Source organism: Mus musculus, chromosome 3, assembly GCF_000001635.26.
Source record: "Mus musculus strain C57BL/6J chromosome 3, GRCm38.p6 C57BL/6J".
Lineage (NCBI taxonomy): Eukaryota > Metazoa > Chordata > Mammalia > Rodentia > Muridae > Mus > Mus musculus.
In genome coordinates, this window is record NC_000069.6 from 107,922,795 (window position 1) to 107,992,640 (window position 69,846).

General features: G+C 46.7%; 4 protein-coding genes and 1 pseudogene across 17 annotated transcripts; 1 reads left to right on the forward strand and 4 right to left on the reverse strand.

The window, feature by feature from the left end:
• Positions 1 to 3,539: 3,539 nt before the first annotated feature.
• On the reverse strand, positions 3,540 to 9,083 carry Gstm7 (glutathione S-transferase, mu 7). 4 transcript variants are annotated; one of them, XM_006501971.4, is made up of 8 exons: positions 8,994 to 9,083; positions 8,521 to 8,596; positions 8,034 to 8,098; positions 7,679 to 7,760; positions 7,480 to 7,580; positions 6,269 to 6,364; positions 6,076 to 6,186; positions 3,540 to 4,186 (listed from the first exon to the last, which is right to left on the reverse strand). In XM_006501971.4, exons 1-8 carry the CDS (start codon positions 9,048 to 9,050, stop codon positions 4,097 to 4,099), a joined length of 678 nt encoding a protein of 225 aa, XP_006502034.1. In that variant the 5' UTR covers positions 9,051 to 9,083; the 3' UTR covers positions 3,540 to 4,096. The 4 variants fall into 4 exon arrangements, with proteins under 4 accessions (XP_006502034.1, NP_080948.2, XP_006502036.1 ...); NM_026672.3 differs by having other exon boundaries at positions 8,825 to 9,023; XM_006501973.4 differs by lacking the exon at positions 8,994 to 9,083 and adding an exon at positions 8,758 to 8,849.
• A 6,969-nt stretch (positions 9,084 to 16,052) lies between these two features.
• Gstm6 (glutathione S-transferase, mu 6) lies at positions 16,053 to 30,847 on the reverse strand. 11 transcript variants are annotated; one of them, NM_001379504.1, is made up of 10 exons: positions 30,572 to 30,672; positions 30,253 to 30,328; positions 28,003 to 28,113; positions 20,451 to 20,526; positions 19,908 to 19,972; positions 19,539 to 19,620; positions 19,339 to 19,439; positions 18,395 to 18,490; positions 18,199 to 18,309; positions 16,053 to 16,522 (listed from the first exon to the last, which is right to left on the reverse strand). In NM_001379504.1, the coding sequence occupies exons 2-10, from the start codon at positions 30,280 to 30,282 to the stop codon at positions 16,433 to 16,435; spliced, it is 762 nt and encodes a 253-aa protein (NP_001366433.1). In that variant the 5' UTR covers positions 30,283 to 30,328; positions 30,572 to 30,672; the 3' UTR covers positions 16,053 to 16,432. The 11 variants fall into 11 exon arrangements, with proteins under 11 accessions (NP_001366433.1, NP_001366436.1, XP_006501086.1 ...); NM_001379507.1 differs by lacking the exon at positions 28,003 to 28,113; XM_006501023.1 differs by lacking the exons at positions 30,253 to 30,328; positions 30,572 to 30,672 and adding an exon at positions 28,199 to 28,222.
• A 10,054-nt stretch (positions 30,848 to 40,901) lies between these two features.
• Gstm3 (glutathione S-transferase, mu 3) lies at positions 40,902 to 46,380 on the reverse strand. Its single transcript, NM_010359.2, has 8 exons — positions 46,311 to 46,380; positions 45,969 to 46,044; positions 45,342 to 45,406; positions 44,972 to 45,053; positions 44,781 to 44,881; positions 43,485 to 43,580; positions 43,293 to 43,403; positions 40,902 to 41,502 (listed from the first exon to the last, which is right to left on the reverse strand). The coding sequence occupies exons 1-8, from the start codon at positions 46,344 to 46,346 to the stop codon at positions 41,413 to 41,415; spliced, it is 657 nt and encodes a 218-aa protein (NP_034489.1). The 5' UTR covers positions 46,347 to 46,380; the 3' UTR covers positions 40,902 to 41,412.
• Positions 56,791 to 57,160, forward strand: Gm12497 (predicted pseudogene 12497; annotated as a pseudogene).
• On the reverse strand, positions 58,908 to 63,626 carry Gstm2 (glutathione S-transferase, mu 2). Its single transcript, NM_008183.4, has 8 exons — positions 63,564 to 63,626; positions 63,240 to 63,315; positions 62,824 to 62,888; positions 62,453 to 62,534; positions 62,255 to 62,355; positions 61,335 to 61,430; positions 61,142 to 61,252; positions 58,908 to 59,344 (listed from the first exon to the last, which is right to left on the reverse strand). Exons 1-8 carry the CDS (start codon positions 63,597 to 63,599, stop codon positions 59,255 to 59,257), a joined length of 657 nt encoding a protein of 218 aa, NP_032209.1. The 5' UTR covers positions 63,600 to 63,626; the 3' UTR covers positions 58,908 to 59,254.
• Between the last annotated feature and the right edge of the window lie 6,220 nt (positions 63,627 to 69,846).

Here is a 69,846-nt window from a genome sequence, read left to right on the forward strand (position 1 = left end):
GTACACATTTTATTTCGTCTTACACATCACATATCCATTTTTATCTGCTTGTTTACAAATAACATATAATGTATTGGGATTGAAATAGGCAATCTAAAGGAATGTGCATCACCCATGCCCCTCTTCCTTAGACTTTAGTTAAAGGTGGCAGTACTAACTAATAATAGCCTCTTTGGGAGGATAAAATATATTTTTCTCCTGTTAGAAAACTGTAGCGTGTAGTTTTAAAAATGATCCATGCTAAATTGGTAATGCACTGACATTGGTGGTCTCGCCCACCCCCATGGCCAGCTCACTGCCAAGCCGCTTGCACTTCCCAGGCTATCTGACCCCTGTGGCTAGCCTGCAGAATGCCAGCTATGGCCACTCAGTTTCCCTTAGCCCAGTAAAATAATAAAACAAGTGTTCAACACGTGATGGATTTGAAGTCGGATATTTAAATCAATATGATCAGTGCCTGTTCAACGATTGACATAAAATGAAGTCTCTGTCTCTCTCTCTCTGTCTCTCTGTCTCTCTCTCTCTCTGTCTCTCTGTCTCTCTCTCTCTCTCTGTCTCTCTCTCTGTCTCTCTGTGTGTGTGTGTGTGTGTGTGTGTGTGTGTGTGTGTGTGTGTTTAATGTTTGGCGTTTAAATTGACTAAGCCCTGGGGAAATGTTAGATAAACAGTTTTACCCAGAGAAAGTCCTAGGCCTTGATCCACCAAGTGGAAACAAGAACAAGCAGTAACAATTAGTCAAGAACGAAGAGGAGAAACATCAAAGAATCATTATAATTATAAACTTCAAAGGTACTGTGAAGTGGAACAATGGACTCCAAGTGCCTTGGTGACACATGAAAGGGGCCACATGTCTTCCTGGTGACACCATAAATGTATTCATAGAACAGGCACTTAATATCTTAAAACACCACACAGCTGGTCATTCCCTGGGCCCCAGACTGTATCTTTTGGGGATCGTTGAAAAAACAGTAACAAAAAAAAAAAAAAAAAAAAGGAAGACAATATATTTAAAGGCAACCATAGTGGTGTAATGAACGCTAAAAGCTTAGAGGTGGCCAGTAGTGTGGAAAGGATTAGGAAAGTTGTACTTTATTTACAGGAAGGAATAATAGATGATGGCTAAGTCTTATAAATGTACATGTGAGCAGAATGATAGTATGTCCCACTTTAAAAAATATGTATACACCACAGGGAGATAGAGTGGTTTACTGGATAAAGTGTTTCACATGAGGTCCTGCATTCAGATCCTAATATAAGCTAGGCTTGGCTTGGGCACCTGTAGTCCCATGTCTGGGAGACAGAGGATCCTAGAAGTTCACTCCCCAGCCACAGTAGCCAACAGATTCAGTTAATGATTCTATTTCAAAACTTAAGGTGGAGAACAATAGAGAAAGGCACCTAGTGTCTACCTCTAACCTCCACGTGTTCACACACAGACAATTGTACCTAAACACACTTGTGTGCACACACACATCATGCACACACAGAAACACACACACAGAAACACACACACACATCACATATAACACATACACTTATGGTCTTCTGTTTTTTTTTTTCTTTCTTATACAAGAGATCCAACCCAGAGTTCTACATATGCTAGGCAAATACTCTACCACGAGCCACACAGCCAGCTCCAATATGTTTTAAGTAACATGCTAAAGAAATAATGAGCAGAACCTCTAAGGAGCAGAGGAAATGCTGAGTGAGCAGTCTTGAGTGGATGTGTAGTTTGACATGGGCACAGCCACATAGAGGACTACAGGACCTCCTGGGACTATTGGCAGAACCATTACTCATATGGCCCAGTCTCAAGAGGAACAGCAAAGCTTTTCTTGGGAGTCTCAATGTGAGTCTTCATGAACAATTGTTCAGTGACTGCAGCTCCCTCCTCCAGGATGTTCACAGCCTGAGATTGCTTGACTACAGAGACCTAGATTAGCTCACAGCCCCCCTCCACCCCCCCCCCAGCCCCTATACTCTTCCTAATAATCACACTGAAGATCCAGGTTACAATGTTGTTAGAACCCTACCCAACCCCAGCTTCACTGTATGTGTGTCTGTCATTTCTTCATTCCCTCGCTGACATTGCCATCCCAAGCCACACTGATCCCAGGAAGAGCATATGATTAAAGCAGGCATTATTTAAAGTCAAGAGAATCTGAAGCAATGTCGCTAAATAGGCATTTATTGAACCCCTACTATGTTCAGGGCATTTCCCAGGTGGTAAACACTTAAAACACTAGTGAACAAGAAGAAACTAAAATACATGCCATTTTGTCATTAGCATCTATGGAAAGAAGCATACAATAAATGTGAATAATAAGGTTATATATTTCCACTGATGGGTGGAACTCACATGCAATAAATGTGTAGCTATTAAGTGTACGTCTGTGTGAGTTTCGAATCTGTATTCTTTGTGTGATTACCATCTAGATCTAGATAAGGAATGTTCTCAGCACTGCATAAGCTCCTGTCAGCAAATCACCCTGCCAAAGTCAACATGCATTTGGCCCATCACACTTCCCATCTATAGACAATGATAAAGAATGCACATCCCACCTGTCTGGATCAACATGATGCCATTGTCAACATTAGTCAACATTATGTCTACATGCTGTGGTGTAGAACATCACTACATTTATCTTAACTTATAATATACTACTTCGTTATATGATAATGGCTTTATACGAATAAACTATACCTGATTTACTCATTTTCTGCTGATGAAATTGCAGAGTAAGCAGTTTCCCACATTCTTCCCTCAGTCTTTCATGGCTTTTGGGAGACAAAAGCTTTCATTCTGGTTGGGAGACAGACCTAGGTAAGAGGTCACTACTTGCTCAACACTAGTTGATATTGTCAATGTCCCATAGTGGTTATACTCCCAGCGTTACACAAGTTCCATTATTTCACAAATTACCAGCCATTGTCAGCCTGCTGCATCTTAGCCATTCTACTTGGCCTACGTTAAGCTACTACTGTGTTTACACTAACTCTGCTAGTTAATGGTGCTTGTTGTCATTTTACAGGCTAAAAGGCTACTTGGATGTTCACTTTTAGGAAATACCTGTTTAATACCTGTTGATTCATTTTGTAAGGTATCTTTCTGGTTATATTACTTTTGAATAAGAGGTCTTTGTTGAGTAGCCATGTTCTCCCATCCAAGCATGGGCCTGAATGCCTACCCATAAACCAGCTCTTTCTGGAACCATGAATGGGAATCACTGAGAAACTGAACCTCCTAGAGCTTGCTCTCGGGTGTTATTTTAAATTGCTTCAGGAATACATGAAGCAAATGCAGAACTGGTGAAGGAGGTATCTAAATAGACAAGGTTATATACACCAACAAAGTACATAAAAGGATGTGAGGTACCGCAAAGCAGGTCTCCCTACTGGCTTTTGACCTAGAGACTTCAGAAGGGCCAAAGCAACAGCCTTCAATACTGAAGATCATCTACAAGGGGTTTTGAATCCATTGGAGTCGGGCTCCTTACCAGCTGTCTGTTGGTGTAACAACCGACCAAAGAAAAACAATGTAAGCGGAGAATGATTTATTCTGGTTCATGGTGCAGGAAGAACAGCTCACAGGAGCAGGGAGAGGGGTAGGAGAGGGTCACAGTTGCAATGACAAGTGCTGGAGTCACGGCACACCTAGCTCATAGCTTGTCTCAGGAAACAGAGCAAGCAGAAGAGTGTTTTGGCTACAGTGGTCAACACACCTAGCATTCTACAGTCGCCATATGGACCCCACCTGCCGGAGAGCACACAGCTGCCCAAAATAGCCATGAGCTGGGAACCAAGTATCTGAACACATGAGTCTCTAAGTGGTGGTGGTGGGGCAGGGGGACTTTAGCTTTAGAAAGGGCTACTTTGCTAATGAAAAGGAACTGTTAGGGATTTTAAGAGACTGTGTTGGGCAGAGATTGGATGACCAAAAACGAGAGCCGGTGAGGCTTGGGATCTGGAACAGGATGGAAGGAAAGAAGAAGGAAAAGTTGGCTGTGGGGCTGCAGGGATCCTGCCTGCACCCCAGGGCTCCTGGCAAACTCAGGAGATCTGGTATCTTTATCCTACAGCCCACCCTGTCAAGGTCCTAATTGCTGCCCCAAGTTGCCATCTTTGTGAACATGGGTCTTGGGAGGAAGCGACTGGTCTTCATGTAGTCGGAGATCTTCTTCAGGCCCTGCGTGTGAGGACAGAGAGGGAGGTCAGGCCAGGGGCCCCACTGGGATAAGCAGCCCCACTCCAGAAACAGCTTTCCCTGTAGACTCTAATATTAGAGTTCTAGAAAGGGGAATCCTCGGTGGCCTATGCGAAGATGCCTGTGCATCGGGATCGTGCCCATTATAGATTATGACCTACGCTCAGAAAACACACTCCATCCTCCAAGATCAGTCTCACTGTGCCAACGTGTCAGCAAAGAGGTTATGTGGCTTCCTCCTGCTGGCACAGCTAGTCCATGAGACAGGACCTGAGTCAAGCTGGCTCTATAGCTCCCAATCTCTTCCCTCTCTACCCAGGCCTTTCCTGTCTTCCCACAGGAGACCCTGCCACTCCTTGCCTTCACAGACACGATCCTTTCTCACAGGGAACATCCTTGCTGGTTTACACAGAAACCTTCTGTAGCAGGACAAAGATGTCCATGACAGGCCAGTGCAGCAGGACAGAGAACCCAGACCTGAGCCAGGGACCCAGCAAACCCAGGATCAAATGCACAAGGGGAGGAGGGCCAGCTAAGGATGCTGAGCCAGCTCTAATTGTTCTCCTGCAAGTAGAGGTCCAACCCGCTCTCTGTGGAGCCTCAGGCCAATCTCACTGAGTCCCAAAGCTGCCTCATATCCAGCCCTGCTCCATGGGGCCATGCAAAGAGACACTGGGAGTGTTTGTTCCATCTTACCAGGAGAGCCTGCTCAGATAAATTCTGCATGGTTCAGAGACCTAGAGCTAACTGCAATCAAGAAACCAGGTGCAGCAGGCCTCAGGCTGCAGCCCTCAGCTCTTCTATCCTTCCCTATCATGACCACAGCAGCCCTGGTACACTTTCAAGGCCACTGGGTCAGGACCAGACCCAGAATTGGTGAAACCAGCTGAGAAGATATATCACTTGATATAGGGACAAGATTCCAGACTGCAAGCCTGTTGTTCTAATGCCTGCAGTTCCCAAATCTCTGAAAGCATATTCTGTAGGTGCTAAGTAGACTCTGGGGGACCCATGACTAGCTATGCAGTGAGGGCCAAGCTGTGACTCACAGCTCCCGGGTGACTCTGTGCCGGTTACGTTCACTGCACTCTGCTATACTTGGTCTCTGAATGGAGTTCTTTCCATGCCTCACTGGGCCTGATACTGAGCCTCATACAGAGGAGGGGGCCAGTGAATAGGAGTCTAAATAAGTATATAAATACATTGTAGAAATGGCCTCATGGAGACATGGGGAAAAGAAAAGGGCAAAGGCCCTATAACCATACAACTCTTTAAGATAAAATCCTGAATAGGGCTCACATACACTCTCAAATCTAGCACCAAAAACATCTCTGGGGTTTGGCATGTGCTCAGATGCGGATGGACCTGAGTGAAACTTTCTGAAGACCTGGTATTGTCTACACGCGGCTATTTCACACAAATCCCACCATGCCTCCCTCTCTGAATGTCTGCGGCTTACACACTCCTGCCACGTTCTGCCTTTCCCCAGCATTCTGGACTGAGTAACCTAGGCAGCACAAGGACCCGAGGCTCTTCCTTTTGACACAAAATAGGAAATGTCTACTCCCTGCTGGCCTTAAAGGCCACACACCCCCAGGGAGCTGGGCACAACCTCTGCTAGTAAGGGACTTAGCCTCTATAGTCTGTTTCCTTATCTGTCCCATAGGACTCATAATTCAATCTGCCCTGCAAGTTGGTTGTAATGATAATTTTTACCCAATAGATAACGTATGCTGAGCCAGAAAGCAAGCACTCAGTACATGCTACTGGCTTTTGCTGATTTTAAGCTCAGTTCCAGGGCCAAGGGCCTTGCAAGCAGAGTGGGGAAGGGAGGACCTCAAAGAAGAACGAGGATTTAGAGCGTCCGTCACCTCAAAGCGCGCTATGAAGTCCTTCAGGTTTGGGAACGCATCCAGGCACTTGGCCTCAAACACTTGGTTCCTCTCAAGCACATCGTAAGCAATGAAATCCACAAAGGTGATCTGTAGGAAGCCGAGGGTGAGTGTGCTTGGATCAGGTAACCTGGGAAGGATGGCAACCCCTCCTCCCCACCCCTCCCTTTACCTTGTCCCCTGCGAACCATGGCCGCTTGCCCAGGAACTCAGAGTAAAGCCTCATCATTCCAGGGAGTTGCTCCAGGTACCCTGGCTTCAGCTTCTCCTAGAGCGGAACACACTGTGATCACCCTCAGTCACAAGATTCCGAGCAGAGGCCGCCCAAACAGGGCGACAAAGACCCCATCTGGGCAGAGGTGCAGCCACCTTCCCGAGACTAGGCCTGGGTTAATTCTGCTTTAATTTATGATGTCACTATTATTAATTCATTATGTCTATTGATTAGAGTCCTACAGGCACCAGATCCAATATCAGAGGTGATGAGGATCTACACAGGGGCACGCTGTCCCTGAGACTCACCACAGGTGCTCAGAACAACTCTTGTGAGTCACACCCAGGACTGTGTGAGCTGGCTCTCGCATTCAGATGTAATGTGAGTCAGAGAAGCAAATAACTAAAGCATTCTGGAAGAGAAGTTGGATGTTCTGCAGGAAGAAGAACGGTAGGGCTCTGGGGCAGTTTCAGAAAGATGAAGTGTGATGGGGTGAAAGGAGATGAGGCAAGAAGAGGCTTAGCCAGCTGTAGACTGCCTTTTGGGAACACTTCCTTATTACTGTGAGTATCCCAGGCATGGCTCTGGGTATCTGGTTGGGAAGAGTCCCCAGGTGATGGCTCCCATCCATTTCCAGCTTACTCCACTTTTTCTCATTGTTGGAATGTGTACTATAGAAGCAATGATGATGTAAGACATAACCGAGTAGGAGACATAACCCAGGCCAGAAATGGGTGATCAGAGCTGAGAGATTCTAAACACAGTCTTTACTACCCAGCTACCGACACTGGACTGTGGAGTGTTTGTTCTAGTTGCTGAAGTTCATTGTAAGTGCCATTTGACAAGACTCTATGTTGGCAGGGTGTGTGTGTGTGTGTGTGTGTGTGTGTGTGTGTGTGTGTGTGTACAAGAGTGTGTGTGTACGTGCATGGAAGGTTTGGTTTTGTTTTAGTGCTTTTGATTTTGAGACAGTGTAACCAGGAAGACCGTAACCTTAGTCCTTCTGTCTCAGTCTCCATACTGTGTCACCATGACTCCGCCAGCAGTTCAGAGTATCATCTGTAGGTGAGCAGCGCTAAGACGTTAGATGCTAAGCAAACAGAGCAGATGAGAAGGCAAAGGTACAAGCTCTGGTTCCCCCACCTCATCCAGCCCAGAGCAGGACTCACAAAGTCAGCGTTGTAGCAAAGCCTCGCCAGCACCATGCGGTTGTCCATAAGCTGATTCTCCAGAATATCCACACGGATCCTTTCCTCCTCTGTCTCCCCACCTGTGAAAAACACAGCCCAGACTCACACTCAACATGCCACCCTGGCCAAGCCCAGCTGGTGGCCATCGGTCCCCACCCCTGCAGCCGGCCCCACTCACACAGGTTGTGCTTGCGGCCAAGGTAGCGCAGGATGGCATTGCTCTGCGTGATCTTGTGTGACCCATCGATCAAGTAGGGCAGCTGAATGGACAAGCATGGAGAGTCAGATGGGATATGAAATCCCAGAATCCCTTCCTTGGGTGAGGACAGACACGAGGCCTGGCACTCAGTGTGCCTGCCATGGAAAACCTTCTATGAAAATGCTGCTCACTGAACAGAGAGCTGGGATACAGCCCATCACAGAAAGATGGTGTGGACAACCAGGAATGCGAAGATGAAAGCCAAAGGACTGATCCCATCTGTATAAACAGGGACACCACCACCATCTCCACACCTCCCCTCTCCTGTACTTACGTTAGGAAAGTCCAGGCCCAGCTTGAATTTCTCATTCAGCCACTGGCTTTGGTCATAGTCAGGAGCTGTGGTGGACAAGATAATATGAAATCAAAGGACCCATGTGTTCAAACCCCTTTCCCAAGATTTTCCCAAGGGGTCAGAGACAAGACTCTCCAAAGCAGTGGACCTGCAAGCTGACTCACAAAGTCATACTGCAAGCTTGCAAGGATGAAGATGTTTGTAAGGGCTGTGAGCTTCTTCATCGCTAAAGCTTGTGAAAGATTTAGCCAATTGCTAGAAGAATGGAGCCCAGTTATAAATACAGAGTACACTCAAATCTTTCCTTAGCATCTTCCATTGGCAAATCAAACCACACCATCAAGGGTTTTGGAAGGGGCATGTTACAGCTCCAACAAAAAAGTGTCAGAGCTGAGTGATGAGGTTGGTTGCTGGGCAACAATGGACAGGAGTTGGGCAGGGATCTGACTAGAAAGGATGCAGTCACCATCACCCATGGTGTATCTCTTCTCCTCATAGCTTGAGTCTGTGTATTCCAGGAACAGGCGAATGGCATGGGCTAGCTGTAAGAGACAAGAGATGGTAAAATTCTTTACCCCTTCTACACGAGTCCTCATTCTCTGACCTAGTTTCACTATGTCCATGGATGGACCAGAACACACACACACACACACACACACACACACACACACACACACACACATACACAGCTGCAAGAGCATGCCTCCATTGACTGCACGGATCCTTGTCCCTCCTCCAAGTCCTACTCTGCATTCGGACCCCTCTCTCACCCCACGGATGTCCCAGTAACCCAGTGTCATGGGCATGGTGCCGAGGTCTGAACGGACAGGCTCAGTGTCAATCTAGCCTTGGCTGTTCAGAGAGCTGCCAGAAACGGATTGGCTTCGCTTTGTCAGGTCTTCAGACTGCCCTTCCCCACCTCCCAGTTCCAGCCAATACCGGCATCCAGGAACAAGGCCAGGGCCGCCCCCAGAGCCAAGGCTGCCTGAGCTCCATTGTTATGGTGGTGGCTTGGCTGAGTGCCAAGAGCGAAAGGCGGGGCTGGGTTTGCTAGCTTCTTATTGGTGGTGCTGGGTTTCCGCTGTAGGACTGCTATTTTCTACCCTCTAGTCTAGATGGCAGCAGCATTCCCCAGTGGTGACAGTTCGGAAGGCCTAGGACCTTGACAACTGTGTCCTGAGGGCAAAATTATCTTTTATACTGTGAATACTTAAAGAACGAAGAACTGGAAAACATGATAATACAAATATATTCATGAATGCAAAACAAATTTTTCTGATGAAATTTATTTCATTTAAGTGTGTGTGTGTGTGTGTCCTGGATCACATAGTAAATGATGTATCTGGAGTTTTTTTTCTGTTTTTTATTCTGATATAACATTAATCTTTGAAAAAATTCACAAAAGAAATGAGTGCCCACTTAATCACCTGTATACTGTAGCTGCTTCCTTGTTCGGGTGCCCTCCGCTAAACTCCGCCTTCCTTGGCTTGCCTTTCCCTCTCTCCTGATCTTCCCACCCCCTACCTTTGACTCTTTCCAGCATGAGTACAAAATCTTATAACCAAGAGTCATTTCATTTTCTTTCCCACTAACACCATGCCGGGGATGCGTGAGACCCTGGAGTAGCTGTGATTGATAATCACCTCTGCCGTGCTGCTTCCTGGCCAGGCTTGCACTTGGACCTGTGACTTCTGACAATTGACGGAACATGTTTCTCTTTACAGAGCCTTGAAAGCCTTGTGCCCAATTCCCGAGGAACAAGTGTTCTTTGTCTTATGTTTCTTTTTTATCCTTTTCTCTTTTGCGATGGCTTTAGAGGTTGGCCTTGGGACCCTGTGTAACCCAGGCTGGTCTTGGATTAGGCTCAGTTCTCCTGTCTCAGCTCCCGAGTGCTAAGATTAAGGACATGGAGTGCCACACCTGTCTCTTTTAGGAAGCACCGCCAACTCACTCAGATCTCAACTCTTTTAAACACGTTTTATGTTTATGTTGGTTTCATTTGGTTGTGTTAAAATGTAGCTGAGGGTGAGGAAACCTGCCTTAGTTTGAGATAGCATTGCTCTGATTTTTTTCGACCAACTTTTATTAATGTCTGATCTCAGTGACATTGTGGGGTGGGCAAGTTTCCAGCCACAAGGTACCCTTCATGTTCTAGAGACCCGGTGAAGGCTGCCTGCACTGGGAGGTGTCCTTCTTAGTCCGCTTGGACCCCTGTGAACCAGGCTCTATTAGGGTCTCCAGACAGTCCTTAGAGGCAATAGTGAAAGCTGGAATGGCAGTCAAAGCAAGTGTGACTCAAGCCTTATGGGGACCAGACAGGCTCCCATATGCAGAGACCTCACTGGGGTATACTGCAGATAAGACCTGCCTCTGTTACACACGTGTTGCAAGTACAGAGCCTAAAGATGATGGGCTCCCCCAGCTCCTCAGCACAGCACAGCACAGTCACTGCTGGACAGGACAGTGAAGCCAACTTCAGGGACGGCCACTTCAGGAGGCCACTGAGTTGAAGGAAAAGGAGCTGGGGCAAGAATGGGGCAGGGATTAGGGAACAGCAAGATGGTGCCAGAGTAGCAGGGGGATGACTGCGACTGAGACTTTAGGGCTCCCATTCTGTCCCCTCTCTGCCTGTCTTCCCACAGGACACCCTGCCACTCCTTGCCTTCACAGACACGACCATTTCTCACAGGGAACATCCTTGCTGGTTTACACAGAAACGTCCTGTAACCAGACAAAGACGTCCATGACAGGCCAGTGCAGCAGGACAGAGAGCCCAGACCTGAGCCAGGGACCCAGCAAACCCAGGATCAAATGCACAAGGGGAGGAGGGCCAGCTAAGGATGCTGAGCCAGCTCTAATTGTTCTCTTGCAAGTAGAGGTCCAACCCGCTCTCTGTGGAGCCTCAGGTCAATCTCACTGAGTCCCAAAGCTGCCTCATATCCAGCCCTGCTCCATGGGGCCATGCAAAGAGACACTGGGAGTGTTTGTTCCATCTTACCAGGAGAGCCTGCTCAGATAATTTCTGCAGGGTTCAGAGACCTACTGCTGAGGGTTATCAAGAAACCAGGTACAGTGGGCCTTGGGCTGCAGCCCTCAGCTCTCCAGTTCATCCCTCTCATAGCCATAGGAAGCTTTGCACAGCCACCAATGCTATGATTCCTGCAACAGAACCAGAGCCAAAGAGAATCTGAGAAAGAGGAGCATTTGATGTAGAAAAGACTCCAGACTGCAAACCTGTTGTGCTGGTGCCTCCAGTCCCCTACTGTCTAACAGAGTAGCTTCTGTGTGTATCAAGCGGACTCTGGGGGACCCAGGGCTGTGGAAGTAAAAGTTACTGTGATTGCCGGTAGCCAGGAGGGGCCATGACTTGCATGCCTCTTGCTCTCTGCTGGACTGAGTCACTGGATGGAAAGTCACCCACACAGCTCAATGTGCTTCACACATAGATAATCACCGAGTACCAATGAGAATACATAATCCCATCTCCCAGGTAAAAAACCAGACACCCAGAGAACGGAGAAGGAGCGCTTGAGAGGGAAGGAAACTGCCCCATTTAATGTCAGGATTGCAGTCTGCCAACTAGGGAGCTGGAGAGACGGTTCAGTGGTTAAGAGCGGTTGCTAGACAACCATGAGGACCTGAGTTCTGATCCCGGTGTCCACGTAGCAAGCTAGGCATAGGTTCAGCCCACATGTAGCCATAGCATTGAGGAGTGGAGACAGGAGCATGGCTGGAGCTTGCTGGCTAAAAGTCCATCTGAAATATGAGCTGGGCTACCAGATTCAGGTAGAGACCCTAAGGTGGAAAGTGGTAGAGAATCCCTGACAGCTTGACGAACCTCCCTGTGTGTGTGTGTGTGTGTGTGTGTGTGTGTGTGTGTGTGTGTGTGTGTGTGTGTGTGTGTGTGCGTGCGCGCATGTCTTCTACATGTCTGCTCAAATCTAGCACCAACTATATCCCCTGGGTCTCTGTTTCTCCCATTGGGGATTTAAGTCACTAAGGTAGTCTGCAGAGGGAATATGAATAGTGTCTTGTGATCCTTCATCTCAGCCCTTTAATTCAACTTCCTAAGGCCCTCGGCTGACATGTTCACCCCTCCCAAGGATCCTGGAGTGGGAAACACAGCCTATGCAATGACCTGAGTCCTCTCTTTTGGTTCAAAACAGGGGTATTCACAACCTGCTAGCCTCAGACTTCAGAGACCAACAGAGAAGTCCTGCACAGCTATCACTAGTACCAGGTTCTCAAGCAAGTGACTGAATCTCTACAGTTGGCTTCCTTATCTGACCAGTGGGACAGGTAACTCTATCTGCCTTGTGGAAATGTTCTTATGATTCATTTGACCCCAGGTTGTAGGATGTGAGCACCCCGTCCTGGAATAAAGCGATCAATGGTCATAGTTATTTTTCCTTTTGGCTCTAGATTTAGGAACAAATTGTGGAAAGAGATTCAGAGAGAAAGTATCCACTTGAGAAGAGAAGTGGTGCTCTTGGGACTGGAATGCATACAGAGGTCTGGTTTCCCTGTGCTTCTGCCGCCGACTTCTTCACTAATGTCAGAACCAGCATTTCGAGGCTTCCATGAATCATGGACTGAGTCAGAATCTCAGATGTGAGACAGGTTTGGGTTTTTTTTTTTTTTTTTTTTTTTTTTTTCACTATTTTGGCTTAAGCTCACACATGGGCAGCCCACACAATAATAGCAGACATTTAGTTCTTCACCTCAGATAAACCCAGGGTTTGGCCACAATCTCCCACAACCTGCCATCAGCCCAGTCACACATACTATTCTTGGTACTCTGTAGCACAAGATGGTGCCATTTTAGATGCTCCTGTGAGTGCCTGAGCAAACTATACTTCTATGCCTCACCTGCATAGAGGACCTTCCTGCCTTGGTTTTAGCTTGCTTTCTCTCTCTCTCTCTCTTTCTCCTTTCCATACTTGAATTATAACTTCATCTAAGGACAGGGTCGTCAGGTAGAACACATGGGTAGGGAGTTTGTCTCTCCCTCCCCCGAGGGCCCTTCCAGACAGCATAGTCCTAAACAGAGGACTTCAAGTAACCACTTTCCTATCACAAATTAACTAAGCCCTCTGTTCTTCCAAAAGCCCTTATCCAGAAATGTCCTTGGGACTTTTCAAAAAGAGATACAAACCCACACAATCTCCTTTAGTTTAGTTGGGTGGTATCAGCTGACCTTGAACCCACTTTCTCCTATCACATCATTCTCCCTCCCAGTTGTTCTCACGGGGCACCTTAGAGAACAAGCCTGCAACTTCGGACCTCACCATGCTGTGCTTCCTCCCTTCCCTCGGGTGTTGATAAGGCTTTTGCCTGAAGGGTAATTTGACTCAATACTTTTCTCTTGAGCCCAACAAAAAGGAAGCACCCTGGTGAATGGAGGAACCACAGATGGAATAAGGCTGAGACCCTGAAAGACTCCCTGGAGCTGCCCAGCCCCCTGGACTCTCCCCGTGAGAGAAGATGAACTGGGGACAGGCCCTTGCAGATGTATAGTTTGGGGCTCCTTCATGTCACATTCTCTGCCTCTTAGCCATCAAGACGTGAAATCAGTCTCTGCCATACACCTTGACAATCATAATATTCTGCCTAAGCACATGAGACCACACACACATATATACATATACACATAGTGTGTAAGTGTGTGTGTGTGTGCGCGCGCGTGCACGCTCGCGTGCGCATGTGTGCCTGGGTTTGCTTGCATGTGGAGGGCAGCAGTTGATATCAGGTGTCTTCCTCAAGCTCTCTCTTCCTTACTTTTTGAGACAAGATCTCTCACTGAGCCAGGCTCTCATTGGTTTAGCTAAGCTGTCTATAGAGTAAGTTCAGAGAGTTTCCATTGCCCCAGCTCAGGGATAATAAATTCATATCACAACACTTGGCTTGATCTATGCAAAGGACTAAACTCGTGTGTTTGCGCTTGCATGGCACACAAGTACTTTATAGACTGAGTCACATCCGCATCTTTTCCTGGTTCTTTTTAGTACTTCTGTTGGCTGTCAAACGCCATGTGAATGAATCCAAACATGCACACTCAGCTAGGAACTATTGAAACGTATTGGGAAGTATTTTTCTAACTTCTGATATAGAATGATACTAGTATTAGTCTGGTTTAATATTTCTGCCTACTTAACCTTTATATACTTCTATTAACTTACCTTTTTCCTGATTTTTTGTTGCATTTATGTCTAAGTTGGTGTTTAATAAAGGTCAGTGTCTTAGTCAGGGTTTCTATTCCTGCACAAACATCATGACCAAGAAGCAAGTTGGGAAGGAATGGGTTTATTCAGCTTACACTTCCACACTGCTGTTCATCACCAAGGAAGTCAGGACAGGAACTCACACAGGGTAGGAACTTGGAGGCAGGAGCTGATGCAGAAACCATGGAGAAGTGCTGCTTACTGCCTTGCTTCCCCTGGCTTGCTCAGCTTGCTTTCTTATAGAACCCAGGACTACCAGGCCAGGGATGGCACCACCCACAATGGGTCCTTCCCCCTTGATCACTAATTGAGAAAATGTCTTATGGCTGGATCTCATGGAGGCATTTCCTCAAGGGAGGCTCCTTTCTCTGTGATAACTCCAGCTCCTGACAAGTTGACACACAAAGCCAGCCAGTAGAGTCAGCATAAAGGATTTTGATCTTACCAGATTAATAAACATTTCTCATCTATGAATGTTTATCTTATAAGCTTTTCATTTTAATTAATCATTTATTTCACAGTGACCCGCACATCTGCCTATGAGTGCTTACTTCTTAACTGCTGTAACAGGCAGCAGCTGAGACTTGGCGTAAGGACAATGCCCAGCAGGGCCATCCTCCAACATGTTCCAAGTTACAGGTAGGTCTCACAAGAAGTGGTTGACAAAGGCTAGAATCCATGATCTAGCCTCCATCAAAGGATGCTTCTTCAATGAATCTAGCTCCTTTGTGGGTGACCTGACAGCACCAATCACACCCTGCTGCTCTGGGGCCTAGGGAAGTAGATCTGCCCATCTCCAACCATTCACTGGCAGCTGCACCTCTTAACTGCTTAGGTGAGCGAGGGCTTCTGGGTCAGACTACAACACCTCCACATGAAAAACCTCCTGTGGCCCATTCTATGTTTTCTCAGGAAGCATGGTTATTTCCAGAGTCCTTACGCCAAACACTGGCACAAGCATCTCCAAAAGCAGATGTTCACAATTTCCCAAACGTTAACTTGCCAGACACTGCCAGATGTATCAACACAGCCAGAATCTCCCCTCGATGAGCTGATGATTGAGTTTTTTGAAAATTCCTACAACGCAATCACCGACAGTAGGGAATGCTTATAGTAAACCATCTTGAAAAGAGAGAAAGATGGCTTCCAGGTGAGGGTAGATGTAAAACCTGGTGACTGTTCACCCTCTGCCCATCAGCCTAGCACCTCTCGGAAGCAAGACTCACAGGTGAGCATGGCCAACGGAGGGACTGCATGCACACTGCAGGATGACCACACTGCAGGATGATCACACTGCAGGATGACCACACAGCTTGATGATGACTGAGAATTCTGGTATAGAAGACACACCCACCTATAAGAACCCCAGGTGAACACTGCCAGGGCACATCATGATTTCTCTCTTTTTAAAAAGATTGTGTGTGTGTGTGTGTGTGTGTGTGTGTGTGTGTGTGTGTGTGTATGTGTGTGTGTGTGTGTGTAAGCCCAAGCAGGCAGTAGAGAGCATCAGATTCCCTGGAGTTGTGATTATAGGCCCATTGTGAGCCACCATGTGGGTGGCGGGAACCAAATCCAGGCCCAAAACAAGAAAGGAAGTGCTCTGAAAAGTTCAGCCATATTTGCAGCCCCTGTGCGTGGTCATACATCCTGACTACCTGAGAGTCCACCCCATGTTCCCATCACCTATTCATCCTTGTGAACCACAGAACAAAGACCACACAGCCACATTCATGTAGTCACTCCTGAGAATTCTAGGTAATACGACAGGACACAGAGCTAGTATGGATAACACTTTACTAGAGCTCACACAAGACTGGGCCTTCCCACTCTGGAGATGGAGCCTGCATACTGGGGAGTATGGATCTTTGGGCTAAGCTGCTCAAAGTGCAGTGAAAGATTGTCTGGTTAGAAACATGGCAGAAAGAAACAAGGGAAGCAAAGGACTTTGCTGAGGACAGGGAGCTGACATTGGAGGCTTGAGTGAAAGGGGAGACAAGGAGTTCTTGTAGAGGGAAAGTTAATGAAAAGACAGAGGGAAAAAAATGGGAAGATTGATGAAGAGAAGTTACTGGAAGCTAGCTGTGGCCCGGTCAGTGTTCACGGTGACAGGCACACTGATAGATCTTCCCCACCAACACCGGCACTCCATGCATGGTCTTACTCATTGCCCCACGTGGCCTGTTTTAAGTACACAGGACTTGGAAGGAAGCGGCTGGTCTTCATATAGGCAGAGATCTTCCTCAGGCCCTGCAGGTGAGAAGGAGAAACCAGGACCTCAGCTCTGCAAACCCACTCCAGGACCAGCCAAGAGACTTTAAAATCCAGAAGGAGAAAACCCACCCCACCACCCTGCAAAAGCAGCCCCACCATCACACCAATCAGCTGAGGTAGCAGAGGTTAAGAAACTTCCTCAGTCTCCCATGGCTAAGAGGGTCAGCCCAGCACTGTGGCTGCCACTCTGCTCCCTGTGCACTCCCTCCTGCCTCCCATAGGGGGCACTGTCACTCCTGGCTACAATGACATGCCTGTACTTAAAAGAAGCAAGGATCCAGAAAACCGAAAGGGTTGAGAACTGGCCTGTGTGGTTTGGAAGAGAGTCCAGGAGCCACCCAGTGACTCAGCAAACCCTGAGTGTATGCAGAGAAGGCCGAAGAGACTGCAGAGCATGAGTGGCCAGCTCCAGATGTTCACCAGAAGCTAACACGTCTCCACTTGAGCCCTAAGCACAATCCCACTGAGCCCCTACCAATCTCATCTCTAGCTCTGATGCAGTGGAGTGTGATACAGGACACCTTGTCAGAGAGTGCACAGGTCATTTCCAAAGATCAAGAGAGAGCCAGAGCTACCAGTCCCCAACAAGCCACAGCCATCTGTGTTCAGAACAAGGGCCTCTGCACTCCCCTCCTCAGCTATACCAGCTCGTGCACACTCACAAGGCCACTCCATGTGGATCACAACCGCAGTGATGAGAGCTAACTAAAAAAAGACATGCATCTCTTAATGGCAAGTGGGAAAGGAGAAGTGCTTCTAGGCCGAGATCTGTTGCTATGGCAATGCCTTGAACATACAAAAATGAAAAAAAGTACATCTTGTTGGTGTCAAACCAGAGAGTTCAGGGTGGATCATGGTTAACTGCGAGGTGAGAGCCAGGCAGCCATTAATATCACAGGCATCTCATGGTCTGTTGTGCCCCCCACCTACCGGCTTCACTCAGTCCTGGGATGGAGGGACAGTTTTACACGTCCAGCTGGGCCCGATACAGAGGGAAATTCCAAAGCATCTCAGTAAGGACAAAGTACGACCTCACTTCATAGGGGACACAATGGGAGCTGGAGGAATGGCGGGAGGAAAAAGCACACCCACCAAAAGAACTCAAGATGAAGTCTTCCACAGGAGCAGCCCTGAGTCACAGTACTTCACAGGTCAGCCACAGGACTGACAACACCAATCAAATATTACCATGGAGTATGTCTTGGTCCTGCACATCAGTCTGCCTTTCTCTCAGCCTAACGGTTGCAGGAACAAACACATTCTTCACATAATCTGCATACTGCAGGTCCTGGGCCGGAAACCCAAGCTGTTTAAAGGCCTGACTTTCTTTTTGGCACAAATCAGGAAGAGACACTGAATGTTGCTCTTAGAAGCCAAAAGCAGTTGGGAGCCCAGAACAGCCTCTACTCGTGCTAGGATGCTGAGCAAGTAGCTTACCCTACACAGTCTCGTGTTCCTTATCTGTTCATCGTGACAGCTAATTCTACCCAGGTTGCCTGCGTGTGGCAATGACAAATTGACTCCGCAGATCTAGAAGGCTGAACATGGGTCCTGGCAGAAAGTCAGTGCTCAATAGATCAGAACTAGGGAAGCAACCTGGAAAGGGGGAAGGGAAGTAGGGCATCCAAGAGGAAGCAGGACCAGGGCATCACCTCAAAGCGGGCCATGAAGTCCTTCAGGTTTGGGAAGGCGTCCAGGCACGTGGGTTCAAACATTCGATGCTGATCAAGGACATCATAGACGAGGAAGTCTGCAAAGGTGATCTGCAGGAAGTGAGGCTCAGTGAGGTGGGATCCGGATGCCTGGGAAGAATGGCAGCTCCTCCTGCCCACCTGCTACCCTCTCTACCTTGTCCCCTGCAAACCATGGCTGCTTCCCCAGGAACTCCGAGTAGAGTTTCAGCTGATCTGGGAGGCCCTTCAAGAACTCTGGCTTCCGTTTCTCCTGAAGCAGAAAATAATAGCTGTCATAACCCTCATGCAGGCCCTGTGGGAGAAAGTGTGGCTTTGCCCAGCTGTGCAAAGGAACAGGCATCTTCCTAATTCTGGGCATGTGCCATTTAACGCTTCACCACTTTAATAATCAGACTCTCGATTGGTAGCAGGCTTCATCTCTCAGGGGTGCCTGGAATGGAAATGCCAATCTGTCCCTGAATCTGTCATGACTGATGTCTAGCTCAGCACTGCCTTCCAGGGTAGTGCCTTCCAGACAGGTTCTGAACAGAACAGTCCAGTGGAAGAAGGAAAGCCAAGTATTTAACAATCTCAAGAGAAGAGACTACGTGATTTCAAAGAGGGATCTCAAAGAATAGAATCAGTTGAACAGCATAGGGTGTTGAAAGAGACAGTGGTTCTCTAGCTGACCGTGAGCTCCAGCAAGAGGCCCCGAGTTTTGCTACCACTAAGAACTCAGCTCTGAGAAATCTGTTGGGTAGATTTCTAAATACCCATGACCTTTTTCCCCTCTGGTTTTCATCTGTGAACCCCAGGGACAAGGTGGCTCATGGCAGTGGTCAAGGTCAAAGTTGAAAAGAATTGAACATATGAATTTGCTGTGTAGGAAATGAATTTGCAGCCCTTGGTATCATAACAATACCGCAAAACTTCTTGGAAACGGTATGTTGTACTTGTTAACAAAATGGGGGTGGGGCAAGAACTGTTGGCTGGATAGGAGAGCTTGATAAATCAGTATGGGTGGGTTCACATTCCAAAGAGGACATGCATGGAACTGAACACAGGCCCTTCCTTGACTCCTGCTGCAAACCCTGTCTATACCACACAGTGCAGACTCACAAAGTCAGCGCTGTAGCAAAGCATGCCCATCTGAATTCGAGTGTCCATGACCTGTTTCTCCAAAATGTCCACACGGATCCTCTCCTCCTCTGTCTCTCCACCTGCAGCACACACAGCCCAGACTCACTCTCAGCAGCCCACCCTTGCCAAGACCAGGGTAGGTGGCCATGGTCCCCCACCCTGCAGCCAGCCCCACTCACACAGGTTGTGCTTCCGGCCAAGGTAGCGCAGGATGGCATTGCTCTGGGTGACCTTGTGTGACCCATCAATTAAGTAGGGCAGCTGGATGGACAAGCAGGGAAGGTCAGATGGGATATGAGGTCCCTCCATCCCTTCCCTGGGTGAGAGAAGACACAGGGCCTGGCACTCAGTGTGCCTGCCGTGGGAAGCCCTCCATGGGCACAGTGTGCACTGAATGAGAGAGCTGGGACACAGCCCATCACAGAACACTGTGCAGCCAGCAGGGATGGAGCAGGAGAGCAGAAACACTGATCCTAAACCCTCAGCCAGGCCAGGAGATGAGGTGAGATCACCATGTCTTCCCCAAACTTCCCCTTCACAGCACCTACATTGGGAAAGTCCAGGTCCAGCTTGAACTTGTCATTCAGCCACTGGCTTCTGTCATAGTCAGGAGCTGTGGTGGACAAGAGGATGTGAAAAGGACGTCACGACGTCTAAGCCCCCTTCACAAGAAGTCAAAGGCAGGACCCCTTGTGCAAGGAATATGCAGTCTGACCCAGTAAGTCTTTCCAACCAAAGCTGCACACTTGAATAGCACAGCTATGTAGTGAGTAAAAGCCAATCCAAGCCCAGGAGCTATTGAATGGCTATAGGCCTTTCAATGACTAACTAAGGCTTACAAAAGCACTAGGCCTGCAGTGCCTGTAGTGGGCAAACCTCACCCAATTACAGTCAGAATAGGGCCAGCATGTTACAACCATGATTCTATATTGACAACCAAAGCTGCACCCTCAAGGAAGTTTCTGGAAGGGATAAGCTCTGGGTTTGCCTGAAGGAGATCCACAAAGCTAAGAAACAGAGAGATAGATAGAAGCTGCTGGGCACCAGTGGACAGAAGTTGGGGAAGAGTGTGACCAGAAGAATGTCATTACCGTCCCCCATGGCGTATCTCTTCTCTTCATAGCCTGTTTCTGTGTATTCCAGGAGCAGGCGGATGGCGTGACCCAGCTGTGAGAGATAGTGGGTAACATAAGTCCGTTAGTGAAATCCTTCACCACCTCTAGGGACGCCTTTACACCTTTCACTAAGAAGAGAGGAAGGGAGGCGGGGGAGAGGGAGAAAGGCAGGGACAGAGTTTGGACTGGGGGGTGTGGCTCTGACAGAGAGGGGGAGGGGGGGTCAAGGAAAACCCGATGGGAATCTTCTTCGTGGAACCAAGCCTGTAGTCCCGCTTTGTGTTCTGACCCTGGGCCCTTCCCGCCTAGCAGCCCAACCTCCCACTCACTCCACGGATATCCCAATAACCCAGAGTCACGGGCATGATTGCTATTCCAGCCTCGAAGACTGTGCAGTCAGTCACTGGTCGGGAAAGACTCTGTAATGCTCAGCTGATGAGTCTGAGAACAGGTCCGGAGCTGCTCTGCCCCTCCCCAAAGGAACCAACCGTGGAACCATAAAGCCCAACCCACTGTAACAAGTAAAAGCCAATCTAATTCCAGGAGCTATCATCCGAAGGCGGGTCTGAGCTTTCAGATACCGAAGGCAGTGATTGATTGGCAGGCCTGCTTCCATCTGCCCCCTGCTGGATTCTCAGGAAGTTGGCAGTATCCCTGGAGACAGGCCAGCTAGGACCTGTTCTGCCCATCTCCTTTCCTGGTAGATCAGTTTTTCACACCTAGACTCTGGGAATCTGGGCTCAGATCTCAACATATGCATAAAAAGGCATTGCTTCAACCTGAGAGTCTGTTCTTGTACTCATGCTGGAAACAAGGGTTCTGCCAGTCTGACAAACTCCAGACTTCATTGTCCATACAACCTGGAGGTACAGGAGCAGTGAAATGGGAATGACCCAGGACAGGGCCAAACAGAAAAGCAAGCAGTCTCTGTATTTCTCTTGGGGGATCTGAGGCTGTCTCAATTCCTTTCTTATTGCTGTGACAAACACCATGATCAAGGCAGCTTGCATGGCCATCATGGTGAGGAACACAGTAGCAGGGGAGCAGGCAGGCATGGGGCTAGAGCAGTAGCTGAGAGCTCGCATCTATCTGACTCACAAGCAGGAGGCAGGGGAGAGAGAGAAGGAGGGAGGGATGGAGGGAGGGAAGGAGGGAGGGAGGTAGGAGAGGTAACTGGGAATTGCGTATGTTTTTGAAATCTCAAAGCCTACCCCAGTGACACACCTCCTCCAGCAAGGCCACACCTCCTAATCCTTCCCAAGCAGTTTCACCAACTGAGGACCAAGCACCCAACTGTATGAGCCTATAGGAGGTATTCTACAGGGTCATCAAGGTAGTGACTATATAAATTAATAGGCACTTTGGCCATACTTGAGAGCCAAATCCAAGAATCAAACACAGAGAGGCCTTGTGAAACTGAAAGAGTCCCACCACCATGGACAGAACCCCAAACTCAAAGGCACAGTAGCCTGGAGGGACCAGATACCTCTCCTGATTCTAAGGGACAACAGAATGCTGTCCGGAAAGGACCTTGAAGGACTCTGCAGAGGACCAAGTCCCTTAGAGTCGAATTCTCAGCTATCTAACTCATTTCAGCCCTGGCCGCAGCTCCTGGCTTTTGTGTATCTGGGCATAAGAGGGTTGCTCAATGTCCTTCATCATGGCACCTGTGGTTAAAACTCACAGACAAAATCCTACCAATGTCAGAGAGCCCCGGTTCCCTTTAATCAGATTCTTAGCATCAGTGATAAATGAGTTTGAAAACAGACTTGAGGGGAAGGGGCATGGGAATGGCTCACTTGATAAGTATTTGCCAGACCAGTATTAAAATATCAGTACAACCCATGTGACAAAGCTTGCCGTGGTGGCAGGTGCTTCCCAGCGCTGGGGAGGTGAAGAAATACGGCTCCAGCAGGGTGAACTGCCTGGGGGCCAGTTCGGCTGACTCAACAGACTCCATGTTCAGTGAGAGAGCCGTCTCAAAAACTACGTACAAAGTGATTGATAAAGACACCAAATGTCAACCTCTAACCTCCACATACACATGTGTACATGTGTGTTCACAGGAACACAGAGATATAACCCAGGGCTCAGCGACAGGGAGTCAAAATTCAGCTCAACGAGGGGGCAGAAGAATGAATGAGTAAGCACTTGATCATTGCTGTGAAGTTGGGAGTGATTGAGGCAAAGAGGGAGGACAGCGTGGAGCAGAGATCCTCTGGCTGCCCACAGGCTTCTGTTAGAAACTTGCTGATGGATCTGAACAGGCAGGACCAGGCACAGGCGAGCAGAGGTTAAGTCAAGGGTTCCATGCCCCGCTTTCATCTTGAACTACTCTTCCTCATTGGCTGAGCCTGTTTATTCCAGAGGCACAGAGAGGATCTGAACCAGCTGGGATGAAGCCCACGACACAGGTCACAAGCAGTCGAGAGTTCTAGACACAGATTCTGCTCTCTGGGAGGTGAAGGGCCACTCTGGGGAGAAGTCAGTCTATCCTGACATTGGTGGGTCCTGAATAACAGTGTTCACTCAGTGCAGTTGTGTGTTATGAGACACTCTGGAGGCAGGATGTGTAGTAAACTGGATTGTAAGCAGCTTCGACGAGTTGGAAGGGGAGACACAGAGCCTGTGTAGACAAGCCACAGCCTGGCCCTGTCCAACAGGGGGCGTGAGATGGTGCAGAAAGGCTGGGCTAAGCAGGTTCTCAGCACCTGACTGGAGAGACTTCAGGATGTCTTTCTGGCTACACAATGACTGATACTCAGTATTTTCTCTCTGGTAAGTTCAAGTGAAGGCCTCTGATCAGACCTTCCCCCTCGTCTAACTTGCACCCAGACCCTCACACATAGGCTGAGCTAAGTAAGGGGCAATGTTGCACAGGATGACATCATTCCAGGTGACCTTGGGCCTGATTATGTCACCAATAGGATGCTATTGGCCTTGACAGATGCCACTCTGTCCTGTGTGCATGATGGGAACTTCCTGCCTTGGCCTATTCTCTCTCTGTGTCTGTCTGTCTGTCTGTCTCCTTCCCATAATTGAGACACAGCTTCTTCTAAGGACAGGAGAGTAGGCAGGGAGCTTGTCTTCCCATCCCTGATAAAGGGCCCCTCTGAGTATCAAAGCCCTAAATGGAGGACTGCATCTAAAACAAGTGACCACTGTCCTATCTGTTGTGTACTAACAGGCCCTTTGTTCTTTCAGAAGCCCTTATTCAAAAATGTCCTCAAGCCTTTGCAAACACTTGTTTAAACCAGAAACACAAAATAACATAGTGCCTTTTATTCTAGTTATCTTAGTCTGGGTGATAGCAGCCAACCTTGGACCTGGTCCCTAGAGATGCAGCCCTTCCCCTCTACTTCCCCCACAGGGGATCTTAAAGGAACAGGCACTGCTCTCCCTAGAGGAGTCTGAAGCATCCTCCGTCAGACCCCACTGTGTTGTGCTGCCTGCCTGCCAATGGTTAACAAAACTCTTGCCTACAGTTAGCTAGACTCAGCACCCCACTTCTCCTCCTGTACCTAAAACCCCAACAAGGAGGAAGGAGGCTGGGACCCTGAAAGACTCCATGGACCAGAGATGGTCAGTCTCCTGGACTCTCCCCATGAGATGAAATGTGTCTAGATCAGTGATTCTTTGAGCTGAATCTCAGTCCACTGGCCCTAGAAATAAGGGGGAAACTAGGCAAAGAAGTGTAATAAACAGTAAATAATGACAGACTGACAGAGCCAACTCCCATGCAAACAGGTATCTTTTTAAAAAGAAAGCCTGTCCCTTTTCCCAGGCTAGAGGCAGGAAACACAGTGAATGGAGGGAGCCCACTGGAGTCTTGCTACAGCAAATCGTGGTTTGTCTGCAGCACACACGCTGCCTCTGGGCAAGGCCCTTGGGTGGATGTTTTCATCTCTTCTGAGCACAATGTTTAGGGATCTTTTTCATCTACAGTCACCATCTTATTTTGTCCTCTCCAGGACAGAAAGAAGGATGAAGTTGCTCTCAATCCCCTTCTTCTATAATCACGCTTAAATTTTCAAATCTAACATAGCTTTACCATAATTTGCCCTTTAATGGGAGCATCTGAACTGGGGATAGGAATGGTAAACCACCTATTGCTATTTCCTTTCTTGCTTATTTGGTATATTTACTGTGGTAAATTTTGTGGCATCACATTTGACCTTGTGTCAATGCAGTATTACCTTGAGCATTAATGGTGGCAGTGCATTAATGGTGGCAGCTGACCCCACTCATCTTTCCCTTTTGTGACACTAGAGGCTTGTCAGTTTGTCTTTCCCTCCAGCCTCCAAAAGCCACTGCCTCTGTGATATCTGCTGTCCCCACATGTTGCAGCTTGAATACGGAATGCCTCCCGGAGGACCGTACTCTGAACACTTGAGTAGAGGTGGTGGCTCCATCACTGGGTATGAGAATGTGTGAGAGACTGAGACGTAGCTGCAGGAGGGGGATACCTGGGGCAGTTCCTTGCAGAGGTGTGGTCTATGGTTCCTGTGTGTCACACTGTCTGCCTCTTCTCCGCCAAGAAGTGGAAAACAGCCTCTGTCATGTCCTGGCCATCATGATATTCTGCCTAAGCACATGGGGCCGAAGGACTGTGAGCCGAACTTCACAAAATGCCAGCCGAAATACATCTTTTCACCCTTAAGTTGTGTCCTGCTGGTATTTTATCAGAATGACGGGGAAAGTAGTTAATATGAATAAAATTGTAAAGTGTGTGTGGATTGCTTGTTTGTTGTTTTGAGCAGTTTTAATGGCTCAAGTTTCATCTAAGTTTTATCATGGGTTAAAATAGCTCTCCTCTTTAACACTAAAAAATATTCTTCTGTGTTTCTACCCAGCGTTTTCTTTTTACATTCATTTGTAAATGGGTTCATAGGTTGCATCTCTGTATTATTCATCCGAATAATGCTTCTTTGAACATGGACACACAAATACATATTTGAGGAGCTAGGGAGATGCCTCAGTGGTTCAGAGCCCTTGCTGTTCCCAGGGGACCTCCATTTAATTCCCAGAATCCACATCTTCTGGCTCCAGGGCTCTGATGCCCTCTACTGGTCTCTATGAGTAGAGACCTGCATGCGTGTGGCATATAAACACACACCCCAACACATATACATAAAAGTAAATCTTTTTAAAAAATACATATTTGAACTAGCCATGGTTGCACATACCTGTAACTCTAAGGATTCAGGAGGCTTAGGCAAGACTACAAGTCTGAGTCAGCCTGGGCTACCTAGATAATTCCAGGCCAGCTTGAAATAGAGAAACTATGTCTCAAAAAGCCAATATAGCTATTTAAGCCCACTATATATGGCACACATAAATTATATATTATATGTGTGTATATGTTATATGTGTACCACAAGTGATAACTTTGCATTATTTTGAGTATACACATAGAAAAGGAATTGATACATTAGTAATTCTATTGCATTATTTTGAGTATACACATAGAAAAGGAATTGATACATTAGTAATTCTATTACTCATTTTATAAGGAACAGAGTGATTTTCACAGTAGCTGTAGCATTTTCCATTCCCAGAGACAACGCGAAACATTCCAATTCCTCCATACAATCACTATCTGTCATTTTCCCCTGACGGTGACTAGTCATAAGTGTGTAAAGCAGATATTCAATGTGGTTTTTACATTTCTCTAATGATGAATGACTTTTCAAACAACTTTTTTGTGTGACACAAAAAAGTAATGGTAATAAAAGCTATGGTAATATTTTCTCAAGAAAAAGAAAACTCCCTTTAGTCCTTTGCCCACGTATGTGTTGTTTGGTCTTCACTTTGCTGCAGTCACTGTGTGTGGAGCACATTCACTGGGACATGGACATTCATTGTATGTTAGCTATGACTTCTACAGATCCCCAGAAAAGACCAGGAAGGGCTGGGGAGGCGGCTCAGTCTGTAAAGCATTTACCTACCGTGCAAGCACAATGACCTGGGTGCAATTCCCAGCACCTCTGTAAAAGCCAGGCTAGGATGCATGTACCTGTCAGTTTCAGTGCTGAGGAGACAGGAAGAATCCAGGAGCTTGCTAGCCTGATAGTTTAGTTAAATAAGTAATGGCAGAGCTCCATGTGAGACAAAATCTCAAGGGAAAAAAAATGAAGGTAAAGGGTAGTTGAAGACATTTGATGTTGTCAACCTCTGATTTCCATATGCACATGCTCACACAGTCTCTCATTCTCTCTCTCCTCCTCTCCTTACTCTTCCTCCCTCCCTCTTTTATTCTCTATTAATATTTGTGTCTAGCTACTTAACTTATCACAGCTCCTTTTCCCTGTTATTTCATCTGTGCTTGTTAATGTTTAATACAGGTCAGCATAAAGGATTTTGATCTTACCAGATTAATAAACATTTCTCTTTGATGAACTCTTATCTTACAAACTTTGCCTTTTAATTAATCATTTATTTCACAGTGACCCACACATCTGCCTATGAGTGCTTACTTCTTAACTGCTGTAACAGGCAGCAGCTGAGACTTGGCGTAAGGACAATGCCCAGCAGGGCCATCCTCCAACATGTTCCAAGTTACAGGTAGGTTTCTCTCTGGTAAGCTCAAGTGGAGGCCTCTGATCAGACCTTCCCCCACGTCTAACTTGCACCCAGACCCTCACACATAGGCTGAGCTAAGTAAGGGGCAATGATGCACAGGATGACATCATTCCAGGTGACCTTGGGCCTGATTATGTCACCAATAGGATGCTATTGGCCTTGACAGATGCCACTCTGTCCTGTGTGCATGATGGGAACTGACCCTAGGCATTCCCCGAGACCCTGATGTATGGAGAAGGAACACAGCTCCTTCTCTAAGACCAGGGATGTTCTTGGCTGAGCTGATAATGGCCTCGTGTTAGAGCCTTGAAGACTCTGTGGCTTCTGATCCTGAAAATCCAGGTTTTGCCACTGTACAGGGCTATGGTTATCTGTCCCAAGGTCACTGTATGCTCAGATTATATTGTTCTTGAGACATTCTGTTTCCCTTTTGCAACATTGCTTCCTTAGCTTTTAGCTGACTACATCCCATTTCTCCACTGGAAATAGTATATAAGACGGCTATATGTCTTCATGACTTTCCTCGGCATAAGACAAAGCTTGTGCAAGACCTGCTAGCCCCAGCCTTACCTTCACTATTTCTATCTTTTCTATCTTTCTCATTTCCTGGCCACTTCCCACTTAGGACCCTGTCACTGAAGAACAACTAGCTGGTTTAGGTCCATTACCTTTAGAAGCTAGAGGCAGTCAGGAGGAGCCCAGAACAGCTTCAGCGCATGCTAGGATGCTGAGCAAGTAGCTTACCCTACACAGTCTCAGGTCCCTATCTGTTCATCATGACAGCTAATTCTATCCAGGTTGCCTTCGTGTGGCAATGATAAATCGACTCCGCAGATCTAGGAGGCTGAACATGGGTCCTGGCAGAAAGTCAGTGTTCAATAGATCAAAACTAGGGAAGCAACCTGGAAAGTAGGGCATCCAAGAGGAAGCAGGACCAGGGCATCACCTCAAAGCGGGCCACGAAGTCCATCGGGTTTGGGAAGGCGTCCAGGCACGTGGCCTCAAACATTCGATGCTGATCAAGGACATCATAGACGAGGAAGTCTGCAAAGGTGATCTGCAGGAAGTGAGGCTCAGTGAGGTGGGATCCGGATGCCTGGGAAGAATGGCAGCTCCTCCTGCCCACCTGCTACCCTCTCTACCTTGTCCCCTGCAAACCATGGCTGCTACCTAAGGAACTCAGAGCAGACCTTCAGCTGATCTGGGAGGCCCTATAAGAACTCTGGTTTTCACTTCTCCTAAGATAGAAAACAATTGTCACAACCCTTAGAACACACAGGTGTTCTAGAGAAAGGCTGGCCTCATAGCGTTGTGCAGAAGAGAAGCCTCCTTTCTATACGGTGCTTGCACCAGTACATAGGTTTCTATGTAATGTGTTCCTGTTGTAATAATCAGAGTCCTGCTTGGTAGCAGAGTTGACTCAGAGGTGGTGACTGGAAGTTAGATGAGAATGCCTGTCCCCGAACCTGTCACCGCTGACATCCAAGCCAGGAATACATTTGGGTTGCTCATAAGGTCTGCACTTGAAAATCCAGTGGAACAGGGGAAGCAAGGTAGTTAACAAGAGACACAATTATTCTTGAAGAATGACACAGAGCAGGGTCAATATTGAGCAGCATGAGCAAAGTTGAAACACGTTTGATGTCGGAAGGGACAAATATCCTCAGGCTGACCATGAACTGCCAATCAGGAAGAGACCCTGATAATTTCTTCTACCAGGGACTACGCTCTGAGAAAACTGTTAGGTGGATTTCTGAATATATTAGGCTTATTTTATTTTCTTCTGGTTTGAATCTGTGCACTCAGGGAGCAGGCAGATGGTATGTGACTAACAAGGCAAGATGGTCCACTGTGGTGGTCAAGTTCAAAGCTGCAAAGAATTCTGAGTACATGAATGTATTATATAGGAACCAAATGCCCAGTCACGGCTGCCACAACAATACCAAAGATTTCTAGGCATTGATATAAAGTATTTATTAATAAGAATTGGGTGTGTGTTGGCTGAATTGGGAAGCTTGAAGAATCAGAGCAATAAGTTCAGATACTAAACAGGACAAGTGTAGATAATAACACAAGCCTTTAACTCCTCCAGCAAACTTCTGTCTGCCCCACACAGTGAGGACTCACTAAATCAGGACTGTAGATCATGCTCATCTGCATGCCAGTGTTCATTGCCTGGTTCTCCAAAATCTACACACACATCCTCTCCTTCTCTATCTGCTCATCTGCAACACACACAGCACAGACTCACTCTCAGCATCCTGCCCCAGTCAAGCCAAGAGGGATGGCTTCTGTTCCTAACCCTGCAGCCAGCCTTAACCACACAGGTCATCCTTATAGGCAGTGGGATACAGGATGTCATTGCTCTGGGTGATCTTGTGTGACCCATCAATTAAGTAGGACAGCTGGATAGACAAGCAGGGATGGTCAGATGGGATATGGGGTCTCAGCATCCCTTCCCTGAGTGAGAGCAGACACGGGGCCTGGCACTCAGTGTGCCTGCCATGGGAAGCTCTCCATGGGCACAGTGTGCACTGAATGAGAGAGCTGGGACACAGCCCATCACAGAACACTGTGCAGCCAGCAGGGATGGAGCAGGAGAGCAGAAACACTGATCCTAAACCCTCAGCCAGACCAGGAGATGAGGTGAGATCACCGTGTCTTCCCCAAACCTCCCCTCCCCTGCACCTACATTGGGAAAATCCAGGCCCAGCTTGAAGTTTTCACTCAGCTGCTGGCTTCATTCATAACAGCAGCTGTGATAGATAAGATAATGTGAAAAGCTCTCCTCCGTACATCCTTCCCTTCCCTGGGATCCTCCCAAAATGTCAGGGCAAGTCCTCCTGAGGTATGGGAATCTGATCTGACTCATTCCATCTTACATCCCACAATTTTACACGAGAATACTCCTTCAAAGGCTGTAGGCCCTACCTGACTAGGGTACACACAAAACACAGGCAAGTGCTAAGCAAACCCTACATGACCACAGGTGGGGAGGGAGCCAGCGCTTCATTCCCAGGGTTATTTATTGAAAACCAAAGCTGCACCTGCACCGCCTTGGAACTCTCAGGAAGGGATAAGCTCTGGGTTCGCCTGAAGGAGATCCACAAAGCTAAGAAACAGAGAGATAGGTAGACGTTTCCTGGCACCAGTGGACAGAAGTTGGGGAGGAGTGTGACCAGAAGAATGTCATTACCGTCCCCCATGGCGTATCTCTTCTCTTCATAGCCTGTTTCTGTGTATTCCAGGAGCAGGCGGATGGCGTGACCCAGCTGTGAAAGATAACAGGTAACAAAAGTCACAGTAAGATCATAAACGCATGACTTCATCTCCTCTAGGGAAGCCTCCATCTCTATACCTAACAAGAAAATGGGGACAGTCAGAGGCCTGCTGACAGGAAGAGACGGGAGACTCTAGAACATGCTGAAGAGGAGCTATCTCCTGGAACCAGCCTAACTCTTCAGTGTGTGCCAATCTAGGGCTCTTCCCACTCAGCAGCCCTACCTTCTACTCACCTCACGGATATCCCAATAACCCAGAGACTTGGGCACGTTTTCTGCCCTAGCCTTGGAGACTGAGCAGACAGGCTTCATTCCGTCTGGATGATTTCACTTTCAGCCGCCAGTGCATAGGGGGCGCTGTCTGCCTGCATGCAGTTCCTGAGCCCTCCCTATCTCACTCCCAAATGAACCAACCCTCATGGCCTGAAGCCCAACTTATCCAGCCGGTGATGAGATCCAGTCCAAACTTTACCATCTTCTGGGGCAGGTCTGGGTATTCAGATACCAAAGGCAGTGATTGGCAGGCCTGCTCTAGTGGCTCTCTGCCTACAGCCCCTCCCCCTGCTGGGTTCTCAGGAAGTTGGCAGTGCCCCCTGGAGATGGGCCAGATAGGCAGAGAATGAAGTGGTTCTCCTTCCTTTCATTGCTGGGCTCACTTTTCACACCTAGACTGTGAGAATTTGTCATCCAAGGAGGCTCTCCCCTCAATACAAGGACCAAAAAGTTATGGCCCCTAACCTGAGAGCTTAATCCAGCACGCATCACTGCTTCTGGGACTCTTCTAGTCTGAAAGCTATCAAAACTTCATTGTCTGCACAGCCCAGGGTTATGGGAATATGAAGTGACATGGGAATGACCCCAGGACAGTGACAAACAGCAGAGCAAGCTGTCTCTGTGTTTCCTTTAGGGGATTTGGTTGGAGACTCATCCCTTTCATCATCAAGCCCATGGGCACATAAATCAGTCAGCGTTTTGGCCATGCTTGTGAGCTCAGTCCAAGACCCAGGCACAGAGGGCACAAGGACTTCAGGGTTTCCCAGCACCACTGACAGCGATTAGTCTGCGGTAGAAACCTCACACTCACCAGCACAATGGAGGATGCGCAGAGCTCACAGTCAGAGTTAGCTTGGGTGGTAAAGCATGTGCTCAAGGGCACAGACAGGGCTGGCGAGGTGGCTCAGCGGGTAAGAGCACTGACTGCTCTTCTGAAGGTCCTGAGTTCAAATCCCAGTAACCACATGGTGGCTCACAACCACCCACAATGAGACGCCCTCTTCTGGTGTGCCTGGAGTCAGCAACAGTGTACTTGTGTATGATAATAAATACATCTTTAAAAAAAAAAAGAAAAAGAAAGAAAAAGGAAAAAAAAAGAACACAGATCTCTCCCCTGCTTCCAAGGGCTACAGAATCCTGTTTAGAGGAGACATGGAGTATCTGCCTAGGTTCTAGGAAGCACAAGGCCTGTCCAGTTCCCTGGCATTAGCTATGTATGGCCCAGACTCCTGATGCATGCATGTCTAGGAATGAAAAAGGGTTTCAAATGCTCTACGTGACATTGTGGTACCTGGGACTGGAGGTTAAAACTCAAATACCATATCTTACCAATGTTACTCTAGAGCCAAGTTTCTGTTGTTTAGGTGTTTAGTGTTTGTCTTGCTGACTGCTCTGTTGCTGAGAAGAGATCCTGTGACCATGGCAACTCTTAAAAGAAAAAGCATTTGATTGGAGCTTCTCACAGTTTCAGCGGTTTCGTCTATTTATTCAGGGAGCAAGGCAGCACACAGGCAGACAGGGTAGCTGAGAATCCTACATCTGGATTGGAAGGCAGCAGGAAGAAAGTACCCCTGGGGCTGGCTTAGGCTCTTGAGACTTCAAGCTGACCCCCACTAAAACACATCCTTCAACAAGGCCATACTGAATCCTTTCAAAGAGTATCCGTCCCTGGTGACTAAGCAGTCAATTCTGTGAGCCTATGGAGGCTATTCTTATTTGAACCTCCACAGTATCACTGATAAATGAATTTTAAAACAAACTCAGCTGTAGGGGGTGGCGGTGCTGATGCTAAGGTCCTATTCCCCAATTGGTTCTTTTTTTTGTTTTTTTTTTTTTGTTGTTGTTGTTGTTGTTGTTTTGTTTTTCGAGACAGGGTTTCTCTGTGTAGCCCTGGCTGTCCTGGAACTCACTCTGTAGACTAGGCTGGCCTCGAACTCAGAAATCTGCCTGCCTCTGCCTCCCGAGTGCTGGGATTAAAGGCGTGCACCACCACACCCGGCCCCAATTGGTTCTTGATCTATCAGTAAAGAAAGCTGGGGCCAACTGCTGAGCAGAAGGAACAGGCAGAACTTCCGGGTCCCTGGAGGAGAGAGCAAGGAAGGAGAGGAAGAGTTTTTTTACCATGCTTTGGAGGGAGAAGAACCCGGCAGCCATGTGAGGTCTCTGGAGGAGCTGGAGCCTGTGGCCACTATTACAGGTGGGTGGTTAGGGATGTTTGGCAGGGGATAGGCGGAACTAGCCACTGACGTTTAGGGCAGGTGGGAGGAGCGGAGAAAAAAATATTAATAAGGGCACGCTTTTCCGGGTGGGAAATAGTAACACCCAGCAATTGTACAAGAAGGCAAGTGGAAAAGGAACAAAGTATGTGTGTGCCTCTTGTCTGAGGATTCAAGGGAAGCCCGGGGGGGGGGGGGGTGGTGGTAGCATGGTCACTTCCTGGAGCTAAAGGCAAGAAGAACGTAAAATTGCATACTTACACTCATGAAATGCTCTGTTGGTAACAACTTGCCAGGTGTTTTAGTTAGGGTTGCTCTTGCTGTGATAAAATACAATGACCAAAAGCAACTTGAGGAAGGTTTGCATCAGCTCTCAGGTCACACTTTATCATGGAGGGAAGTCAGCGCAGGAACTGCAAGCAGGAACCCGGAGGCAGGAATTGAAGCAGAAGCCTGACACAGAAACACTGCTTATTGTCTTGCTTGTCCTGGCTTTCTCAGTCTTCTTTCTTATACCACTCAGTGCTATCAGTGGATAGCACCCTCCTCCCCAGTGAGCTGGGTCCTCCCCCAGCAATCATGAAATAAATACCTTACAAATTTGCCTGATGGAGCCATTTTCTCACTTGGGTTCCTCTTCCCAAATAACTCTTACTTGTGTTAAGTTGGCAAAAACCTAACGAGCACATCAAACATGAGTTTGATTCCCTAGAACTGACTGAAAAGTAAGATATGGTAGGGTGCACCTATAATCCTAGTACTGGAGAGGTGGAGACAGGAGGCTTCCTGGATTGTCAGTCTAGCTGAACCAGTGAACTACAAATTCAGTGACAGACCATGTCTTAAAATTAAGGTGGAGAGTAATTGAAGAAGACACCAGATTTCACACACATGTAAATACGTGTGTGTGTGTGTGTGTGTGTGCGCGCGCGCGCGCGGCGCGCTCTGATACCTTCATCTCATTTGGCATTTGAATTTTAAGGAGAAGCAATCGCAATGTCTCCCTTTCTTAAAGAAAAAAAGGGAAAGCAGAAGACTGATTGTGACAATTCAGTTTGTCTTCAAATGGCTTCTCAGTCTGCTAAGGCCAGCCTAGCTGCCTGACACCAAGGACACTGTCCCTTGTACCAGTGTTCTGACTTAAAGTCAAAGGACCTTCTCTGAAGGTTCAAAACCAAGAGGTGGAGGCAGGCAACTGGCCTGTGGTTGACTTTGCATGTCTAAGGAACGTGACTGGCATCAGCAGTAGAGAACCCGGGGAATAGGGGCCTCTTCAAAGGACAGAATAACTCTTCCAGGGGAGGAAAGGACTGAGCCAGAAGAAAGAGGTTGGAACTTAAAACTGAAGTGAGTTTGCAAGTCAAAGGACAAGGCTGCCACGCTGCAGCCCTTGGGCAGGACTTCAGATTGTGACCCAGTGCTCAGTAAATGTTTGACACCACAAAGATGTAGTATAGGGAACAGGGGACAGGCAGAGACCATCTGAACACTCAAGTCAGAGAAGGTAGGTCTCTAAGAATGGAAGCACAGACTATGTCACAGGGGCTGGCTGAGTACACCACCTGTGGTAGAATCCACTGTGGCATTTGGATATGACTATCCTGCCAGTCTCAGGTTTCTGGGCTGTGTCCAAACTCAGAAAGTAACTTGAAACTTTAAAGAGAACTTCAGTGAAAGGTTGCCAAAAGCATGATAACAATAGAGTGTACACAGACACAAATTCACACACGCACAAACTCACACACATGAACACACATGCACACACACATTCATGCATGCTTGAATGAGCACACAAGCACACACAAACGTACCTACACACAAACGTACACACTCACTAACTCACACTTATGAACACAATACACACAGCACACAAACACATGCATGCATGCTCAAATGTACACACAAACACATAAACACACACACACAAATGCATACACACAAACACACAAGCACACACACACATACATACATTTCTCTGAACTGTTCTAGTCTCATATACCTTAAGCATTTGTCATTCTAAAGTTTACACACCTTAGGTCAGGTGAGGGTAACACATGCCTTTGGTCCCAGCACTTGGGAGGCAGAGGCAGGCCTTATCTCTGAGTTTCAGGACAGCCAGGGATACACAGAGAAACTCTGTCTCAAAATCAAAACAAAAATTTACATACCTTGAACTTAGAAAAAAGAAATTACTGAATTTAACTGAAAAAATATTTATTTAATGTTATGAATAATTAAAATAACTGATTTTAAAATAATTTTTCTTTATTTTTAAATCAAATTTTAAATTTTTAATTACATTAAATTTTTAATTAATAAAAACTTTTTTAGTCAGGAACTCACTGTCAAAGAAGAATTTTTTGAAAGACTTAATTTTTATTTAAATAAAAACTCTTAAGTGGTTGCCACAGGTGGAGCAATGAAAACAAATTTTTCAAATGAAGGAGGACAAATGACTTCAAATTTGAAACCATTTTTTTGTATATACATTAGTGTTGAAATGAAGTGGTTCAAATATCGGAATGATGAATCAAGGGTTAAAAGAACTTAGGATTTGCCAGACAGGGGTGTGGGTGGTGGGTGTGTGGAACACACCTTTAATCCCAGCACTCAAGAGGCAGATCCAGGCAGATCTCTTGAGTTTGAGACCAGCCTGGTCTACAGAACAAGTTTCAGCACGGCCAAGGCTACACAGAAACCCTGTCTCAAAAAAACAAGATAACAACACCTAAAAGAGATCAGGGATTTGAGTTGGCTCACCCCATCTATGAACTGCTGTAGCTTATGAAGGCGCTAGTCCTGCAGGAACAGAGCTGCAGGACCTCGGTGACACCCACCGAGCAGCAACAGGATGGATATCTGAGTACCGATGTGTAACAGAAGCCAGAGTACTCAAGCAGGCCAATGACTAACATTAGCTTCCAGTCGGTGCCACAGGGCTCCTCTCAGGGACCCAGCAAGGCTTACTCATCACCTGCCGCCAGCATCCAGTATCCTGGTGTGGGAGCGCACCTCTCCCCTTCCACATGTTCCAGGCTGGCCCCTCTCCCTCTTTCTGACCTTTCTGTCCTTTTCTGTTCTCTGTTCTGCCTTCTGTGCCCTCATAGCTCTGCTCTGATTTGTCTGCCTCGACCCCTTCTCTTCCTCCCCTTTCCCCAGATAAACCTCCTTTATACCAGGTCTGTCAGTCACATGGTAAGATTTCTCAGAGGGCACTTGGCATGGGCCCTCCAGTACCCTTGCCTGCTGCCACATTATATTTTATAAAAGCAATGAACATTTGCAAGTAAAACTGTTTGGGCAAAGAGGTATATACCGATTGACACATCATGACACCCTATAGCTTCCACTGTGAGATGTTTTTGCTTTGTTTTGTTTTGTTGCTTTTGTTTTGTTTTGTTTTGTTTGGGGAAGAGGGTAACACAAAAGGACCAGGAGATGAGCGTGTTTGGGGTACATGATGTGAAATTCACAAAGGATCAATAAAAAGTAAAATAAAATAAAATAGAAATAGAAATAAGGGTCCAACTATAGTTATGAAGCAGGAAGAAGAAAAGTCAATGAGATGAAAGGTTGTGTGTTCTCAAGAACTGGGTTCATGAAATTTCAAAGCCTCCCCAAACCTAGAGTTTTCCACCCACTGTCACCAATACGCACAGGTGTGGCATACACAGCCACCTGGGAGCAGTGGTGAGAATGGCTGTAATCACTGTCCTTCCTGCCCTGATCCCCTACACATGTGCTATCACAAAAACATATGGTGCTTGGTCCTTGTCACATCTGTGCTGGGACACAGTGTGCCAGGGAGAGAGTCAGAAGAAAGAAATGAGAGGGGGCAAGAAAGGGCTTGTGGAAACGACAGGGCTTGTGGAAAAGAGCGCTGGCTGCTTGGGAGCTCTGTGTACTAGTTTTTGAAACATTTCTCAAGGTCTGGCACTGTAACAACAGCCCAAAAAAAAAAAAAAAAAAAGGTAAGTTGTGAAAAATGGAATATATTTATCACATGGTCCAGGACATACACACACACACACACACAAAACTATTGAAATAAACTTCCAACAAGAAAGACTCATCTTGTCTGGCATGGTATCTTATGCACTTGGAAGCAGAGGCAGGAGGATTGATGTAAGTTCCAGCCAAGCACATATAGTCAGTTATATCAAGCAAAACTTGTCTCCTAAAAATAAAGACAAAAAAGAAGGGGGAGGAGGAGGAGGAGGAAGAGGAGAAAACAGATGACAGATTCATCTTTTATGAATAAGTTAAATTTAAATTTTAGGTTTTAGAAGGTCCAAACGCAGTCACAACCAAGTGAGGGGACCTAGGGTTACCTGGTCTGTGAACCAGGAATAACTCAGAAGCCACAGCTGGAGAAGCTCAGCCTTAGAAACGGGTGAGAGGCAGAGCAGAGCAGTTGCAGGCCTGGAAACAGCTGGGAGAAGGGGTAGTGGGGAGGGGCTAACAGCAGCAGTCTTGCCCTGGGGAGACCCTGGGGGCATCGGGCTGCACATTCCCACAGGGAGTGAGAGACTTGGGCAGAGACCTGACTCTACTAGGTGGAGAGACTAGTCAGCCTGGTCCTCCAGGATACAGGGTAGGACAGATGTGACTCTCAGAAAACCAACCCCTCTGACTGCCCCACGCCAGACCCCTGCAGCCCTCAGAAGGTGAGCATGTAGATTATGTGGTAAATTGCCATATGTTGTTTGAGCTCACTGAGAAGCTGACTCTGAAAGATCCAAGCATGTTTGTCTCATATCACAGAGCTTTGGGGGGCAGGGGATGGGTGTGCTGCTTGAAGTTTAATGATAAAAATAAATAAAATATTTTTAAAGTAAAGAACAGCTATGCAGAGACATCTGTATAGTATAAGGCTGTTGGCCTGTGTGCCGGGGCTGTTCCTCAGCTAGCCCATCTAAGCTTAACTTTGCCATTGCTTCCCGTTTGCCTTTTCTTCTTGGGCAGGTAATGGAGCGACAAGCATTGACTCATCCTGCTAGCCTGGCACTGCTCACCCAGCAACTAAACACTGAGAACACAGGGACCCACTTCCATAGCCAGTTGATCCAATACGTGTGGGCTATCCCAACAGTCTCAGTTTCCCCCAAGGACTCCTCCGGGGATGGCACCCCATCTCTGCTACAGGAGGGAAGGAAAGAGCAAAACAGCCCTAGAGTAAAGACACACTTGGGAAATGCTAGAAGGTGAACCATGTGCAACAGAGGATGCCATTGTGTAATCCCAACATGTAAAAAGGAGAGGCTGGAAGCTCAGCCAGAGGAGGCCATCCAAAATGAGAAAGTTCAATCCGGAACTTCAGTTGGCTGTCTCAGTTTTCCTAGCCACTTTTTCCCTGGAGTTGTGAGCCCTTGATTTTCTGACATCATCTCTGTTTGCTGCTATTGTTCCTGTGCCTAGAAGCCTCATCCAAGGGGTCAATAGCTTTTCCTCAGGGGGCTTCTGATAGATATTTTGAGTGACCAATTTGATGATATTCTGCTGTCTATCTATCTACACCTTGCTACTCTTTCAACTTGGCTTACTACGTAAGTGATAAATTCACTCATTCAAAACAAAGTACAAGCCGTAGATACACACGCACCACTCTTACAGAGGACCTGAATTTGGTCCCCAAAATTCACATGAGCAAGTTCACAACTGCTTTTAACTGCAGATCCCAGAGGATCTGACACCTTTGGCCCCATGCAACCACGTGCAAGTATCCACAAACACACAACCGCGGACATCCATATAAATAAAAATAGGGCTGTGTGTGGAGGCACACTCTAAATGCCAAGGCTTGGGAGGCAGAGGCAGGTGGATCTCTCCGAGTTCCCATGTTTCCACTGCTAGAACAAGGGGGCTAAACATCTTCTGTACTTAAGTCTGCAATTACAGGATTAACACCTAAAGATATTTGGATGTCTCAGGTATTTTCTCTTCTGCTTTTTCTTGTTTACAGGGAGTGTTCAGTGTTCAAGGTCATTGGCATCTTGGCAGGTCCTTCATGGAATGTAAAAACTCTCTCTTACTTTCAGAGTATGTGAGACCACAGGGAGGAAAGACAGGAAAAATCCAAGTGATATGAAGTTTTCCAAGACTTGCAGGAGGAACAAAGTTTGGAAATTTGACTATACATGTACAGATAATCTTAATTTACTACACTGTGCCACATCCATACTGTGAATTAAATTCTTGTTAAAATTAGAAATTGAAAAGGATATAAATATGAAAATAAATATATTTTTGTTAAAGAGGGTAAATAAAAATATCCGGTATTAGGTTGGATTTATATAATAAAAAAAGATTTTTGTGCTAAAAATAAAAGTCGAAGATGATTTTTTTAACTTTAAATCAAGTTATAAATAGCCTGAAGAAGGCACACAGAGCCTGTGAGTGCTAAGTCTTAATGATGATATATGTTTGATGACTAAAAGTTATTAACTACTGAAGTCAAAGTTCAGTATACTAGTATCAAAATTATCTTTAAATCAATAGAGTTCTTCTAGGATATCTGTCTACTGTTCTATTGCTCTACTAAAATTTTTCTCATCAATATAAGGAGGAAAACTGAGTCTTAACAAAATCAAGACTTATTTAAAACTGGTGGGGTTTTTTTTCTTGTTGTTTTTTTTCATGAGCCCTATCAAAACATTACATGGAAGTTTAAATTACACAATTGGCTATGTTGTCCTTCTGGGTGTTCAACAAAAAAAGTTGGGAGGTCTACACCAATAATGGTAAGGGAGTCATTAAGGACTGCTAAGGTTTTGACCCTTACCCTCCAAGATCAGCCAGAGCCCATGAGACAGGATCAGTAGAATGTGTAGACATATTATTTTGGATTCTGTGCAGATGTGCATATTATTTCTAATGGAAAGGGACTCCTGTGATTTGCATCCCATCATCTGCTGACTGCAAGAGACCCCACACAGCCCGTGGTGCAGTCAGCCCTGACTGGACAGGGAGCACAGGGAAGCCTCCAGGTAAAGCACGAGAAGAGCATGCATGTGACTAGGCCAGCAGATGATGGGTACCTGGGCATGACAGAATGAACTCACACATCATCTGGCTTTGGTTCCACCTCTGTGCTTGTGAATACTGCCTAACCCCACTGGTGAGGCTGGTCTTCTATACTCAGTCTACTGAGACAAAGTACAAGTCTTCTGGAATTATCGCCCTAGCCACACCAACATACAACATTTTATAAGCTACCTGGGTAGCTCTCAGTGCAATCCATTTGACACTTCTCTGGAGAGCAGATGAAGTCTGGGTGAATGGATATTGTCAATAGGAACATGCCTAGATCAAGAACCTCAATGCCTCAGACCCTTGGGATGACAAGGCCCAAGGACAGATATGGACACTGTGTGCAGAAAGTACTGACCACAGCTTCTCCCTCCAGGATGACTGAACCCAAGACTGGTCCCCTATAGATCCCTACTGAGATTAGCTGGCACACCTCCTTGTCCACAGGTATATAATAAATCTGCTTTCCTGTTCAGCTGTACCCACTGACTTTCTGGGCAACTCCTGCATCTCCTTCAAAGTACTTGCATGGCTCACAGATCCCTGTTTCTGTACTTGTTTCAGTGTTTCTTCATGTCCAGTTACCCTAGTCAGGTTAGTCCCAAAGCCGTGCAGGTCTTGGCAATCAACCATTCCGCTGTATTCAAACCCTGAATACAATAGCAGCTAATTACATCATGTCTGCAGAAAGCTAGGGTTTGATAGTCACAGACTCATCTTTGAACAGCTCTCCGAGAACAGGGCAGGGTGAAGAGACCATGAGGGGCTCCTCCTGGGTGCTCTCACCATCAGCTTCACGACTCAGTGAGACCCACAACTCTTCACAGTTCCAAGTCCCAGAATGCTGCAGTGAGTGAGATTCCCTCTCTATCCTCTAGAGAGCTTTATCTCTGCTGTGAGGATCTCAGACTAGAGCCAAGATATGTCAAAGCTCTTCTGGTTCCATTAGATGTTTCAGAGCCCGGCACTACAGGCTCAGAGCTCAGACTCCTGGGAAGCAGCTGGAATGCTTAGCAAGGCTAAAGAGCAAAAGAAAAAGACACAACTCACAGCAAGTGTTCAGTGTTTATTGTGTTTCAAGTGTGTTTCAGGCTTTATTGTACATGAGACAGGCCTGGGGCAGCTCCTTAAACAGGAACAGGCTGGCACTCGAGTATTGACCTTCAGGGTAACTCTAGGGAGGGCCGTCACTAAGATAGTATTGACCATCAGGGTATCTCTAGGGAGGGCTGGCACTAAGATAGTGTTGACCATTGGGGTAACTCTAGGGAGCCTGAGTTCAGGACAGACCTCAGATTGCAGAAAAGGGCTGTGAGGTTGGGTCTGGGCACCAATGAAGAAGGGGCCATGTGAAAAAAAAATGGGGAGAATAAAGGCTGCATGGGCTTGACTGGGGTGAGGATGAGGAGATGGGGCTGACCAAGCTGCAGAAGGGAGCGGGAAGGAGAGAGAACCGGGAGCCACAGTGCAGAAGGCCAGGGTGCTGTCCCCACCCAGAGCCTGCAGGATCCGCAGTATGGACAGGTCCCCCACTCTGAGTGACAGCATGGCAGGGGCCTAATCAGTGCCCCACTGGGCTATCTTAGTAAACACAGGTCTTGGGAGGAAGCGGCTACTCTTCATGTAGGCAGAGATCTTCTTGAGGCCCTGCACAGTGGGAAGGACACAGCAGAAGCTCAGGTCTGCAGCCCACACAGAGGAGCAGCCCCAGGTCAGGAACTGCATTTCTCAAAGGCTCAAGCTCTGGACCACAGCACAGCCTGCTAAGCTCCCAACCCTGGCAAGAGAACTCTTCAGTTTCCTATAGTGAGAGACTAGACCCTGTGAAAGTACTTTATACCCACTAAAGGTCACAATACAGGCTCAGAAAATACTATAACCAGTTATTAGAAAGCAACCCGAGGTCCAGAGACCTCAACTGCCCCTTCTTACAGGGGTAGTGATTGAGACAGAGGTGAAGTCAGCTTGTCTCTGAAGCTGCCATTCTCCCCCTCCCCCTTCCACCCTCCTCTTTCTCCCTCTTCCTTGTCCTCTCTCTATTCCCCTCTCCCTCTCCTTCTCCCTTGTTCTCTCTCTATCCCCCTCTCCTTCTCCCTCTCCCTCCCTCCTCCCCTCCCCTCCCCCTGTCCCCTATGAGACAGTCTACTGAGAAACTGTATTTACCAACAGAGAAGGGAGAAAAAGAAACCAGGAAGACAGGCAGAGCCCAGTGACTCAGCAAATCCTCAATGAAAGCCATCAAGAGAACAGGCCACAAAGAGAAGCTGAACAGGATTCTAATCAATTTCCTGAGAGCAGAGTTAACAATTCTTCCCGCGGTTCCCAAGTATAATCTCACCACACCCTGGCAGTACCTCTCTCCACCCCTAACACAGGGACCACTCTGTGTGACTACATGTCATGTTATAAGCCATACATCAAGGTGGAGAATACGCAGACGATTCCAGAGGGTGCAAAGCGACCATACACATGCTGGGCTAAGGTGCCACTCTCTTTCTCCAGCCACCTACCCTGGAGCCATGCCAGCTCCTGCACAGTCCCCAAGGGTACCCAGCCTGGACCAGAGCCAGAGCCAATGGGAACTAATAGTGTATCTTTGATGATTAGTAAGCAAGGTCAACAGATGGAAGGTAGAAAAGCCTTTGGACCTACACTAATCTGATTCCCAGATTTGTGTAGATGACCCAAGATTGTTGTGTACTGCGGTACAGGCTGGTTTCAGCAACCAAGAGGAATACCACATGCATCTCACAGACTGGGTTTCTACGGCCTCTGCTGACTTAGTCCCAGGACTGCGGCATTATGGATGCCCCTCACATACACACACACATTTTGAGATTTTGAAGTGATAAATATTGCTGGATACATTTACAGAAATCTCAAAAAAACAAAAAACCAACAACAACAACAACAAACAAACAAACAAACAAACAAAAAACAGAACAAAACAAAAAAAAATCCAAAAAACAAAAACAAAAAAACTAAGTTGTTTTTCCTTTGGTCACAGAACTAGAAAGGCACTGTGAAAGGTGTTGGGATTGAGACCTTGGAAAAACAGCTAAAGTGCATATTTTACATATCAAAGCAGACCTGGCCTCCAGGTTCTCCCAGCATCCTTCAGTCCCTACCTGGCATACCCTGACCTCTACCCTGAACTTCCCAGCCTAGGGGTTGGGCTGACCTTCTCTCAGAGTCTCTTCCCATGCATTTTCTCTCTTTCTCTTCCCCTTCTGCTCTATCTCCCTTTCCATGGTGACATCACTGGCCTCATTCCTTGGGATCAGGGAACTCACCAGCCTGAGAGTGTTTTCCCGATAAACCTGCTTTTATATGCTCTAATCTGGTTTGAATTGGCTCATTTCACTGGCAGAAAGATAACCTATCAGAAGAAAGTGAGAAAGAAGACAACCCAAGGGGAAGCAGGATCAGAGCATCACCTCGAAGCGGGCCAGGAAGTCCCTCAGGTTTGGGAAGGCGTCCAGGCACTTGGGCTCAAACATACGATACTGGTCAAGAATGTCATAAGCAAGGAAATCCACATAGGTGACCTGCAGGAAGCCAAGGGTGAGCGCTCTGGAATCTGACACCAGGGAAGGATGGCAACCCCTCCTCCCCACCCCTCCCTTTACCTTGTCCCCTGCAAACCATGGCCTCTTGCCCAGGAACTCAGAGTAGAGCTTCATTTTCTCAGGGATGGCCTTCAAGAACTCTGGCTTCTGCTTCTCCTGAGGCAGAGAACAGCTGGCTGTCACCACCTTTAGTCATAGGCTCCCTGGCAGAGAGGCTGCTGGCCTCGAAGGACTAGGCTACTGAGTCTCATCACCATTTTCTTAGTAGCAGGCCTCATCTATCAGAGGTGATTGGAAGACAGACAGGAGTGCTACACTGTCCTTAGATCGGTCACCACTGGTACTTAGCTGCTATGAGTCACACCCAGGTCTTCCTAAGTATCATTGTGCATGTTATGGTCCCAGAGATCCAATGGAACCACAGAAACAAAGGACCTAAAGACCCCAGGAGAAGACAAAGTTATACTGGCTTTGGGGCGGGGGCAGGGAAAATGGATGGATAAGAACAATTTAGATATTTGAACGGCATGCAACTAATATTTGGAGAGCAGTCACTAATATTGAAAAGAAGAAAGGTCAAAGATCTTCTGGCTGACCCTGAGCTGCCTACTAGGAAGGTGTCCTGTCTTCTACTGGAGCCAAAGAGGGCATGCTTGGGAAGTGCTGGGTACATGTGTGAGTCCGTTGTGCACGTATGTATGTAGGCGTGCTTACCTGTGTGTGCATTTGTGGAAGCTAAAGCCTGCTACCCAGTGTCTTTCTCAATCACTCTCTACCTTACATTTTTGTGACAGTGTCTGTCACTGAACCTGGAGTAGAGAGACTGGCTAGATTCATTGGCTAGCAAGCACAGAAATCCTCCTGTTTCTTTTCCCATGGTGCTCCAAGGTACTCCCTGGTTGGTTTGTTTTTTTAATGTGGGATACCGAGGATCCACAATCAAGTCCCCATGCTTGCACATCAAAGACTTCTACCCTCTGAACCATCTCCCCAGCCTCTACTTCATCTTTTGAGTCTGCGTTTTAAGAAGAAAATTGTTAGTGTGATCACTAGCTTAGATGACACATGGAAGTGGTTACAGGACATACACATCAGGGATTTTAACTCTGCATTAAATGTCTAGGTCAGACTGTTCACTCTAGAATCTCAACTGTATCTAGGATGCTTAGACAAGTAATAATAGTTTCAGTGTTGATGTGAGAGATCACTATGGTAACGAAGGTCGTTCTGTTGGTAAGATCCGAAAGCTTGGAGAATCAGTAACATGGCTCCTTACTGAAGGAGATGTTACAGATCTGAATGCAAGACTTTAACTCCTGCTTCAAACCCCGTCTTCTCCACCTACTGGCCACTCACAAAATCGGGACTGCAGCAGACTATCATGAGCTGTATGCGGGTGTCCATAACTTGGTTCTCCAAAGTATCCACACGGATCCTCTCCTCCTCTGTCTCTCCACCTGCAGCACACACAGAACACTCAGCATCCCAACCCAGCCAAGCCAAGGAGATTGCCTGATATGCCCTACCCTGCAGGCAACCCCACTCACACAGGTTGTGCTTCCGGCCAAGGTAGCGCAGGATGGCATTGCTCTGGGTGACCTTGTGTGACCCATCAATTAAGTAGGGCAGCTGGATGGACAAGCAGGGAAGGTCAGATGGGATATGAGGTCCCTCCATCCCTTCCCTGGGTGAGAGCAGACACAGGGCCTGGCACTCAGTGTGCCTGCCATGGGAAGCCCTCCATGGGCACAGTGTGCATTGAATGAGAGAGCTGGGACACAGCCCATCACAGAAACACTGTGCAGCCAACAGGGATGGAGCAGGAGAGCAGAAACACTGATCCTAAACCCTCAGCCAGGCCAGGAGATGAGGTGAGATCACCACGTCTTCCCCAAACCTCCCTTTCCCTGCACTTACATTGGGAAAATCCAGGCCAAGATTGAATTTCTCACTCAGCCACTGGCTTCGGTCAAAGTTGGGGGCTGTGGTGGACAAGAGGATGTGAAAGGATATCAGTGTGGCTGCGTCTGACACTCCAATCTCACTGACCCACCTAAGAAGTCACGAGCAAGATACCCTGGGGAAGGAGAACTGTAACATCTTGCACTAAGTCATTCTCAAGATAAAGAAGAGGGGTGATAAAGAAGGGGACCCTAAGCCCAATGGGACCCCAAAAATGAACCCAGCTCAATTATAAATACAGGTGGGCCCGGAACTCCAGTCTCATTATTGTTGTTTGAGGCAAGATCTCTCAATTATGTAACCAAGGCTTTCCAGAAACTATATGTATAGACCTGACTGCCCTCAAACTCAGAGATCCACCTGTCTCTCTGACTTTCTAGAGCTGGATTTAAAAGCAAGCTCCCACACATTGCCATTCCCAGTGCATAGAAAACCAAACTGCACCCTCAAGAGGTTCCTGGAAGGAGCAGGCTCCTTCCTCCTCCAGTTGTAGGAGGTCTGCAGAGCTGAGGAATTAGGGGCTGGGTACGGGCATCCCTGGGTAAGAGGAAAGCAGGTGTCTGACCAGGAAGGTGTCATTACCATCCCCCATGACATATCTCTTCTCCTCATAGCTTGAATCTGTGTATTCCAGGAGCAAGCGGATGGAGTGAGTCAGCTGGAAGAGAAGGTCACACAAGTTAGAAATGGTAGGACCTTTACTGGATGACTTCATCTTCGCAGATGAATCCTCTCACCCTCCACAAACACAGCCACCCTGCGGTGTGTACACATGCACTCATAGGTGCCCGCCCCTTCACACCTGCAGCCTCCCAAGTTTGTGAGCTCCAGGGTGCTAAGAAAAGTATACATCTGAGAGCCCGGATCACTTTGAACTTCCCGCCTGAGTCCTAGTCCCACCCTCCAGGCAGATCCCCCTCTCACTCCGCGGGTGTTCCAATAGCCCAGTGTCATAGGCATGGCGCTGATGCTGTGGTCTTCTCAGACTGGCTTCAGGTAGGTTGAGCTGGAGAATTTTAAGGAGGTGCAAAGGGAAAGGTGGGTGGGGCCTTGTAAACGGTCCCGCCCTCAATGCCCTAACCCCACTCAGGCACTGCCTTTCCCTTCAATTGTCCTCAGAGACTTTGAACCCGAAGCCCTTTGGCTTCACCCACAGCCCGGGAGAGGGAGAAGTAGGATCCTATGCACCTTCAGGCCTTGGATTCTGAGCAGGTTCACATGAAGGACCTCCTCCCCCCTCAGCCTCTTTAGTGCTTCCTGTCACCGCCCCCTAATGGGTGCCCCCAAACTTGAAAATGCAGCTTTCCATTCCTAGCAGAACTTAGGTTTTCACCCCTATACTGTGGAAATCTCTAGGAGAGAGTCCCAGATCTCAACAGAAGATAAAGTAGGGTGCCCCTCGGGCAAAAGTTTAATTTAGCATTGACAGCTGCCAAGCTCTATTACCCACCACAGCCTTATTATTCACCTAGAATCATAGGACAGTCCATGAGATAGGAAGGACTCCAGAAGAGGAACAATCAGAAAACAAGTACTCCCAGTGTCTTCCTTTAGGAAATTTGGAAACTTCATCATTTGCTCATCAAGCTAGTGACCATATAAGCCAGTCACTATTTTTGGCCATGTTTGTAAGCTAAATCCAAGAACCAGATACCTAGGGCACAAGAGATCTAAGACACCATCACAGTGCAGGGTACCTGGCTGGCAGAACTTCCCATGGGTTGCACTGTGCAAGGGAGCAAAGAATGCACAGCTGGTGTGTGCCATAGAGGGGGAGAGCATGTGCCCTAAGAGGCTTGCTTTCAAGGGACAACAGGATGCTGTACACACGGGATCCTGTGTACACACTTTGCACGGGACACAACGAGCCCAAAGCTAGACCCTCAGCTGTCCACATCCCTAGATGCTAGACCTGGCCCAAACCCCGGACATATGTTTGTATATGACAGGGTTGCTCAAATGATCTTTCAGTTACCCTGAAATATATGCCCTGTAGTCCAACCTTCACAAGGTAAGTGTCCTACCAAGAACACTGTCCTACCTGTCTGCTTTCTTCCTTGGAGGCAACAGACTCTTTCAAAACCAAGAGGATAACATCACCTTGTTTATAAAAACTTATCAGATATAATGAGAAACAAATGACAGAAGAGGAGACTAAAATGAGTTTACAAGTCAAAGGCCAAGGCTGTTGCTCTGCAGGACGTACATTTTGGGATTAAATCATCCTTTACTGGGACTACGGGGTATGAAGGCAACATATCATGTCACCCACATAGGAGCTGTGCAGTGAGGGTGCAGGGGACAAGCAGAGGCCATCTCATCCTAGGACATTAAAGAAACCACATGTTCTGCAAGTCTCTGTGAGGATGCACACACACAGAGCATGTCACTGGGGCTCACAGTACCTGTGGCAAGTGCTGCCTTAGCATTTTACATGTCCACCTGCCCACTTCAGGTTCTCTGAATGGCCACGCTCAGAAAGTACATAAGACCTTAAGGACAATGCCCAGAGTTAAGCTTGCCCACAGAAAGACCATACTATTTACACATGCACAAAATTTCCTGGTTCCATGAGCTCCTAGGATTTAGATCTTTAATCGTTTGCTATCCTAAGGATCTCAGAAAAATGAAATCTTTGGATTTACCTGAAAACTGACTTTTAGGTGTCAAGATGAATTAAAACATTAAGTTTGAAAGACAGGAAAAGAGCAATGAAACAATCTTTACATGGAACAGAAATTGTACCATAGTGTTCATCCAATTTGGTTCTTCCTTTATTAAACAGTCAGTTCCTAGCAAGGAGATCCCATGGATAAGAAGGCCCTTCAGGTTGACTCTGAACTGACTGGTAAAGACCACAAGTTTGGTGGGAATTGTAGAGAGAAATAAATTTGCAAGTATGAATGAGGCACATCAGCAGATTGTCATGCGCTGTGGAAAGTAGAGAAGGAGGAGTGGAAGAAAGCAGAAGGAATCCATACTGTCTAGGACAAGGACTCAGAGGGCCTGGGAAGGGAGCCAGAGCCCTGGAGCCCTTCAGAGGACAGAATCGCTCTGCAGACAGGGATAAGGGCTAGGACAGCAAGTTCTCAATGCAGGGTCCCCAGAGTCCGAGATCATCATCTCTTTGAATGAGAAAGGTCCCTGAAAGGCAGCAGGGAACCCTGGGGACTGGGGACTTGGAGAGATCTGAAGCTAAGAGTCACAGCCAGTGCTGTCCTGGAGAATTAATACCAGTGTTGATCACTGATCCTCTGGTTGTCTCTGTCTGTGCACTGTCACAAGTTCACAGTGCAGCCAGCCCTAGTGTCTTAAAAGGACACTGTACAGGAAAAAAATCTAAATGTGTTGGAGGAAATTTGGCTTATAACCTATAGAGTGACATCTGAGATGGATTCCATAATTCCTTGCCAATGGGTGACATTCAACATGGTCCATGCAAAAACACAGAATTCTATGAATAATGGCTTCTGGGGTTTTTTTTCTTTTTAAAAACATCACAGAAGTAAGTGCCAACCAAGTGTTCTCTGCCTCATGGAGACTCTCTGAAAGTCTCTCACATGCTGACTGTCTAGAGAAACTCAGGAAATAGAGATGATACATAGTTGAAGAGGAATTTTAATCCAGCAACATGGTTACTCCTGCTGGAATATATACACACCCTTAGCACACCCCTTTAATCCCAGATAATGCTGTCTAATTGATGGACAGACAAAGTACAACCAGAATAAGGGAGTCTGTGCTGCCTGTCACCAGTGAGCAGAAATGGGAACTGAGTCTTCAGGTTGTGCTTTCATTGGAAAACAGGCAATGTGCAATGATGATGGGTTGATTCCCTAGGGAACAAAAACTGTTTTCATATCTTGTCTGCACCCAGTGGGTTTTTATAGAGTTAAATAGTAGCTTTGGGGAAGCAACCATGTGGCATGGAAGAGACCCCAAGTAAAAGCCTCATGCCTTGTATTTTCATTCGTTCTTCGGACATTGGATTTCAAGCTCTTTTTTTTTTTTTAATGCCAAGTCTAATAAGCATCTGCTTGCATCAGCCCTGCACCCTCTAGATATCACTTGGGCTTACAAATTAACTCAGAGCAAACAAGCCATGAACCAGGCATATCTGCAGATTCCAGTTTACAGAAGTACAGCGTGCCCCTATTCCTCAACTATCCAGGTATCCCCACTACTAGTTATCAGACTTATATCTATAAAAATCTGTCTAATATAAAAGACATCCTGCCACTGTGCATGCAGCTGGCCATCAACACAGCTTCTTTGAGGGAAGAAAATTTTCCAGAACAGTTATGCACATCAGAGTACATCATACGCAAAAGTAACTTATGAGTATACTCATAAATTAATGCTGAAACGAATAAAGAGCAGGCAGGAAAGCTAGGCAGGCTTCTCTGAGGCCTTTGAGGTGAGGGAGCCAGGAGGTGAGAAAAGACAGATCAAAACTGAAGAAATGTCCTTGCTTCATCATATCAGAGGCAATTTCAACAACTGCCGTAACCTTCTATGAGGTCTGAACACCTTCCAGCACACTGTGAGAACAGCACATTCTCTGGCACATGAGACATGAGTGATAGTGCCTCACCTGCCACGAGGATGCAGATGTAGTTAAGCATCTGTGGAGAGTGGATGACACCCTATGTGCAAGTTGTACATACATCAAGACAGAAAATAAGCTAGAGAGACACACAGTAAGAGACAGGAACCAAGGGAGGAAAGAAAAGAGAAGGGAGGAAGGAGGGAGTAACTGAGAAAAGAGAATGAGGGAGGGAGAAAGAGGGAGGGAAATAGAAAAAACTTTATTTAAACACATTAGCATTTCAAGATGGGAGAAAAACAGCCAAGTTTAATGTAAAACGCTTTGTCTAAAAAAAAAAAACACACACACATACAAACATACTAAGAAGAAAAATATTCAAACTTTCTCTAAGACTCACGAAAACCTGTAACTATCACAAAGCATCTACAACATTGGTAGAGCCTTACTCCAACCAGACAAATACAAAACCAAACACAGAGGTAAGAGAGATGGGACTCAGTTGGGAGAGTGCTGATCTGGCATGCACAAACCTCTGGGTTCCATCCCAGAACCCCATAAACCAAGCATAAAGGAGCTCACCTAATGTCAGCTCTCAGAAGGCAGAGGCTGGAAGATCAATAGTCCAAGGCCATCCTCAGTTATACGGTGAGTTTAAGGCTAGCTACCTGAAACGTGAGGCTCTGCTTCACCTGCAAGGAAGTGGATATTATAAACTCATAGATATTAGAAAAAGATAAGAGACTTAAAAATCTGCACAAATGATTTCAAAACTAGGAATGCACTTCTTCATGTACACAATGCTACAATGAACTGTATATAATGTAAATACAACAAAGTGTAGAATGAACTATTAAAACCCAAATGAAGCAATAATGCGTAATAAGTAGGGGAACAAAAGATATTTGGTTTTCATGAACTAGCTGGATGGTATTTCAAAGCCTCCCAAAATTAGTAAGCTTGACTACCAATTGTCATGAGAGTACCAATTGTACTCTCAGGTCTGGTGTAAATGTCCACCTGGGAGGCAGCATGATGATGGAGGCTGTAAGTCTCTGTTCCTTCCAGGTCTGACTTCCCATCTAGGCATTGCAGAGAGAACATGGTGTCTTGGTTGTAACTGATTCTGTGCTCAGACATGGCAATGCAAACATAGAGAAAGATGAAGTAGAGAGAGAAGAGGAGAGCATGTAGACACGACAGCTGAGGAGCACAGGAGAGACTGGAGCCAGTGCAAGCTGTTTTGTATATTCTGGGTGTCACAAAACAGACTTGGACACTCAGCGATCCTGCACAATTTGTCCAATCATGACTCTTGTCAGGAGGAAATCTGAGATCCAGAAAGCTTAAGTAATTTCCTTCTAACATAGCTAGTCAGTAGGACAGGGCCCAAGTCAGACTGGCTTTGTGAGGGCCATTCTGTGAGGTTCCTAAGCCCATACCTCCTGTCTTGCAGGAGACACTATTCTTCTCTGTTTCATCAACATGTTTCTGGCTCAAAGCTGAGCTCCTTCTAGCCTAGGTTTGCACACAACCTAAACTTCTGGCAAGACAAAGGAGTCCAACAGGTCAGCACAACATAGAAGAAATCTTACCCACAGACCTACCAAAGACAGGATGAAGTAGGACACTGGGGGAGGGTTCAGGAAGAAAGCCTCATCAGGCTTGTAATCAAGAGAGTCCAAGCTCCCCAATGTGGTGTCTGAGGTCATTCTCACTGAGCCAAAGCTGACCTCATCTCCAGGCCTGATAAGGGACCATACTGGATGATACCCACATATGCCATTGACCTTCTACTAGAATGGTAAGTGTCACAGAGTTTAAAGAGTTCAAAGATACCCATGACTTTCTGTCCTCCAAAATCTAGGTGCACGCAGCCTCAAGTGCAATCCTGAATGGTCCCTCCTGACCCTCTCCTCCCTCTTTCCTCACAGCCATGCACAATCCCTAAGGCCATTAGCCTAGACCAGAACCAGCACTGATGAGAACTAGCTGAGAAAGTGTGTACCTTGATGGGTGTAAGGCAGAAAAAATAGATTCCAGACTGAATATTTCCATAACATCTCCAACTCCACGATATCTAATAAAGTAGGTTGTGTGTTAAAAATTAGTTAGTGACCCATGGTTATCTATAACAGGAGGGTCTGACTTCCCAGAACCCAGAAGGTACCACGTACACATCGGAGTCTTTCTATGTCTGTCTTGTCTCTGTCTGTCTCCATCTCCCTGTCTCTCTGTCTCTCTCTTTCCTACCCTCAGGATGAGGACATGTTTCTCTATCTCAATGTACCTGACACCATGCCTCATCAATAGTGGTATTGTACTGGCTGGTTTTGTGTGTTAACTTGACACAAGCTGGAGTTATAATAGAAAAAGATCCTCCCTTGAGGAAATGCCTCCATGAGATCTAGCAGTAAGGCATTTTCTCAATTATCAAACAATGGGGGAGAGCCCAGCCCATTACGGGTGGTGCCATCCCTGGGCTGGTAGTCTTGGGTTCTATAAGAAAGCAAGCTGAGCAAGCCAGGGGAAGCAAGCCACAGCCTCTGCATCAGCTCCTGCTTCCTGACCTGCTTGAGTTCCTGTCCTGGCTTCCTTTGGTGATGAACAGCAATGTGGAAGTGTAAGCTGAATAAACCCTTTCCTCCCCAACTTGCTTCTTGGTCATGATGTTTGTGCAGGAATAGAAACCTTGACTAAGACAGGTGTGAAAATGAGAATCTGTCCCATTTTACAGAGAATCCATGTGCTACAGGGGAAAGTACATGATAGCCAGGTGTCTGTTACTTAGACAAAGCAGGAGAGGAAAGCGGTCCAAATGAGGACATATTTATTTTTCCCCATGGCCTCAGAGCTTTCGGTCCATGATCTCCTGGCTCCACGATGGGAAGAACATTTACTGCAAGGATGAGTGCTGGAGAAAAGCTGCTCACCACAGGGTTTGAGGAAGCCAAGAGATGAAAGGGACAGGTTGTGATGTACCCAGCCATGCCCACCCCAACATCTACTTCTTCCTAGTAGCCCACCCCTGGGTTTCCACCACCTCTCAATAGCCTTTTATTAATCCACACCTACATCACAGCATTGATGGTCTTAGATTCATGTTCCCATCACCCCAACTCTGAACACTATTACTCTGGGACCATGCCTGTATTGAAAGCCATTGAAGGAGAGCTCAGATCCATCTCTAACAGGAAATGATGGGTAAAATGAAACTGCCACACCACAAGATGTTCAAGGTGTAGTCCTTGAGAAAGGACACCCAGCACAACCACAACTTTGGAAGTCAGTGCTTCTTAGTGGGGGCTCTGATTAGATAGTGTTCTCTGATAATCATCTGCACCTGTGAACATTTATTAGTGACATGATTGTGAGAAAAATACCTGATATAGACAACATGTGAAAAGGGAGGGTTTTAAAAGATATGTTGCATGACTGTGCCTGTTTTGTTGTTGTTGTTGTTTGTTTGTTTGTTTGTTTGTTTGTAGGGGGACTAGGAGAATACTTGTGACAATCAGAGAGTAACTTGTAGGAGTCCCAGGTACTGACCTTAAGTCATCAGGCTTGGAAGCAAGTGCCTTTATCCGCTGAACCACATTACTGAGCACATGAGAGCAATTTTGGTTCATGGATCCAGAGGGGTTTCAGCTCATCTTTTCAGGGAAGATAGGGTAGCAAGAGCAGTTCTCTTCCTTATACCCCGTGCCTGGAGAGCAATGGCCACCCCTCAGTATCTGTAACATCGTCAGTGTTCAGAGCGGTCCTCCACACACTTCTCTTTCTCCTGAAGCCAGAACCAGCTGCCATCCCCCTCGTGCACAAGCTTTCTGGCAAAGAGGGTGTCCTGCTGAGGCTCTGAAGGCCCCTGGCAGAGAGGGTGTCCTGGCGAGGCTCTGCAGGCCCCTGGCAGAGAGGGTGTCCTGGCGAGGCTCTGCAGGTCCCAGCTGGGCAGGATGAACAGCCACCTTCCTGAGCCCCGGCTTGGGTTATGATATAAGCTTCAAGTTAATGAGTTGGCATTGGTAGAAGCTTTAACACATCAGCATTGGCTGGACTTCAGGTGAAGCTGATGTCTACAGATATGATGGGAAACCAGATAGGAACACGGTACTGTCGGCCTGCCGTGGTGGTGCACATCTGTAATGCCAGAACTCATTTGCTATTTTTCAGAACGTGTAGTTTATCTGTCTAGAAACACCCCCCCTCCCCCGCAACACACACACACACACACTCTGAGTTTTAAAGTCTCAACTGAAGAATCTGTGGCTACTGTGATGTGACTTGCTGCTTTTCTCTGATCTCCTTCAACAAGATCATGGGAGTTCATAGTGATCCTGAGGCCCGGTCACAAAAATACGGCAGGAAAGCTGGCCCAGCAGTAAAGACACTTGCTGCTCTTGCAGAGGACCAGAGTTTGGTTCTCAACACCCACCCACATGAGATGGCTCTTAACCACCTGTAACCCTTGTTCCAGGGGATCTGGCCACTGAGAACACCGGAAAGGGCGTGTGCATGCCCTCACCCAGAAGAACACAGACACATACATTTAGAAGTCTTTAAAAATTAATTTCATGTCATTTTAAACTCTGGAGAAAGAACAAGAACAGCATCAACAACCCACTGGCCCTGTGTGTACACTGACTGTATCCCACAACGGACGGACTGAAGAGGCAAGACACGAAATTGCTCCTAGATTAAGAGCTTTGCCCAATAGAACTACAGAAGAATGAAACAAGCATCTGAGGAGATTTCTATAAAGCCAAGGGCTAACTGAGACACAGAGGAAGGAAGGAGGCGGGGCAGTGGTGGCTCACGGCTTTAATCCCTGCACCTGGGAGGCAGAGGCAAATGGATCTCTGAGTTTGAGGCCAGCCTGCAAAGACTGCAAGGTTAATGATGTTTCAGAAAACTGGTTGACTTGATTGAACCAAAAAACACACAGAGTTCAGAAACGCTATGTAGAATTCAGAATCCAGGGTTCCATGACAGTCCATCTTGGAGATCTGGCTCTCGTTGATTGAGTCTGTTTAACCCAGAAATGCACAGGCAGCATGAATCAGCTAGACCGGAGCCCTTGGCTGGGGCTGAGGCCAGAGGTAGAGAGAGTTCAGGACAGGACTTTACTCTCTGGGAACTGGAGGTCCACTCTGGGAAGGACAGGCACTGTGTTGAGATAGGAGGGCCCTGATAACAGTGCTCACTTGATACAGGGGTTTGCAAGGTCAGTGATACCAACACGAGGAGTGGCCTGGATTGTAAGTGGCTGCAAGGAGTTCAAACAGGAAACAGGACCTGCTGGTTCATCCCAGTTCAAAGCACTGGATGATTCAGAAAGGCTGGAGAAGAGATTCTGGTCACCTGGGTGCAGGTGGCTCTAGTTGGCTTCAGAATGTCCAAGATGTGTCTTCTCTTCTGCTCATGTACACCACACAGAGTGACACATAGTACTTCGTCAAAGCAAGGTCATGAGGGTGGACACTATCCCCCAACTTTTATCCTAGGCTGCTTTCACACAGAAACACAGAGACATGATGTTTGTGGGTGATATAACACAGGATGGCATTCATCTAGGTGAGCGTGTGCCTAACTATGCCACACACTGAATTCTGCACACGATGAATGGTCCCTGCTTGAGCAGCATAATGGGAACTTGCTTCCTTAGCTTGGGCTCTCCTGCATGTCTGTCTGTCTGTCTGTCTGTCTGTCTGTCTGCCTCTTTGTGTGTCTGTGTGTCTGTCTCTCTGTCTATATGTGTGTGTGTATCTGTGTCTGTCTCTGTCTCTCTGTCTTCAGTTCTCAGTGCTTATGACACAGCATCCTATGAGGCGGCAGGGCCACAGTCAGAAAGAACTTCTATACCCAAATGATGCCACGGAACAAGACCACTCAGCCTCCTGGATGCTCCCCATGGAAGTTCTGTAAGGAAAGTGAACTGTTTTGCAGATTGGGGTCTGTTCCTTCTCCTCTAACACACTAGGAGTGAGGAGCACTCAAGAAGAAGGAAGACCACAGCGTGGATACTTCGGTCATTCTTAGAAGGGGGAACAAAATACCCATGGGAGGAAATACAAAGACAAAGTGTGGAGCAGAAACTGAAGGAATGACCATCCAGAGACTGCCCACCTGGGGATCCATCCAACCCCAGACACTACTGTGGATGCCAACAAGTGCTTGCTAACAGAAGCCTGAAATAGCTTTCTCCTGAAAGCCTCTACCAGTGCCTGACAAATACAGAAGTGGATGCTCTCAGCCAACCATTGGATGGAGTACAGGGTCCCTAATGAAGGCCCCAAGGAGCTGAAGGGGTTTGCAGCCCCATAGGAGGAACAACGATATGAACTAACCAGTAACTCCAGAGCTCCCAAGGACTAAACCACCAACCAAAGAGTACACATGGAGGGACCCATGGCTCCAGCTGCATATGTAGCAGAGGATGGCCTTGTCAGTCATTAAAGGGAGGAGAGGCCCTTGGTCTTGTGAGGGCGAGATACCCCAGTGTAGGGGAATGCCGAGACCAGGAAGAGGGAGTGGATGGATTGGTGAGCAGGGGAGGGAGGAGGAAAAAGGGGGTTTTCAGAGGGGAAACCAGGAAAGGGGATAATATTTGAAATGTGAATAGAGAAAAGGTTTGGGGAGTGTTAGCCATGGCTGTGTAAAACCAGCAGGTGGCTGCAGCCAAACTCAGGGGGATCCAGTGCCAATGCTACAAACATTCTAAAGTGTCAGGACTTCTAGTGGATTCCAGCCACATCAAGTCATTGATCTTTTGGGCTAAGTTCGAAGGCCTTGCCTTACAACTCTGTTACCTGTAGCTTTATTTTCCTAGTTTTGCCACAATGCTTTAAAACTTGTTTTCAGGCATTCGGAGTGAGACATGGAGCTGAGCGATCGCAGCGGAGAACGAGATGCCTGTGGCCGTGGGTCCCTACAGGCAGTCCCAGCCCAGCTGCTTCGACTGCGTGAAGATGGGCTTCGTCATGGGTTGCGCCGTGGGTATGGCGGCCGGGGTGCTGTTCCGCACCTTCTCCTGTCTCAGGATCGGAATGCGGGGTTGGGAGCTAATGGGCAGCATTGGGAAAACCATGGTGCAGAGTAGCAGCACGTTTGGCACTTTCATGGCCATTGGAATGGGCATACGATGCTAATTAGGGCTAGGATGCCCTGCAATATCTAAACTTCCCCATCCATTTCGACCCTTGTACAATAATAAAGTTGTTTTCTTCTTGTTTAAAAAAAAAAAAACAAAAACAAAAAAACCAAACTTGTTTTCATTCCAAATTCTCTTCGTTTGCCACACCTTCCCCTTTACATAGAGAATGATTCAGATTTGGTTTGCATAGAGATCATAACCCAGAGTTCCATTTGCCAAAAGTGGAGTGAATATGGCCCACAAAGCCTAAATACTGGGCCCTTATGTGGGCCGTTTGCCAACCTTGGTTCTAGGTTCATGTCTACTTTGGTGTGGTTTGGTAATTTTATTCTCTCTACTCAACGTTATCATAGTGCCACTCCTGACTTCACTGCATCCTTTCCAGCTTTTTGTCTTTGTCTTCTAGTTAAAATTTAACACACATTGACTGAAATAATGTGAACTTAACCAGTTTCACGAACATTTCACTTCTATGAATTTTTTATCTTATGACCTTTAACTTTTAGTTCCTTATATATTTTAGCAAGCCTGCCTGTTCCTTAGCTGTAGTAGGCAACAGCAGGCAGGGGGCATGAAGACAACACCTGTCAGGGCTCTCATCCAGATGTGCTACCTGGTACAGGTAAGTTGCAGGTGCTGCCTGACAAAGGTCAGGCACTATGATCCAGCCCTGGTGTAGGAGCATGCTCAGTAGGTACTTCTGCAATTTGTCCAAGTCCTTCATGGACAACTTGATGCAAAATGTCCACAGCGTCTGTGACCATACACTGTGGCACTGGGGCCCAGCAAGCCAGGCCTGCCCATCCCTGATCATGCTCTTCCAAGGCAGCTGCAGCTTCTTAATGAATCTGCTTAGCTCAGAGACTGCTGGTTGTATGGAGGGACCAAAATATCTCTGGAGATAATGCACTCAAATTCAAAATTTTCCAATCATAGAGCATTTGCCAAGCCCTGCCATGCATATTCAAGATGAATAATCCAAAGCTGGCACTGTGGTACACACCTGTAATGCCAGTAGTTGGGAGGTAGAAGAAGGAGGATTGTGGGATCAAGGGCCATCTCAGGCCCATAGTGAGTGAGGACCCAGCTAGTATTGGAGACATGAGATCCTGGATCAAAAACACCAGCAACCAGAGGCTGGACATGGGTCAGAGGTGAAGAGTACACTGCTCTTAGATCCGTTCTGTTCCCAGCACCCACAGGGCCATCTGTAATTCTAGCTCCAGGAATTTGATGCTCTCTTCTGGCATCTGCAGGCACCAGTAACCCCTGTGGTGGTCATACACAAATACACATAAAGTGATAATAAATATTTTAAAAAGAACAATGAAAAAAGTGGAGAGAGAGAGAGGGAGAGAGAGAGAGAGAGAGAGAGAGAGAGAGAGAGAGAGAGAGAGAGAGAAGAGATTCCCTCAATTAAGTTCTGCTTGAGTTGCAGACAGTAGAGTCTGAGAACACTGATGTGGGATGCTCCACTCAGGAAGGAGAATGACGAGGAGTGCAGAACATGCTCACCCAGGGCCTGCATGCTCCGCCCCTTCCCATCAGCACAAGATCACTCTGAAGCATAACGCAAGCTGGCTACACATGGACAACTGTGGTACTGCACTCCTCAGAACAAATTAGAAATGAAGGAGATCTCTCTGATGGGAATCCCAGATTAAGGAACAAGGGGACATGGAGCAGGGACATCAAGGACTTTAAATAGCCCAGAGTCCCTACATCTCTACCTCTAGCTCCTCCTGCAAGCAACAAAATAGACACCACCCAACCAAGTCACCACAGCCAGCCCTGAGTGTCACAGAAAAATAATACACTGAACAAATGTGATTCACACTTTATTGAGAACCAAATGGGGCTTAGCTGCTTACTCTGAGGACCAAGGCAGCACACAGACAGATCTAATCTCTCAGGCCAGGCCGGGGATTCTCGGGTCTAGTACATTCCTCCAACCATCACTGAGGGAAGGGCTGGATGCAGGGCAGAGACAAGGGATAGGAGGAGACTAATGAAGAAATGGAGAGCCCAAGGACCCAGAGGCTTGGCTGAGGGAAGGGCTGGGAAGAGGAAATGGAGGAATAGGGAATGGAAAGGAGAAGAAAGCTGCACGTGGTAAGAGCTAGGGCCAGCAGAGCACTCATGAGTATTCCCCCAGGTCTGGGCTTTGTAATCCTACTTTGGGTTCCAAAAGGCCATCTTTGCAAAGATTGGCTTGGAGAGGAAGCGGCTGCTCTTCATGTAGTCAGATATCTTCTTCAGGCCCTGTGGGGAGGAGGAGAAAGCAAGAATTGAGGAACTGGGGCTCCAGTGGGTGCCCAGGTTTCACTCTAAGAACCCCAACACAGCCCAGGCTGCTCAGGTGCCCAGCTCTGGTAAGGGAATGCTTTAATTTCCTGTGACGATGGAAAACTGGCACTGCGTTCAGCTGTGTGTCCGTCTGCAGGTGTGAGGGAGAGAGAGCACTCCAGAGAATCCTGCAGAACAGCGCTGTGCTCTCTGCATTCATCAGGAGGAAGCCTGACACACAGGCTCAGCCAGCGGGAACTGCAAGAGTCTGCATCCCTGCCCACTCCCTTGGTTCACTCACCAAGCAAGAAATTCCTTGTTGCTATCTGTTTATACAAACTCCCGATTATTTATTTATTTATTTATTTATTTTTACAAGCAAGCTCCTTCTTGCCTGTGTTTCCACATTGGGGAGGGACCAAGCAGATCAAAGGGACCAGTAACATGCCAGTGTACTTTGGAAGACAGCAAAGATCTCTCCCAGTACCTCAGTAAATCCTGACTGAATGAAGCTAGAGATAGGTGAGCCCGCACGGAGACAATGACATGGCCTTGGCCATTCTCCTGATGCAGAAAAACCTAAACTCGGAACACTGGCATCTGAATGCATACTTAGTGTGTCCATCCCATTTCTCTCGGCCCTGCTAAAGAACATTCTACAGAATGGCATTGTGCTGTGTGCTATCTTTCCAGTACAGTGCCCAGATAAGCTGTTATGAATTCAAAGTTCCAGGGCGGCCTGTACCCAGGAGACGAGGCTTGGCTGGCCTTGGACTGCAGCCTCCCACACTCTCCCACGGCACTGTCCAACTGTTCTCACACAATCTCCAGAGCCGAGAAGCCTGGAGCAGAATGAAAACTAAGAAAAACACATCACCTGTGCAGCAAGGACAGAAAAGAAGATCCCATGCTAAGATTCCCATTGGACCATGGCCTTGATCCCCCAAATCTCTAATAAAGTAGGGTTTGTGCCTATCACACGTGCACTACAGTCAGGCATGCCTGCCACTCTGCATGCCTGGACAGGGATGCATGCTTCCATGCACTACTGAGCTCAGAACTGTGCCTCATAGAAGCAACACTAGAGAAGATGGATGAAGATGGCAGTGAAATCCCACTATAATGATTTTACAGACAAACATCAAGATGTTGCTGAGGAGGAAAATAAAAGGAAAGGAACAGGATGCCTAAATATTGAACAATTTAAGATAAAATCCTGCAGCAGCAGTGAACTGTCTACGCAGCACTAGCTGTAGTCCTGAGTCCCAGTGCTTCCCCAGTCAGGGACCCGACTAAGCAAAGAATTCTACAGGCCATATGGATATAGCATCTTGGTACTGTACATCAATCCTGAATAGTACACCCTACACACTCTGGCCATGTCCTGGGTTTCCATAGGCTTCAGGGCTGGAAAATCCAGGCTCCATGACAACTTATGACTTCTCTCCTTTGGCATCAGGTGGATCTACTGCCTTTGTTTTTTGGTCACGAGAAGCACACAGGAGAAAACCACAACCCCTTCCAGTGGTACTGGTTCCCTGAAAAGCTGACAGTCTTCACAATCAGCTCCCAACACGATCCAATGGAGCTGATAAGTTCACACAAAACGCAGGGTGTGATGGGAAATTCCATGCAAGAGATGAAAGAACTGAACACAGTTCCATGCTTAACAAAAGCTAATCATTTTCGTTTCCATTTGAAGGAGTAGAAAGGCAGTCTGGAAACAGGGGAGGGAAGTAGGGCATTCAAGAGGAAGTGAGATCAGGGCATCACCTCAAAGCGACCCATGAAGTCCTTCAGGTTTGGGAAGGCATCCAGGCACTTGGGCTCAAATATTCGGTGTTGATCAAGGACATCATAAACAAGAAAATCCACATAGGTGACCTGCAGGAAGCCAAGGGTGAGTGCTCTGGAATTTGATGCTTGGAAAGGATGGCAACCCCTCCTTCCCACCCCCTCCCTTTACCTTGTTCCCTGCAAACCATGGCTGCTTGCCCAGAAACTCAGAGTAGAGCTTCATCTTCTCAGGGAGACCCTCTAAGTACTCTGGCTTCTTTTTCTCCTGAAGCAGAAAACAACTGTCACCACTTTCAGACACAGACCCCCTGGCAGAGGCTGGCCTCACAGGGCTGTGCAGGCCCCAGCAAGCAGAGGAGAAGTCACCTACATGAGATTCAGTCAGGGATGATATCCAAGCATTTAGTTAGAATGATTAGACAGCCCAACAGGATACAGCCCTGTCTCCTGGTCTCTACCACCATTGTCAGGACCACTGTGCATGAGACGGCTTTGAGCACATGGCTCTGAACTCTGACCTTACATGAGGCAGAAGCAAACAACTGAAATCGTCCAGGAAACAGGCCGTGCTCTACCTACTAGTGCGGTGAGGACTTCAGTACAGGTTCCAAAGAGATGGGGTGAATTTGAGAGGACAAAAGGAAACAGGCGCAGGATCAAAGGCTTTTGGCTGACTGAGTTGCCTATTGGGGACATCTGCTTATCTCTGAGTGTGTCAAGGACACAGCTCTGGGAAGCCATTTAGGAGGAGAGTGTCCCCTATCCTCAGTGTCTTCTTCCCATGAGTGTGCAATCTGCAGACATGGCAAGACTCCAGGACAACAGAAAGACATGACTCAGGACAGAACCAGCACTTAGACCTGGAGGGATCGAACTCTGTCTGTCCTATCAGGGACTAAAGTGTCACTGTCGAGAGTCTGGACTGGACCTTAGGCCAATGACTGGAAGTTTTCATTTGGCAAACTAAGCTTTGAGGTTACTCTGTTGGCAATTTCAAACACTGTGCCATGAGCAGCACTGAGAGGCTCTGGTGGCAAACAGGGCCAGAGCAGATGCAAGGGCAAGAGTGTGGGGCCAGCTCCAACTCACAAAGTCAGGGCTGTAGCAAACCATGGCCAACTGTATGCGGGTGTCCATAGCCTGGTTCTCCAAAATGTCCACACGAATCCTCTCCTCCTCTGTCTCTCCACCTGCAGCACACACAGGCCAGACTCACCCTCAGCATCCCACTCCAGATAAGCCTAGAAAATGACTACTATCCTCCACCCTGCAGCCAGCCCCACTCACACAGGTTGTGCTTTCGGGCAAGGTAGCGCAGGATGGCATTGCTCTGGGTGATCTTGTGTGATCCATCAATCAAGTAGGGCAGCTGGATGGACAAGCAGGGAGGGTCAGGTGGGATATGGGGCACCTGAATCCTTTCTCTGGGTGAGAGCAGACACAGGGCCTGACACTCAGCCTGCCTGCCATGGGAAGCCCTCCATGGGCACAGTGTGCACTGAATGGGAGAGCTGGGACACAGCCCATCACAGAAACACTGTGCAGCCAACAGGGATGGAGCAGGAGAGCAGAAACACTGACCCCCAACCCTCAGCCAGGCCAGGAGATGAGGTGAGAACAGTGTGTCTTCCCCAAACCTCCTTTCCTCCTCCACCTACATTGGGAAAGTCCAGGCCCAGCTTGAACTTCTCACTCAGCCACTGGCTTCGGTCATAGTCAGGAGCTGTGGTGGACAAGAGGATGTGAAAAGAAATCATGCCAGTATCCCAGCTTCCTTCTCTAGGGAAGGAGTCAGGTATGAGAACACCCCCAAGAAGATCTGCAGCCTCACCCAAGAGTAGACAATGCTTCTGAGGACTGTGGACTGTATATCACTAAGATTTTCAAAAGGTTTGAATAAGCCAATTAGTTGAAAAGAGAACCCAGCCCCCCAAATTCAAAACAGTATCTGGAAGAGACAGTTTCTAAATCCAACTCCAGGAGCTCTGTAGAGCTGAGCAACAGGGTGTCAGAGCAGTGTCTCTAGGCACCAGTTAGCAGGGGAGCAGGGGCCTGAGAAACAGGGTGTAATCACCGTCCCCCATGGTGTATTTCTTGTCCTCATAGCTTGTGTCTGTGTATTCCAGGAGCAGGCGGATGGCGTGAGCCAGCTGGAAAGATGACATATGACAAGTCACAGATTGCAAAACCCTGACAGTCTGACTCTGCTGATTCTTGGTGAGCCTACATCTTACACGTAACTGTCTCCCCACAAGCTCACACACACATACCACATAAGCACAAGCTCTCGTGTTTGAACTTCCAACAACTTCTGAACTCAGTCTATCTCCTGGAAATCAGTTCCCTAGCTACTCCCCACCCCACCCCTGTCCCACCCAGCAGAAGCGTTCTCACTCACCCCACGGATGTCCCAGTAACCTAGTGTCATAGGCATAGTGCTGGTGTCCAGAGCAGACCAACCCGGGCCTTGCTAGTCTGAGCTTCCTGATAATGTCTTAGGCAAGGAAGAGGCGGGACCTGGATATGGCTTTCTATTGGACCATTGGCCTACAGTGTCTCAAATTTCAGACATTCCAGTTGAAGGAAGGAGCCAGGGATCCAGGGGCAGGGCAAGATATAGCTAATCTCAGGAACCAGTCTAAGCAGTCAGAAATAAAAGATGGGAATGGGCTAGCACCTGTGTCAGCAACTCCCTCTTCTTGCTCTAGCGTGCTGTTTCCATGGAGAACAGTTGTGCAGCTAGGGACATTCTTGATGGTCAAAGTGGAACCCTGTTATTATCTTCCTGACATTGTCCCTTCTTCATTATCAACTCCCTTCCTGGGTTCTGGGTGGCTCCTGGTGGCTGAGCCAGGACAAAACAGGACACCTCAAGCCTGAGAGATTAATGTCTCTGTGGTCTATAGCTTATCATAGACAGCAGAGGGCATGCAGGACTCTGCTAAGCTGGGCAACAGAGCCACATACAGGTACGACCAGTGGATGCAGTACAGATATTCAGGATCACTGGGCACTGGAAAGATGTAAAGCAAACCACAGTGTGATACACCTTCCCCAGAAAGAACTGCCATTCGCACATGGGGGCTGGTGAGACTGTGGGCAGGAGAGAACATTCGACACTGCAGGTAAGAGTATCAACTGTCACAACCGTTAGGGAAAACAACCTGGTGTTCCTCGAAAAGACAAAACTAGAGCTACCACGTGATCCAGCAATACTCGATATACATCCACAGGAAATGAAATTAGAATGACAGGGGAACACAATTTACCTGAGCTAAAAAATAGATGGCATCTAAGAACCCATTCTCTGACAAATGTACGATGAAAGTGCAGTCCACGTGCACCATGGATTACTAGTCACTCTATAAAAAAGGGGAAAAAATAAAACTAGATATCCACACACAGAGAAACTAGAAGTGAGGGACTGGAGAGATGGCTCAACAGTTAAGAGCACTAATTGCTCTTCCAGAGGTCCTGAGTTCAAGTCCCAGCAACCATGTGGTGGCTCACAACCATCTGTAATGGGATCCAATGCCCTCTTCTGGTATGTCTGAAGACAGCTACAATGTACTCAAAAAAACAAAAATAATAATAGAAGTGAGATTCCTATTTCTCATCCCGGGGTGGGGGGCAGACAGGAAGGGATACAAATAAATCAATGGCCTTAATGTAAGACTTGAAGTTTAGGCCAGCAGAGTCTTGCCCAACACCCGCAAGGGCCCACACGGGACTCCCCACGGGATCCTAAGACCTCTGGTGAGTGGAACACAACTTCTGCCAGGAGTCTGGTTCGAACACCAGATATCTGGGTACCTGCCCTGCAAGAAGAGAGCTTGCCTGCAGAGAATACTCTGCCCACTGAAACTAAGGAGAGTGCTACCCTCCAGGTCTGCTTATAGAGGCTAACAGAGTCACCTGAAGAACAAGCTCTTAACAGTGACAACTAAAACAGCTAGCTTCAGAGATTACCAGATGGCGAAAGGCAAACATAAGAATCCTACTAACAGAAATCAAGACCACTCACCATCATCAGAACGCAGCACTCCCACCCCACCTAGTCCTGGGCACCCCAACACAACCGAAAATCTAGACCCAGATTTTAAAACATTTCTCATGATGATGATAGAGGACATCAAGAAGGACTTTCATAAGTCACTTAAAGAATTACAGGAGAGCACTGCTAAAGAGTTACAGGCCCTTAAAGAAAAGCAGGAAAACACAGCCAAACAGGTAGAAATCATTAAAGAAAAACAGGAAAACACATCCAAACAGGTGATGGAAATGAACAAAACCATACTAGAACTAAAAGGGGAAGTAGACACAATAAAGAAAACCCAAAGCGAGGCAACACTGGAGATAGAAACCCTAGGAAAGAGATCTGGAACCATAGATGTGAGCATCAGCAACAGAATACAAGAAATGGAAGAGAGAATCTCAGGTGCAGAAGATTCCGTAGAGAACATCGACACAACAGTCAAAGAAAATACAAAATGCAAAAGGATCCTAACTCAAAACATCCAGGTAATGCAGGACACAATGAGAAGACCAAACCTACGGATAATAGGAATTGATGAGAATGAAGATTTTCAACTTAAAGGGCCAGCTAATATCTTCAACAAAATAATAGAAGAAAACTTCCCAAACATAAAAAAAGAGATGCCCATGATCATACAAGAAGCCTACAGAACTCCAAATAGACTGGACCAGAAAAGAAATTCCTCCCAACACATAATAATCAGAACAACAAATGCACTAAATAAAGATAGAATATTAAAAGCAGTAAGGGAGAAAGGTCAAGTAACATATAAAGGAAGGCCTATCAGAATTACACCAGACTTTTCACCAGAGATTATGAAAGCCAGAAGAGCCTGGACAGATGTTATACAGACACTAAGAGAACACAAATGCCAGCCCAGGCTACTATACCCGTCCAAACTCTCAATTACCATAGTTGGAGAAACCAAAGTATTCCACGACAAAAACAAATTCACACAATATCTTTCCACAAATCCAGCCCTTCAAAGGATAATAACAGAAAAGAAGCAATACAAGGACGGAAATCACGCCCTAGAACAACCAAGAAAGTAATCATTCAACAAACCAAAAAGAAGACAGCCACAAGAACAGAATGCCAACTCTAACAACAAAAATAAAAGGAAGCAACAATTACTTTTCCTTAATATCTCTTAATATCAATGGACTCAATTCCCCAATAAAAAGACATAGACTAACAGACTGGCTACACAAACAGGACCCAACATTCTGCTGCTTACAGGAAACCCATCTCAGGGAAAACGACAGACACTACCTCAGAGTGAAAGGCTGGAAAACAATTTTCCAAGCAAATGGACTGAAGAAACAAGCTGGAGTAGCCATTTTAATATCGGATAAAATCGACTTCCAACCCAAAGTTATCAAAAAAGACAAGGAGGGACACTTCATACTCATCAAAGGTAAAATCCTCCAAGAGGAACTCTCAATTCTGAATATCTACGCACCAAATGCAAGGGCAGCCACATTCATTAGAGACACTTTAGTAAAGCTCAAAGCATACATTGCACCACACACAATAATAGTGGGAGACTTCAACACACCACTTTCTTCAAAGGACAGATCGTGGAAACAGAAACTAAACAGGGACACAGTGAAACTAACAGAAGTTATGAAACAAATGGACCTGACAGATATCTACAGAACATTTTATCCTAAAACAAAAGGATATACCTTCTTCTCAGCACCTCACGGGACCTTCTCCAAAATTGACCATATAATTGGTCACAAAACAGGCCTCAATAGATACAAAAATATTGAAATTGTCCCATGTATCCTATCAGACCACCAAGGCCTAAGACTGATCTTCAATAACAACATAAATAATGGAAAGCCAACATTCACGTGGAAACTGAGTAACACTCTTCTCAATGATACCTTGGTCAAGGAAGGAATAAAGAAAGAAATTAAAGACTTTTTAGAGTTTAATGAAAATGAAGCCACAACGTACCCAAACCTATGGGACACAATGAAAGCATTTCTAAGAGGGAAACTCATAGCTCTGAGTGCCTCCAAGAAGAAACGGGAGACAGCACATACTAGCAGCTTGACAACACATCTAAAAGCCCTAGAAAAAAAGGAAGCAAATTCACCCAAGAGGAGTAGAAGGCAGGAAATAATCAAACTCAGGGGTGAAATCAACCAAGTGGAAACAAGAAGAACTATTCAAAGAATTAACCAAACGAGGAGTTGGTTCTTTGAGAAAATCAACAAGATAGATAAACCCTTAGCTAGACTCACTAAAGGGCACAGGGACAAAATCCTAATTAACAAAATCAGAAATGAAAAGGGAGACATAACAACAGATCCTGAAGAAATCCAAAACACCATCAGATCCTTCTACAAAAGGCTATACTCAACAAAACTGGAAAACCTGGACGAAATGGACAAATTTCTGGACAGATACCAGGTACCAAAGTTGAATCAGGATCAAGTTGATCATCTAAACAGTCCCATATCACCTAAAGAAATAGAAGCAGTTATTAATAGTCTCCCAACCAAAAAAAGCCCAGGACCAGATGGGTTTAGTGCAGAGTTCTATCAGACCTTCAAAGAAGATCTAATTCCAGTTCTGCACAAACTATTTCACAAAATAGAAGTAGAAGGTACTCTACCCAACTCATTTTATGAAGCCACTATTACTCTGATACCTAAACCACAGAAAGACCCAACAAAGATAGAGAACTTCAGACCAATTTCTCTTATGAATATCGATGCAAAAATCCTCAATAAAATTCTCGCTAACCGAATCCAAGAACACATTAAAGCAATCATCCATCCTGACCAAGTAGGTTTTATTCCAGGGATGCAGGGATGGTTTAATATACGAAAATCCATCAATGTAATCCATTATATAAACAAACTCAAAGACAAAAACCACATGATCATCTCGTTAGATGCAGAAAAAGCATTTGACAAGATCCAACACCCATTCATGATAAAAGTTTTGGAAAGATCAGGAATTCAAGGTCCATACCTAAACATGATAAAAGCAATCTACAGCAAACCAGTAGCCAACATCAAAGTAAATGGAGAGAAGCTGGAAGCAATCCCACTAAAATCAGGGACTAGACAAGGCTGCCCACTTTCTCCCTACCTTTTCAACATAGTACTTGAAGTATTAGCCAGAGCAATTCGACAACAAAAGGAGATCAAGGGGATACAAATTGGAAAAGAGGAAGTCAAAATATCACTTTTTGCAGATGATATGATAGTATATATAAGTGACCCTAAAAATTCTACCAGAGAACTCCTAAACCTGATAAACAGCTTCGGTGAAGTAGCTGGATATAAAATAAACTCAAACAAGTCAATGGCCTTTCTGTATACAAAAAATAAACAGGCTGAGAAAGAAATTAGGGAAACAACACCCTTCTCAATAGTCACAAATAATATAAAATATCTTGGCGTGACTCTAACTAAGGAAGTGAAAGATCTGTATGATAAAAACTTCAAATCTCTGAAGAAAGAAATTAAGGAAGATCTCAGAAGATGGAAAGATCTCCCATGCTCATGGATTGGCAGGATCAACATTGTAAAAATGGCTATCTTGCCAAAAGCAATCTACAGATTCAATGCAATCCCCATCAAAATTCCAACTCAATTCTTCAACGAATTGGAAGGAGCAATTTGCAAATTTGTCTGAAATAACAAAAAACCTAGGATAGCAAAAAGTCTTCTCAAGGATAAAAGAACTTCTGGCGGAATCACCATGCCAGACCTAAAGCTTTACTACAGAGCAATTGTGATAAAAACTGCATGGTACTGGTATAGCGACAGACAAGTAGACCAATGGAATAGAATTGAAGACCCAGAAATGAACCCACACACCTATGGTCACTTGATCTTCGACAAGGGAGCTAAAACCATCCAGTGGAAGAAAGACAGCATTTTCAACAATTGGTGCTGGCACAACTGGTTGTTATCGTGTAGAAGAATGCGAATCAATCCATACTTATCTCCTTGTACTAAGGTCAAAGCTAAGTGGATCAAGGAACTTCACATAAAACCAGAGACACTGAGACTTATAGAGGAGAAAGTGGGGAAAAGCCTTGAAGATATGGGCACAGGGGAAAAATTCCTGAACAGAACAGCAATGGCTTGTGCTGTAAGATCGAGAATTGACAAATGGGACCTAATGAAACTCCAAAGTTTCTGCAAGGCAAAAGACACCGTCAATAAGACAAAAAGACCACCAACAGATTGGGAAAGGATCTTTACCTATCCTAAATCAGATAGGGGACTAATATCCAACATATATAAAGAACTCAAGAAGGTGGACTTCAGAAAATCAAATAACCCCATTAAAAAATGGGGCTCAGAACTGAACAAAGAATTCTCACCTGAAGAATACCGAATGGCAGAGAAACACCTGAAAAAATGTTCAACATCCTTAATCATCAGGGAAATGCAAATCAAAACAACCCTGAGATTCCACCTCACACCAGTCAGAATGGCTAAGATCAAAAATTCAGGTGACAGCAGATGCTGGCGTGGATGTGGAGAAAGAGGAACACTCCTCCATTGTTGGTGGGAGTGCAGGCTTGTACAACCACTCTGGAAATCAGTCTGGCGGTTCCTCAGAAAACTGGACATAGTACTACCGGAGGATCCAGCAATACCTCTCCTGG

What these genes read in the sequence shown, in the direction of transcription:
- Gstm7 (XM_006501971.4), bottom strand. Translation starts at nt 9,050, where the DNA reads ATGGAGCTCAGGCAGCCTTGGCTCTGGGGGCGGCCCTGGCCTTGTTCC. An exon ending in TGGCCGCAAGCACAACCTGT is followed by an intron (nt 7,581 to 7,678) that starts GTGAGTGGGGCC and finishes TGTTTTTCACAG; the next exon opens with GTGGGGAGACAGAGGAGGAA. An exon ending in ACTTCATAGCGCGCTTTGAG is followed by an intron (nt 4,187 to 6,075) that starts GTGACGGACGCT and finishes CCTCACACGCAG; the next exon opens with GGCCTGAAGAAGATCTCCGA.
- Gstm6 (NM_001379504.1), bottom strand. Translation starts at nt 30,282, where the DNA reads ATGAAGAGAAGAGATACGCCATGGGGGACG. An exon ending in ACTTCGTGGCCCGCTTTGAG is followed by an intron (nt 20,527 to 28,002) that starts GTGATGCCCTGG and finishes TATCTCTCACAG; the next exon opens with CTGGGTCACGCCATCCGCCT. An exon ending in TGGCCGGAAGCACAACCTGT is followed by an intron (nt 19,440 to 19,538) that starts GTGAGTGGGGCT and finishes TGTGTGCTGCAG; the next exon opens with GTGGAGAGACAGAGGAGGAG.
- Gstm3 (NM_010359.2), bottom strand. Translation starts at nt 46,346, where the DNA reads ATGCCTATGACACTGGGCTATTGGAACACCCGCGGA. An exon ending in GCTATTGGAACACCCGCGGA is followed by an intron (nt 46,045 to 46,310) that starts GTGAGAGGGGGA and finishes CTTCTCTTCCAG; the next exon opens with CTGACTCACTCCATCCGCTT. An exon ending in TGGCCGGAAGCACAACCTGT is followed by an intron (nt 44,882 to 44,971) that starts GTGAGTGGGGTT and finishes TGTGTGCTGCAG; the next exon opens with GTGGAGAGACAGAGGAGGAG.
- Gstm2 (NM_008183.4), bottom strand. Translation starts at nt 63,599, where the DNA reads ATGCCTATGACACTAGGTTACTGGGACATCCGTGGG. An exon ending in GTTACTGGGACATCCGTGGG is followed by an intron (nt 63,316 to 63,563) that starts GTGAGTGAGAAC and finishes TCATCTTTCCAG; the next exon opens with CTGGCTCACGCCATCCGCCT. An exon ending in TGGGCCTGGACTTTCCCAAT is followed by an intron (nt 62,535 to 62,823) that starts GTAGGTGGAGGA and finishes TTGTCCATCCAG; the next exon opens with CTGCCCTACTTGATTGATGG.